Source organism: Salmo trutta, chromosome 8 (genome assembly GCF_901001165.1).
Source record: "Salmo trutta chromosome 8, fSalTru1.1, whole genome shotgun sequence".
Lineage (NCBI taxonomy): Eukaryota > Metazoa > Chordata > Actinopteri > Salmoniformes > Salmonidae > Salmo > Salmo trutta.
Window position 1 is genome coordinate 26,947,961 of NC_042964.1, and position 68,336 is coordinate 27,016,296.

The following is a 68,336-nucleotide window of genomic DNA, read 5'->3' on the forward strand; positions in this document are numbered from 1 at the left end:
CTATTTAGTTTGCACCAAATTTGACACAAACTTGCGGGAAATTTGCAGCAACAAATTCATTTTTGCAAGGGTATATTAGACTTTACTACTGTACTGTCCAAACTTGTGAAACATGTCTGGTCCGCACTCAATTTGGCCCAAACATTAGACGTCTGTGATTGGTTCAGATCCGACCAAATCAGAACCAATTATAGACGTCTATGTATGGTTCAGATTTGGTTCATGCCAGACTTTGGACGCTGCTCACTGGGAGGCTACTATTGTTTACTATCGTCTAAACACCCACTCTCTTTATATCAAAATGTAAATGTGTGATATCTCACAGAACTCACCCTAGGTTAGGGTCAATTCAATTTCAATTCAGGAACTAAATGGAAATTGAAATGGAATTGACCCTAACCCTTATCTCTCCTAAATACACTCCCTCAAGCCATACCTGTCTCCCTCTTCTGTAGCTAAGTGAGGTCCTCTGTAATTCAGTTGGTAGAGCATGGTGCTTACATTACCAAGATAGTGAGTTTGATTCCCGGGACCACCCATATGTAAAATGTATGCACGTATGACTGTAAGACACTATGGATAAAAGCATCTGCTAAATGGCATATATTATGATATTTTCCTGTCCCCTCCCCTCCATCACTTTAGGCTGTATTAGGATTTTCCTCCCCATGCCTCGTGTCTTCAGGCTGGTTGTTTTGACTCGCTCATTCTCTCTGGCACTCCTGCTCCTCTACATGTGGGTGATACACAAGTGATGAAGAGGGGTGGAAGGGATGACTTAAATCACACAATGTAAAGCATGAAGTTATATTTAAATCTACCAGATACAATAATCTACCAGACTAACACTTCAATTTTTCCCCCACACAGCCAACACAGAATTTATATCACAACGTAGCTTTAGAAGACAGATAGACACAGACTGACTGACTGACTGACTGACTGACTGACTGACTGACTGACTGACTGACTGACTGACTGGCTGACTGACTGGCTGACTGACTGACTGGCTGACTGATTGATGCATACAGATGGAGAGACATATGGACAGACGGAGATACATAATGTAAATAATGACTTCTTGATAATTTCTTATTATTCTTATTCTTGCTGTTGATGTTGCTTCAATATATCCACATCATTTTCCTCCATCATGATGCCATCTATTTTGTGAAGTGCACCAGTCCCTCCTGCAGCAAAGCACCGCCACAACATGATTCTGCCACCCCCGTGCTTCACGGTTGGGATGATATTCTTCAGGCTTGCAAGCCTCCCCCTTTTTCCTCCAAACGTAATGATGGTCATTATGGCCAAACAGTTCTATTTTTGTTTCACCAGAACGGAGGACATTTCTCCAAAAAGTACAATCTTTGTCCCCGTGTGCAGTTGCAAACCGTAGTCTGGCTTTTTTATGGCGGTTTTGGAGCAGTGGCTTCTTCCTTGCTGAGCGACCTTTCAGGTTATGTTGATATACGACTCGTTTTACTGTGGATACAGATACTTTTGTACCTGTTTCCTCCAGCATCTTCACACTGCACTTTTCGCACCAAAGTACGTTCATCTCTAGGAGACAGAATGTGTCTCCTTCCTGAGCAACATGACAGCTGCATGGTCCCATGGTGTTTATACTTGCGTACTATTGTTTGTACAGATGAACGTGGTACCTTCAGGCGTTTGGAAATTGCTCCCAAGGATGAACCAGACTTGTGGAGGTCTACACATTTTTGTCTTGGCTGATTTCTTTGGATTTTCTTGGCTGATTTCTTTGGATTTTCTCATGATGTCAAGCAAAGAGGTAGGCCTTGAAATACGTCCACAGGTACACCTCCAATTGACTCAAATTATGTCAATAAGCCTATCAGAAGATTCTAAAGCCATGACATCATTTTCTGGAATTTTCCAAGCTGTTTAAAGGCACAGTCAAATAAGTGTGTGTAAACTTCTGACCCACTGGAATTGTGATACAGTGAATTATAAGTGAAATAATCTGTAAACAATTGTTGGAAAAATTACTTGTGTCATGCATAAAGTAGATGTCCTAACCGACTTGCCAAAACTATAGTTTGTTAACATGAAATTTGTGGAGTGGTTAAAAAAAAGAGTTTTAATGACTCCAACCTAAGTGTATGTAAACTTCTGACTTCAACTGTAGGTACATACAGTACAGTCAACTCCTGATAACTGCAGATGGTTGATCGATTGCTTAATTTATTGATATTGATTGAATCTATTTAGGAAGACAGTACAACCATATCACTTGTTGTCAATCTACCAAACTTTCACCTATGATTGATTCACAGTACTTTCATTCCAAATCATCACTGACAAGCTCACTGTACATTTAACAACGCTATTTCGGTAATGTTCTTATCTAGGGTTGTTCAATGTCTGTAACTTTCCCAGGTTTTCCAGAAATCAAATATCTTCCAACCGGGATTTCTGGAAAACCTGCATTTTTGCCAACATATTCCTGTCTGTCTCCAGGCAGCCAACCTATCAGATAGACGGGGACGCTCCCCATTATGGATAAACTCACAAAAGTTAATGTAACCATGTTATTTCCATAATGTTCTAATTTCTCCCCCTTTCTCTTCCCCTCTTTTTTCTCTTTCCATCTCTCAATCCCTCCCTCTCCCCTTCCCCCTCTATCCTCTCCCTTCTCTCCTGGCAGCCAACCTACTAGGCAGACACCACCCTGGCTTCATGTCTGTGGAGCAGTGGAGGTACCTCAGAGGAGGAAGGGGAGGACCATCCTCCTCAATGAATTACCTGGAAATAAAAATAGTGAAACATTTACCCTCTACAGACTAAGCCCTGTCTAAATCAGGGGGGAGGGGGTTGTTCTACTAAGCTATATGGAATTGTTTTAAGGTCATACCAAGGAACATTTAGCTATTTGATTTTGAATTTAAGAATTTAAGAATCAGTAAAAATATTTGATGAAAAATGTAATTTGGCCTTACTGCTATTAGCCCATTCAAACGCATTGAATAACAAATTCACTACACGGAACAACAGATAGGCCCCCCCAAATAATCTGAAGGAAGTTTGTCCTGAAGTGTCTATCCTATATCTGAGAAATATAAGAAATATCAGGAAATATCTATTTATTTATATACAGTACCAGTCAAAAGTTTGGACACAGTTACTCATTGCTGGTTTTTTCTTTATTTTTACTATTTTCTACATTGTAGAATAATAGTGAAGACATCAAAACTATGAAATAACACATATGGAATCATGTAGTAACCACAAATGAGTTAAACAAATCAAAATATATGTTATATTTGACATTCAAAGTAGCCACCCTTTGCCTTGGATGACAGCTTTGCACACTCTTGGCTTTCTCTCAACCAGCTTCATGAGGTAATCAATTGGAATGCATTTCAATTAACAGGTGTGCCTTGTTAAAAGTTAATTTGTGGAATTTCTTTCCTTCTTAATGCGTTTGAGCAAATCAGTTGTGTAGGGGTGGTATACAGAATATAGCCCTATTTGTTAAATGACCAAGTCCATATTATGGCAAGAACAGCTCAAATAAGCAAAGAGAAATGACAGTCCATAATTTCTTTAAGACATGAAGGTCAGTCAATCTGGAACATTTCCATAACTTTAAAAGTGCAGTCACAAGAACCATCAAGTGCCACGATGAAACTGGCTCTCATGAGGACCACCACAGGAAAGGAAGACCCAGAGTTATCTCCGCTGCAGAGGATAAGTTCATTAGAGTTACCAGCCTCAGAAATTGCAGCCCAAATAAATGCTTCACAGAGTTCAAGTAACAGACACATCTCAACATCAACTGTTCAGAGGAGACTGTGTGAATCAGGCCTTCATGGTCGAATTGTTGTAAAGAAACCACTACTAAAGGACACCAATAAGAATCAGAGAGTTGCTTGGACCAAGAAACACGAGCAATGGACATTAGACTGATGGAAATCTGTCCTTGGTCTGATGAGTCAACATTTTTGATTTTTGGTTCCAACCGCCGTGTCTTTGTGAGATGCAGAGTAGGTGGATGGATGATTTCTGCATGTGTGGTTCCCACCGTGAAGCATGGAGGAGGAGGTGTGATGGTGTGGAGGTGCTTTGCTGGTGACACTGTCAGTAATTGATTTAGAATTCAAGGTACACTTAACCAGCATGGCTACCTCAGCATTCTGCAGCGATATGCCATCCCATCTGGTTTGCGCTTAGTGGGACTATTATTTGTTTTTCAACAGGACAATTACCCAACACACCTCCAGGCTGTGTAAGGGCTATTTGACCAAGGAGAGTGATGGAGTGCTGCATCAGATGACCTGGCCTCCATAATCACCTTTCTTCAACCCAATTGAGATGGTTTGTGATAAGTTGGACCACAGAGTGAAGGAAAAGCAGCCAACAAGTGCTCAGCATATGTGGGAACTCCTTTAAGACTGTTGGAAAAGCATTCCAGGTGAAGCTGATTGAGAGAATGCCAAGAGTGTGCAAAGTTGTCATCAAGGCAAAGGGTGGCTACTTTTAAGAATCTAAAATATTAAATATATTTTGATTTGTTTAACATTTTTTGGGGTTACTACATGATTCCATATGTGTTATTTCATTTTATTTCATATTCATATTATGTTATTATCACTATTATTCTACAATGTAGACACTAAACTTAATCTTATATCTTGTGACTACAGCAGCCTCATGATCCTCCACAAGCTGCTGCCCACTGACCTGCTCCATGTCTGGAGCTTCCTCAAGGCCTAGGGGCACTGCTGTAGGGACTTTGCCCAGGATGGACTCATCTTGGCTGCGAGCTAACTGGACCTGACTCCACTGGTTGGATCTAGGTCCTGGAACCTCCACCAAGACCCTTGGTGAAGCTGAGATATAAGGAGTAGGAAGAAGTTGCCCCTAATGGTTAAGGTTAGAATTGAGGCAGGGGTATCTTAGGGCAGTGGTGTCAAACTCATTTAGCCCCCGCTGGCCAGATTCATTCTTCACCGAGGTCCGGACGTCACATAAAAAAATATATATTTCCTCTGCATTTTATATGATACCTGACTGTCTAGCTTGACTAGTAAGCTGCTGTACAGAGTGGAGAGACTGTGTAAATGTAGGTTTGTAAACCCTGATCTAGGTGAACATTCACACCAGTGTGAGATCTATGATGTTGGGTTTTGTCCGACGGGATTAATAGACAGTAGGACTGAAACCACTGAGCTGCATCATAACTGATGGAAGGATCTTGTAATGTGAGTAAGTGAGAGATAGTGTACACATGTGTGAGGAGAGGTTCAATTACTGTGAATCAAAGCTGTAAAATTATTGTTGTTTACAATCCAATTCTCAGTAGTGATCAGATTTGTATTGGAAATGTGAAAATGTTAGATTTGGATCACTTCAAACTGCCTGTCTAAACATAGCCTTACTGTACTGTATACCTGCATTTTAAATCATGTTCTGTTTCAGCAGTTTTGCTTGTGAATTAAAATGCCTTTCTAATGACACTGGATGGAATTCTCTCTCTCCCAGTGCCTTCAGAAAGTATTCATACCCCTTTACTTTTTCCAAATGTTTTTGAGTTACAGCCTGATTTTGTATCACTGATCTACACACAATACCCCATAATGTCAAAGTGGAATTTTGTTTGTAGAAAATGTAAAACATTTATAGAAAATTAAAAGCTGAAATGTCGAGTCGATAACTATTCAACCCTTTGTTTTGGCAAGCCTAAATACGTTCAGGAGTAAACATATTTTTAACAAATTGCATAATAGTTTGCATGGACTCTATTTCGTGTTCAATAATATTTTTTTTATGTCTACCCCATCTCTGTACCCCACACATACAGATAATTGTAAGGTCCCTCAATCGAGTAGCAGTGGTGTAAGTACTTAAGTAAAAATAATTTAAAGTACCACTTAAGTCGTTTTTGGGGGTTTCTGCCAACTTCTACTTTTACTTCACTACATTCCTAAAGAAAATAATGTATTTTTGACTTATTTTACATACATTTTCTCATACACCCAAAGGTACTTGTTACATTTTGACAGGAAAATGGTCCAATTCACACACTTATCAAGAGACCATCCCTGGTCATTCCTACTGCCTCTGATCTGTGGACTCACTAAACCCAAATGCTTTGTTTGTAAATTATGTGTTGAGTGTTGGAGTGTGCCCCTGGCTATCCGTCACAGAAAAAAATTCTAAAATTGTGCCGTCTGGTTTGCTTAATATAAGGAATTTGAAATGGTTTATACTTTGATTCTTAAGTACATTTTAGCAATTCCATTTATTTTTGATACTTAAGTATATTTAAAATGAAATACTTTTAGACTTTTACTCAAGTACTTTTTACCTGGTGATTTTCACTTTTACTTGAGTCATTTTCTATTAAAGTATCTTTACTTTTACTCAAGTATGACAATTGAGTACTTTTCCCACCACTGTCGAGTAGTGAATTTCAAGTATAGATTCAACCACAAAGACCAGGGAGGTTTTTCAATGCCTCGCAAAGAAGGGCACAAATTGGTAGATGTTAAAAATTTAAAAAAGCAGACGTTGAATATCCCTTTAAGAATAGGGAAGTTATTGGTCTTTGGAAGGTGTGTCAATACACTCAGTCACTACAAAGATACAGGCGTCTTTCTTAACTCAGTTGCCAGAAAGGAAAGAAACTACTCAGAGATTTCACAATGAGGTCTATGGTGATTGTAAAACAGTTACAGAGTTTAATGGTTGTGATATGATAAAACTGAGGATGGCTCAATAACATTGTAGTTACTCCACAATACTAACCTAAATGACAGAGTGAAAAGAAAGAAGCCTGTACTGAATGAAAAATATTCCAAAACATGCATCCTGTTTGCAACAAGGCACTTACGTAATACTGCAAAAAATGTGGCAAAGAAATACACATTTTGTCCTGAATACAAAGCGTTATGTTTGGGGAAAATACAACACTACACATCACTGAATACCACTTCATATTTTCAAGCATTGCGATGGCTGCATCATGTTATGGGTATGCTTGTCATCAGTAAGGACTAGGGAGTTTTTCAGGATAAAAAGAAACAGAATACAGCTACAAGCACATGCATAATCTTAGAGGAAAACCTGGTTCAGTCTGCTTTCCAGTTTTGACTTAAATTGGCTTGAAAATCTATGGCAAGACTTGATCATTGCTGTCTAGCAATGATCAACAATCAATTTAAAAGATCTTGAAGAATTTTTCTAAGAATAATGGGCAAATATTGTACAATCCAGGTGTGCAAAGCTCTTAGAGACTTAGCCAAAAATACTCATAGCTGTAATCGCAGCCAAAAGGTACTTCTACAAAGTATTGACCCAGGGGTGTGAATACTGAGATATTTCTGTATTTCATATTCAATACATTTGCAAAAGGCTGTCACACAAAATGTGCAATAAGGGGTATGAAGAATTTGTGAAGGAACTGTAGATGTGAAAAAAAAAGAATAAAAAATACATTTCTTAAAGAGATATAACCTCATGACATGATGGAAGACAAACAGACACTGAAAGGCACAAGGAAAGGAGGAAAAAATATTTTAATCGTGTCAACACAAAAAGTATTTTTATAAAATGTTACATTTTAAAACATTGGTATTAATGCAGTAATTTGTAAACACGTAGACTTCTTTCTACACAGTAACATGATAGTTTAACCCTCACACACCCTGAATGAACAGTTAGGCCGGGATTCAGTCCAAAACTGCGTTGTAGCACGCTTAACATTTAAAGGTAATTTCCCATTGAACCAACCTCTGCAGCTTTTACCGTGAATGTGATCTCTGGGAACATTGCCTTTAAAAGGAATGAACACTGGCTATACACATCTAACAACAGACCTCATTACAAAACAACCATTGCTCACTGAAGCAAGCATAGTGAGACAAAGACAAAGGGTCCTTCCCAATGGCCCCCTATTCCCTATATAGTACAGTACTTTTGACCATAGTGCACTAAATATGGAATAGGGTGTCATTTGGGACAGAGACAGTGATACAAGGACAATGAATAGTAAGCACTGCTGTTCTAGAAAAGTTGTCACACAGATAGGAGACGAATGGTTAGGAAGTGATCGAGAGAAAAAACCTGACTGTCCCATGTTTGTAGTGTTCTCAAGCACTCACCTAGCCAAAGATTTTGATAACTAAATTCATTCCATCTGTGACCTAACTCTATAAATAAAGTATATTATTCTCATTAAATCGAATAAAGGTCAAAGACATAGACCGATGATAGTCTTCTCAACCAAGGCCGGATTCAATCCGAAACCTTGTTGCAGCGTGGTTGTCATTTAAAAGTAATTTCCATGTTGCAGCTTTTTCGTCAAGTTTTTGTCACGTGCACAAGTACAGTAATCAATATCAGTAGTACTATAAAAAAAAGTCAAGTAGAACAAAAACACACAAAAAGGTAATAAAGCTACATAGATGGTCAGTTCCAGGGTCTGTGCCAATCCCTTGAATGCGATCTCCGCAAACGTGGGGATATTCCCTTTAAAAGCTGCATTGTCTACAAGCAGGATCGGATTGAATCCCAGCCCAAGTCTCCTCAATAGAAAAGGACATTCTTGGTTTCTAGTGAAGACATGTCTCAGGTATAAAACGTTTAACGGATGCGTTGTTGTTCTTGTGCTTCTAGAAGATAGAAAGAAAAGGACGTGGTGAATGATGCTATATGTCCTACGCTGAGTAGGATTTATCAGTGTGTATGTGTGTTTTTGTCTGTGTGCCATCTGATGCACATATTGGTTTTGTGTCTGTCTTCATCATCCATATAACCCTCAGCCTTGTGTGTGTTCATATCTGTGTTCGCGTGTGTTTGCCCTCTCTGTCTTTTCATGTGTTTTCGCGTGTGTATAGACAGCACTGTGTCATCCATTACCCTGTATCACCTGTGTGTGATTAAGCTTACAGTAGTTTTGTTCTATTGTTCCTTTTGTACTACACAGTGTTTATTAGTGCGCATATGAGTATATGTGTGTTTTTGAGCATGTGCTGTGTGTGTTTGTACGTGCATGCAAATGAATGTGTGAGCGCATGCATGTATGGGTGTGTAACGGTGGCAGTACAGGGACCTCAGGTCGTACTGTGAACTTTAATGAATTTTTTTTATTTTTAAATATGCTATGCCTACGCTGCGATGTATGCCTCGAGTAATTCTGTACTGAATTTTTTTTTTCAGGCTATTCCCTTAAAACAACTACAGCCTATGCCCACGTTGTAATCAAAATTGTGATCTTAATTGGTGCATTTAAAAACTCTCATTTTGTGAGGCGCAGCCGGGAACTAGTTCTGTACAATGGCGGGTGGTGAGGTCGACAAATTCATTCGCCAATTCACCCTCTGTTATGCTTACTACAGATGAATGGACCTCCAGGTCTACAGAGCTACTTAACAGTGACAGCTCATTACATTACCTTCGGAGTGGGAGATGAGAAGTACTGTGCTACAGACATGCTCCCTTTATGAGAGTCACACAAGTGCACATCTTTTTCTCTTTGTAAGAAAAACATTATAGCATAGGCCTATACAACGTCTGAGCCATTTTTACACACACACTTCACACGCATATTGCACTTTATTTTAATGTAGTTTTCATGAGTAATCGTGTTTTCACAATCAGGAATACCAACACCTTGTATTTTCATAAATAAACAAAAAGTAACTAGAGTAGGCTAACTGTTGGCATTTAATTTTTCTGCTGTATCGTAACCGAACTGTGACCCCAAAACTGCAACACGTACCGAACCGTGGGTTTGGTGAACCATTACACCTTGTGTGTACATTTCTGTGTGTGTGTGAGCATGTGTGCATGTGTGTGTGTTCAGAGCAGCCTGCCCAGTACCACTCCCTCTCTGTGTCGTGCCTCTCCTCTGATGATTTCCAGGAAGCCTAGTTTAGTCAGGAAGTCCAGCCTCATGCGATCTGTAGGCTGCACCTCACAGAACACACCATGAGAACCTGTAACACACACACACACACACACACACACACACACACACACACACACACACACACAGAGAGAGAGAGACAAAGAGAGTGAATTAGATGATCGTTGATAGAAATATGAGAGCGAGCAGAGAAGAGAAACTGGAACACGTGTCAAACTCATTCCACGGAGGAAAAAACAAAAACCTGCATCTCAGCCATCTGTGGAATGAGTTTGACACCCCTGAACTAGAACAACCAGAAAGACAAAGGTTACCTCCCAAAATGGCACCCTATTCCCTACATAGTGCACTACTTGTAACCAGTGTGCTTACATTTGTCCTGTTTCACACGTACACATGTGTAACCTGTACAAGTGTGTGGTGTGAAATGGAAATCTGTTTTTTTGCATATCCCACTCCCCGAGACACACTCAGAGAGTGGGGTCACGGCCAGGAATCAGCCATTATTGACGCCGACCCTGGAGCAATTAGGGTTAAGTGCCTTGCTCAAGGGCAGATCGACATATTTTTCACCTAGTCGGCTCTGGGATTCAAAGTAGCAATCTTTCGGTTACTGCCCAACAGTCTAACCACTAGGCTACCTGCCGCCCTACACTCTAGGTTTTCGGTTTGTCCCCATAGGGGAACCTTTTTTGGTGCTAGGTAGAATCTTTTGAAGAGTTCTTCCTAGAACACTCTATAAACGATTCTACCAGGAACCATTTTAAAATCTTACGTTTCTTCCTAGAACCTTCTATGAAGGGTTCTACCTAGAACCCTTTATGAACTGTTCTACCAAGAACCCTATAATCTTTGAAGGGTTCCTCCTAGAACCCTCTATGAACGGTTCCACCAGCCTTAGCCTTAACTCTTTATGACAATACATTACATATATCATAAGGCCTTTCTTTGAGGGCCTAGTTATACCCTAACACCCCACATGAAAAAATACTATAGTATACTATGGTATAAATACTATAGTATTCACTGTAGTGTTTTTGATGACTATTGTAGTATTTGCTGTAGTATTTACAGTGAACTATAGTATAAATACTGTAGTAAAATAAAACTGTAGTATATACTATAGTAAGTAATGTAGTGTTTTTGCAGATTGTAGTATACTGTAGTATTTACTGAAGTGTGTTTGCGGACTGTAATATGCTGTAGTATTTACTATAGTATTTTTGATTTATTATCTTTGACATAGAAGTGAAGGCTTTCTCCTTGAGGAAACCTACTGGAGAAATACTAAAAGAGCATATTTCCATAACTTGTAGGACTGGGGACAATGCAGATAGTCCGGGTAGTTATTTGGTTTATATTTAAACGTCGTCGGGAGAGGTATTCATATGTATTCCGCCCAGAGCAGTTAGTAATCAAAATCTCTCTCTTTGAGACTTTAAGCCTTCCAAAGATCAACTTCCTATCCAATACTTCCTCTACTTCAGCAGGACCAACCTTTTCATGTACTCCGATTACTATTAGTGCATGTCTGAGGTCCACATTGTCCCATTTACTCCACTGTATTAACTTGTCCACTTCCATGTTTGGGTAGGCTTTCTCTTCTTAGATGCCTTGACTTATTTTATTTTTAGATGGGGTTTGATTGCATAAGAATCTTTAAATTCTCTCCTATAAGTCTACGGCCAGGTATTTCATTTATAAACAGTAGTTTTATATGATTACTGGACGCTCTTCTGAGTATGGTCTAGTGCTTTCCTGTAGCAATTCTATTAGATTCCAGGTATTCCCAAACTGAGGGTACGCGCAATGCCGTCGGGGGGTTTTCTTCACATTTTCAAACAGTCCATTTATATTTTCCAACGAGGCTATACATTTGGGTTCGGTCTTTTTCTTGCCCGAGTAGCCTCTCGTTTCACTGTCAAAAATAAAATGAAACCATCTAGAGTTCAGCGAAATAACAACACAATGTAAAATACAGGCAGCCTAGTCAAATAATTATCATCCAATCGCAAAAAAATTGTTAACTTTTTTAAAAATGGTTAACTTTGTTAACTTCAATGGGCGCATGATGTTCAGAAAATATTTTGCCTCCAAAACTGTCGGTGAATCAGCACAACAATTTACAAAAATACTCATCATAAATGTTGATAAAATATGAAACTGTTATTCAAAGATTTATAGATAAACATCTCATTGCAACCGCTGTGACAGATTTCAAAAAAGCCAATGAACTCATGTCATTTTCTGAGTCACCAACTTCCCGGCCTTCTTGTTCGCTCTCTGTTCACTGCAAAAGCCTGAAACAAGGTTCTAAAGACTGTTGACATCTAGTGGAAGCCTTAGGAAGTGCAAAATGAACCCTAAGTCACTGTGTGTGAGATAGGCAATGACTTGAAAAGACAAGCATCAGATTTCCCACTTCCTTGTTGGATTTTTCTCAGGTTTTTGCCTGCCATATGAGTTCTGTTATACTCACAGACATCATTCAAACAGTTTTAGAAACTTCAGAGTGTTTTCTATCCAAATCTACTAATAATATGCAAATATTTGACTCTGGGCCCGAGTATTAGGCAGTTAACTCTGGGCACGCTTTTCATCCGACGATTCAGATGCCCCCTATACCTTAACCTTTTGGGGATAGGGGGCAGTATTTACACGGCCGGATAAAAAACGTACCCGATTTAATCTGGTTACTACTCCTGCCCAGTAACTAGAATATGCATATAATTATTGGCTTTGGATAGAAAACACCCTAAAGTTTCTAAAACAGCCAGAGATTGTGTAATGGAGTCAGGTTTGTAGGCCTCCTTGCTCGCACACACTTTTTCGGTTCTGCCCACACATTTTCTATAGGATTGAGGTCAGGGCTTTGTGATGGCCTTGACTTTGTTGTCCTTAAGCCATTTTGCCACAACTTTGGAAGTATGCTTGGGGTCATTGTCCATTTGGAAGACCCATTTGCAACCAAGCTTTAACTTCCTGACTGATGTCTTGAGATGTTGCTTCAAAATATCCACATCATTTTCCTGCCTCATGATGCCATCTATTTTGTGAAGTGCACCAGTCCCTCCTGCAGCAAAGCACCCCCACAACATGATGCTGCCACCCCCATGCTTCACGGTTGGGATGGTGTTCTTCAGGCTTGCAAGCCTCCCCCTTTTTCCTCCAAACATAACGATGGTCATTATGGCCAAACAGTTCTATTTTTGTTTCATCTGACCAGAGGACATTTCTCCAAAAAGTCCTCATGTGCAGTTGCAAACCGTAGTCTGGCTTTTTTATGGCGGTTTTGGAGCAGTGGCTACTTCCTTGCTGAGCGGCCTTTCATGTTATGTCGATATAGGACTCGTTTTACTGTGGATATAGATACTTTGTACCCGTTTCCTCTAGCATCTTCCCAAGGTCCTTTGCTGTTGTTCTGTGATTGATTTGCACTTTTCGCACCAAAGTACGTTCATCTGTAGGAGACAGAACGCGTCACCTTGCTGAGAGGTATGACGGCTACATGGTCCCATGGTGTTTATACTTGCGTACTATTGTTTGTACAGATGGACGTGGTACCTTCAGGCGTTTGGAAATTGCTCCCAAGGATGAACCAGACTTGTGGAGGTCTACACATTTTTTTTTCTGAGGTCTTGGCTGATTTCTTTTGATTTTCCCATGATATCAAGCAAAGAGGCACTGAGCTGTATGTCATGTCCTGACCCTAGTAAGATGACATTTTCTATAGTAGAGTAGGGCAGGGCGTGACAGGGGGTGTTTAGGGTTGTTCTATGTTTTCCATTTCTATGTTGGGATTGTTTGGGTTGATCTCTAATTGGAGGCAGCTGATCCTCGTTGCCTCTGATTAGAGATTATATTTAAGTAGGGGTTTCTCTCTTCCTGTTTTGTGGGTTATTCATTTTGAGTAGTATGTTTTCCTCCCTGCGTCACGGTTTGTTGTTTTCGTTATTTCAAGTTTGTGTTTTGCATTACGTTTCACGGTTAAATAAATAATGTGGAACTACGAACATGCTGCGCTTTGGTCTGATCATTCAAACAGCTGTGACACTGTAATCTATGTAAACTTCTGACCCACTGTAATTGTGATCCAGTGAATTATAAGTGAAATAATCTGTCTGTAAACAATTGTTGGAAAAATGACTTGTGTCATGCACAAAGTAGATAAAATATGGTTTTGTCAAGTCAGTTAGTCAACAAGAAATTTGTGGAGTGGTTGAAAAATTTGTTTTAAAAACTTCAACCTAGGTGTATGTAAACTTCCAACTTCAATTTTTGCTTGATGAGGAATTCATTGTAGCCATGGACATTAAAACCAGATAGTTGGAAAAGATATCGGGACACCTTGCAATCATGATGCAATATGCGCCTACTCATGCAGACTGCACTTGCTTTAAAGTTACAGAGATCTAAACCAACAACTGCAGAAATGCAGGTCCTATGAGGAAACCCGATTCGTGGCCTACGTGAGCAAAACATTTAAACGTTAACCCTCGCAAGGCTGCCAACCCAGACAACATCCCTAGCCACGTCCTCAGAGCATGCGCAGACCAGCTGGCTGGTGTGTTTACGGACACATTCAATCAATCCCTATCCCAGTCTGCTGTCCCCACATGCTTCAAGATGGCCACCATTGCTCCTGTTTACAAGAAAGCTAAGGTAGCTGAACTAAATGACTATCGCCCCGTAGCACTCACTTCTGTCACCATGAAGTGCTTTGAGAGACTAGTCAAGGATCATATCACCTCCACCCTACCTGTCACCCTAAACCCACTCTAATTTGCCCACCGCACCATTAGGTCCACAGACAATGCACAATCTCATCTGGACAAGAGGAATACCTACATAAGAATGCAATTTATTGACTACAGCTCAGCATTCAACACCATAGTACCCTGCAAACTCATCATTAAGCTTGAGACCCTGGGTCTCGACCCCGCCCTGTGCAACTGGGTCCTGGACTTCCTGAAGTACCACCCCCAGGTGGTGAAGGTAGGAAACAACATCTACACTCCGCTGATCCTCAACACTGGGGCCCCACAAGGGAGCCTTCTCAGCCCCCTCCTGTACTCCATGTTCACCCACGACTGCATGGCCATGCACGTCTCCAACTCAATCATCAAGTTTGCAGACGACACAACAGTGGTAGACTTGATTACCAACAACGACGAGACAGCCTATAGGGAGGAGGTGAGGGCCCTCGGAGTGTGGTCAGGAAAATAACCTTTCACTCAATGTCAGCAAAACAAAAGAGATGATCGTGGACTTCAGGAAACAGCAAAGGGAGCACCCCCCTATCCACATCCTGTCGGGCTGTATCACCACCTGGCACGGCAACTGCAATGCCCACAACCGCAGGGCTCTTCAGAGGGTGGTGCGGTCTGCACAATGCATCTCTGGGGGCAAACTACCTGCCCTCCAGGGCACCTACAACACCCGATGTCACAGGAAGGCAACAAAAAATAATCAAGGACAATAACCACCTGAGCCACTACCTGTTCACCCCGCTTCCATCCAGAAGGCGAGGTCAGTACAGGTGCATCAAAGCTGGGACAGAGAGATTGAAAAACAGCTTCTATCTCAAGGCCATCAGATTGTTAAACAGCCACCACTAGCACAGAGAGGCGGCTGCCTACCTACAGACTTGATATCATTGGCCACTTTAATAAATGGAACACATGTCACTTTAATTATGCCACTGTAAGAATGTTTACATATCTCGCATTACTCATCTCACATGTACAGTTGAAGTCGGAAGTTTACATACACTTAGGTTGGAGTCATTAAAACTCGTTTTTCAACCACTCCACAAATTTCTTGTAAACAAACTACAGTTTTGGCAAGTCGGTTAGGACATCTACTTTGTACATGACACAAGTACCTTTTCCAACAATTGTTATCAGACAGATTATTTCACTTATAATTCACTGTATCACAATTCCAGTGGGTCAGAAGTTTACATACACTAAGTTGAGTGTGCCTTTAAAAAGCTTGAAAAATTCCAGAAAATGATGTCATTGCTTTAGAAGCTTCTGATAGGCTAAGAAGGTGTACCTGTGGATGTATTTCAAGGCCTACCTTCAAACTCAGTGCCTCTTTGTTTGACATCATGGGAAAATCAAAAGAAATCAGCCAAGACCTCAGAAAAAACAGTGTACAGGTACAAAAGTATCTATAGCCACAGTAAAACGAGTCCTATATCGACATAATAGAAAAGCCAGACTATGGTTTGCAACTGCACATTGGGATAAAGATCATACTTTTTGGAGAAATGTCTGATCTGATGAAACAAAAATATAACTGTTTGTCATAATCACCATCGTTATGTTTGGAGGGAAAAGGGGGAGGCTTGCAAGCCTGAAGAACACCAACCCAACCGTGAAGCACGTGGGTGGCAGCATCATGTTGTGGGGGTGCTTTGCTGCAGGAGGGTGCACTTCACAAAATAGATGGCATCATGAGGCAGGAAAATTATGTGGATATATTGAAGTAACATCTCAAGACATCAGTCAGGAAGTTAAAGCTTGGTCGCAAATGGGTCTTCCAAATGGACAATGACCACCAAGCATACTTCCAAAGTTGTGGCAAAATGGCTTAACCTCTACGGGCCACGGGGGCAGTATTGAGAATTTTGAAAGAAATATGTGCCCATTTTTAACTGCCTCCTACACCAACTCAGAAGCTAGGATATGCATATTATTAACACATTCGGATAGAAAACACTCTGAATTTTCTAAAACAGTTTGAATGGTGTCTGTAAGTATAACAAAACTCATATTGCAGGCAAAAACCTGTGAAAAATAGATTTAAAAAAATGAGAATTTTGTGACTGTACTATTTAGTGTCATTGTTTTAAAGATACCACAGTGAGAAAGGATTCAGTTCGCAACTCCTACTGCTTCCACTAGATGTCAACGATCTTTAGAAAGTTGTTGGAAGCATCTGTCATGAATACAGACCGAATTAGAAAGCTTACAAGTTGACACGTCATCACTTCATTTTTTGCGCCTGCGCATGAATCTGAGAAGAGTGCCTTTGTCATTATCGTTTATTCTAGACACTTGATAGGTTGTGTGAAAATATTACTGATGTTTACTGATGTTTCACGTTAAAAATGGAACAAAAGATTAGTGCTAAACAACGTTTGACATGTTTAAACAAACGTAAATAGATTATTTACTAGGTTTTCTTTAGCTTTTCGACGTGACTTTACACTGCCCACCTCATTTTGTGGGAGCCTACTGAACGCTAACTATTTGGACATAAATTATGAACTTTGTCAAAAGAAACCACATTTGTTCTGGACCTGGGATCTCTGGCAGCGCCTTCTGATGGAGATAATCAAAGGTAAGGGGATATTTAGAATGTTATTATCGATATTAGATGATGCTAATGCTAACGGTATAGCTTAGCTTAGCATATAGCTTATTGTTGTTAGCATAGTACCCAGTTTATGCAAAATGTGATTTCCCAGTAAAGTTATTTTGAGATCTGGCCATTCGGTAGCAATTACGAGATGATAATATATTATTCTTTGAATGACAATATTATAATTTACCAATGTTTTCGAATAGTAATTCCGTGATTTGTAATGCTGGATTCACTGGGTGCATTCGAGCCGAAAAAAATTCTGAATTTCACCGCGACTGTAAATGCTGTTTTTGGATATAAATATGAACTTGATGGAACTAAAAATGCATGTATTGTATAACATAATGTCCTATGAGTGTCATCTGATGCAGATTGTCAAAGGTAAGTGCATAATTCTAGCTAGTTTTCTGTCTGTTGATGCCCTTCTTTGAATTGGCTAAACATTACACGCAGCTATTGTCAATGTACTCTCCTCACATAACCTAACTTTATGCATTCTCCGTAATGCCTCTGAAAATCGGACAGCGTGGTTAGATTTAGGAGATATATCTTTCAAATGGAGGAAAATAGTTGATTATTTGATTTTTTGAAATGATTACTCTTGCAGTTTTGAATTCCCCGCCATGGTCACATGACAATGAATCCCAATACCGGGATAAGATCGGGATAAGATCCTCAACAGTCAAGGTATTTCAGACGTCCTGTCGTGTCCCGTGTATATATATATATATATTTACATATTTTTTCTTTACTTATCTTTTTACATTTTTTTTTATTCTAAATACTCAACCTCAAAGCACTCTCCTGTAACCCGCCTCATCAATTTAAAAAAAAAAGAAAGTATTATTTACCTCATCTGAATTCCACGACAGAAGCTAGCCAGAGGTTAGCCATTTTCACTGGCTAACGTTGAAGTTCAGCTAGCTACGGTTAGCTGTCCTCAGCTATCCATTAGCTCGAAAAGCTATCGCCAGTTTTTGTACAGCGCGACTCAGACCAGAGCATATCGGACCTATTCTCTCTCCTTTCCTCGATTTCTACCGCAGGCTCTGGACATTTACACCTGGATCTTGCAGCTAACTAGCTGCTACCTGAGTGACTATTGGCAACGTCGGTCACGGAATTAACACACACTATTACGGAGCTAGCTAGCTAGCCAGCTGAAGAGTTCCGTCAGCCACTCGTGGGCTATTCCTGAGCTAGCCAGCTGAAGTGTCTCCTGGGCTACAACTCACCTATCCTGACCCGTTTTACTGCCGATGCGGAGCCCCATTGGGTCTTCACGACTGGATCACCGACGTTATCTGCCCGAGGGAGTTGTCCAACTGGCCCCTCCGTCGCGACGTAACCTGATCGCCCATCTGCGGCCAGCTAATCGTTAGCTGTCTTTTCGGCTGCGATCTGAATAGGTCTGTCGGACACTTTTCTTGGGCCACTATAACTAACTATTTTGCCAACTTGGACAGGTCCCCCCTTCCACACGGAACCCCACTAACCCACAGACGGAAACGCACGAGGCGGCTAAAAACAGACCTCCCTCCCATCTTCCACCAGCTTGCTACCTATGGCCCGGCTAGCTGTCTGAATCTCACTGGACCCTCTGATCACTCGGCTAAGCATGCCTCTCCTTAATGTCAATATGCCTTGTCCATTGCTGTTCTGGTTAGTGTTTATTGGCTTATTTCACTGCAGAGCCTCTAGCCCTGCTCATTATACCTTATCCAACCTCTCAGTTCCTCCACCCACACATGCTATGACATCTTCTGGTTTCAATGATGTTTCTAGAGACAATATCTCTCTCATAATCACTAAATGCCTAGGTTTACCTCCTCTGTACTCACATCCCACCATACCTTTGTCTGTACATTATACCTTGAAGCTATTTTATCGCCCCCAGATACCTGCTCCTTTTTCTCTCTATTCTGGACGTCACAGACGACCAATTCTTATAGCTTTTAGCCGTACCCTCATACTTATTCTTCTCTGCTCCGCTGGGGATGTAGAGGTGAATCCAGGCCCTGCAGTGCCTGGCTCCACACCTACTCCCCAGGCGCTCTCTTTTGATGACTTCTGTAACCGTAATAGCCTTGGTTTCATGCATGTTAACATTAGAAGCCTCCTCCCTAAGTTTGTTTTATTCACTGCTTTAGCACACTCTGCCAACCCGGATGTCCTAGCTGTGTCTGAATCTTGGCTTAGGAAGTCCACCAAAAACTGTGAAATCTTCATCCCTAACTACAACGTTTTCAGACAAGATAGAACGACCAAAGGGGGCGGTGTTGCAATCTACTGCAGAGATAGCTTGCAGAGTTCTGTCCTGCTATCCAGGTCTGTACCCAAACAATTTGAACTTCTACTTTTAAAAATCCACCTCTCCAAAAACAAGTCTCTCACCGTTGCCGCCTGCTATAGACCCCCCTCGGCCCCTAGCTGTGCTCTGGACACCATATGTGAACTGATTGCCCCCCATCTATCTTCAGAGCTCGTGCTACTAGGTGACCTAAACTGGGACATGCTTAACACCCCAGCCATTCTACAATCCAAGCTTGATGCCCTCAATCTCACACAAATTATTAATGAACCCACCAGGTACAACCCCAAAGCCGCAAACACTGGCACCCTCATAGATATCATCCTAACCAATGTGCCCTCTAATTACACCTCTGCTGTTTTCAACCAAGATCTCAGCGATCACTGCCTCATTGCCTGCACCCGTAATGGGTCAGCGGTCAAACGACCTCCACTCATCACTGTCAAACGCTCCCTGAAACATTTCAACGAGCAAGCCTTTCTAATCGACCTGGCCCTGGTATCCTGGAAGGATATTGACCTCATCCCGTCAGTAGAGGATGCCTGGTTATTTTTTAAAAATGCCTTCCTCTCCATCTTAAATAAGCATGCCCCTTTCAAGAAATTTAGAACCAGGAACAGATATAGCCCTTGGTTCTCCCCAGACCTGACTGCCCTTAACCAACACAAAAATATCCTGTGGCGTTCTGCATTAGCATCGAACTGCCCCCGCGATATGCAACTTTTTAGGGAAGTTAGAAACCAATACACACAGGCAGTTAGAAACGCCAAGGCTAGCTTTTTCAAACAGAAATTTGCTTCGTGCAACTCCAACTCTAAAAAGTTCTGGGACATTGTAAAGTCCATGGAGAATAAGAACACCTCCTCCAACTGCCCACTGCACTGAGGATAGGAAACTCTGTCACCACCGATAAGCCCACTATAATTGAGAATTTCAATAAGCATTTTTCTACGGCTGGCCATGCTTTCCACCTAACTACCCCTACTGCATTCAACAGCACTGCACCCCCCACAGCTACTCGCCCAAGCCTCCCCCATTTCTCCTTCTCCCAAATCCATTCAGCTGATGTTCTGAAAGAGCTGCAAAATCTGGACCCCTACAAATCAGCTGGGCTTGACAATCTGGACCCTTTCTTTCTAAAATTATCTGCCGAAATTATTGCAACCCCTATTACTAGCCTGTTCAACCTCTCTTTCGTGTCGTCTGAGATTCCCATAGATTGGAAAGCAGCTGCTGTCATCCCCCTCTTCAAAGGAGGTGACACTCTTGACCCAAATTGCTACAGACCTATATCCATCCTACCCTGCCTTTCTAAGGTCTTCGAAAGCCAAGTCAACAAACAGATTACCGACTATTTTGAATCCCACCGCACCCTCTCCGCTATGCAATCTGGTTTCAGAGCTGGTCATGGGTGCACCTCAGCCACGCTCAAGGTCCTAAACGGCATCGTAACCGCCATCGATAAGAAACATTACTGTGCTGCCGTATTCATTGACCTGGCCAAAGCTTTTGACTCTGTTAATCACCACATCCTCATCGGCAGACTTAGTAGCCTTGGTTTCTCAAACGATTGCGTCGCCTGGTTCACCAACTACTTCTCTGACAGAGTTCAGTGTGTCAAATCGGAGGGCCTACTGTCTGGACCTCTGGCAGTCTCTATTGGGGTACCACAGGGTTCAATTCTTGGGCCAACTCTTTTCTCTGTATACATAAATGATGTCGCTCTTGCTGCTGGTGAATCTCTGATCCACCTCTACGCAGACGACACCATTCTGTATACTTCTGGCCCTTCTTTGGACACTGTGTTAACAACCCTCCAGACGAGTTTCAATGCCATTCAACTCTCCTTCCGTGGTCTCCAACTGCTCCTAAACACAAGTAAAACTAAATGCATGCTCTTCAACCGATCGCTGCCTGCACCTGCCCGCCCATCCAGCATAACTTCTCTGGACGGTTCTAACTTAGAATTTGTGGACAACTACAAATACCTAGGTGTCTGGTTAGACTGTAAACTCTCCTTCCAGACTCACATCAATCATCTCCAATCCAAAGTGAAATCTAGAATTGGCTTCCTATTTCGCAACAAAGCATCCTTCACTCATGCTGCCAAACATACCCTCGTAAAACTGACCATTCTACCAATCCTCGACTTCGGCGATGTCATTTACAAAATAGCCTCCAATACCCTACTCAACAAGCTGGATGCAGTCTATCACAGTGCCATCCGTTTTGTCACCAAAGCCCCACATACAACCCACCACTGCGACCTGTATGCTCTCGTTGGCTGGCCTTCACTTCATAATCGTCGCCAAACACATTGGCTCCAGGTCATCTACAAGACCCTGCTAGGTAAAGTCCCCCCTTATCTCCGCTCACTGGTCACCATAGCAGCACCCATCTGTAGCACGCGCTCCAGCAGGTATATCTCTCTGGTCACCCCTAAAGCCAACTCCTCCTTTGGTCGTCTCTCCTTCCAGTTCTCAGCTGCCAATGACTGGAACGAACTACAAAAATCTCTAAAACTGGAAACACTTATCTCCCTCACTAGCTTTAAGCACCAGCTGTCAGAGCAGCTCACAGATCTCTGCACCTGTACATAGCCCATCTTTAATTGAGCCCAAACTACTACCTTTTCCCCTACTGTATTTATTTATTTTATTTATTTTGCTCCTTTGCACCATATTATTTATATTTTAACTTTTAACTTTCTTCAAACTACAAATCTACCATTCCAGTGTTTTTCTTGCCATACTTTATTTACTTTGCCACCATGGCATTTTTTTGCCTTTACCTCCATTATCTCACATCATTTGCTCACATTGTATATAGTCTTATTTTTTTCTACTGCATCATTGATTGTATGTTGTTTTACTCCATGTGTAACTCTGTGTTTTTGTATGTTGTCGAACTGCTTTGCTTTATCTTGGCCAGGTCGCAATTGTAAATGAGAACTTGTTCTCAACTTGCCTACCTGGTTAAATAAAGGTGAAATAAATAAATAAATAAAGTATTGGAGTGGCCATCAATGGGATGGTCCTGACCTCAATCCCATAGAAAATGTGTGAGCAGAACTGAAAAAGCATGTGCGAGCAAGGAGGCCAACAAATCTGACTCCGTTACACCAGCTCTGTCAGGAGGAATGGGCCAAAATTCACCCAACTTATTGTGGGAAGCTGGTGGAAGGCTACCTGAAACGTTTGACCCAAGTTAAACAATTTAAAGGCAATGTTACCAAATACTAATTGAGTGCATGTAAACTTCTGACCCACTTGGAATGTGATGAAAGAAATAAAAGCTGAAATAAATCATTCTCTCTACTATTATTCTGACATTTCACATTCTTAAAATAAAGTGGTGATCCTAACTGACCTAAGACAGGGAATTTTTACTAGGATTAAATGTCAGAAATTGTGAAAAACTGAGTTTAAATGTATTTGGCTAAGGTGTATGTAAACTTCCGACTTCAACTGTATATACTGTATCCTTCACTATCTATTCTTTACTATTATTGCATCTTAGCCGCTATGTCACTGCTCATCCATATATTTTATACTTACATATACTTATCACATTCCTTTACTAGATTGTGTGTATTACGTTTTGTTGTGAAATTGTTAATATTACCTGTTAGATACTGCTGCACTGTCAGATCTACAAGCATAAGCATTTCGCTCCACTCTCAATAACATCTGCTAACCAGGTGTATGTGACCAATACAATTTGATTTGAAAAACATAGCAGCCAGCATTTATTTGTTTTTGAGCATCTGATGATCTACTGTTGCAGTCATGACACAAGTGGCACTTTGCTGTCAAATACTCCCAAATGTTTCTAGTATGACCAGCTGTTTTCAGCAACTAGTATTTTTTTAATTTGGCAGTCATATTGGCAGGTTTGCTAGCAACAAATTATTTAGCTAGCTTCTAGCCTAGTGTTTGATATGCAATGTGATCTCCTCATAATGAACAGTGTTGAGTGTCCTGAAGAGAAGACAAACTTTTCTAGCTATGCCAGGCAAAATCAAGCATCATCAGCTCATTGTTATGGATGTATCCAAATTAATGTCAATAGAAAACAGCTTAAACAAACTCAAATGCAACTACTTCGCTGTAATTCTGGCTGCAGAGGTGACTGTGTTAGCCGTAGCTAGTTGGCTAGCTAGGAAGCAAGGGACAAAAACGTTTCCACCGAGCATGGCAACAGAATATAGAACGAACAACTGGGTTGCGACCATAAATATCAAAAGACTGGGTCGTTTCTCTAGCAACCGAAATATGAAGTATGAATTATCTTTTAAAAATGTAAATATCAACACAAAATGTTAATTTCTACCCCTAAATGTGTGCTTTAGTATTATCTTCTTTGCCAACTGTGGTATAAGCGGGACAAACGCCTCCGTTATGCACATTACCTTGGAAAAATTTACTCCGCAAAGGGACTTGGCTCCGACCTCGTTCCGCTACGTCGTCCATTATTTCCAAAGTAATGTACAGAATGTCTGCATTTATCCCTTACATAAGTGAATTTGAACTGATGACACCTTCGAATAGGGGGACTAGATACATAAAGTGCTTTCATTTCTAAATAGTAAAACAGATTTCTATGAAAATATCCTAAAATAAAAAGGTGCTAAAATGAAACATTTGATCTCAAATCCAAAATGCTGGAGTAAAGAGCCAAATTATAAGTTTTTGCTTCACTGTCCAAATATATACGTAGGGGAGTCTATAACCAATAAATAATTTCATAAATCCTTGTAACTTTTTATACCTGGGCCTAAACCATCGAGGACAGACATTTGTCCTCAAAAGGCAATGTCTGCATGCACCACACTCCCCCACACACGTGCACACCACACAAACACACACACACACCCACCCCGTGGGCTTTCAGTGCAGTAAATAAAGCTGTCAGCAGGCAGCGGGTCACACTGACGTCCACTTACACACACCACACTCACTCAACCCATCGCCACACACACACACACACACACACACACTCACCATTGGCTTTAAGTGCAGTGAGGAGTGCGGTTAGCAGGCAGCGGGTCACACTGACGTCCACCAGGTCAGGCAAAGCGTCCAGACGGAGCTGGGAGGGAAAGTGGTAGAGAAGAGAGTCTGGGTATTCCCCTTGGTCCTCCTCTATCTGCTGCAACACCTAATACAGGACAGGAGGGGAACTGGAGTTAGATAATACATAAGAAAGAGGGATGGGGAGGGGGGTGGAGTACGGGATGGAGAGAGAGATGGGGAGAGGGATAGAGCGCGGGATGGGGAGAGAATGTGTGTGTGTGTGTTATGTTTGTGTTCTTACCTGCATGTGTGTGTTTGTTCTAACCTGTGAGTTGGCATGTCCGGTGCGAGGTGGGTATTTATCCCTCATGGCGGGCATCCAGCAGGCCTGGCAGCGCTTGGCGAAGGAACGAACATCTACGACGCCCAACACACTCCCACACACACCGAGCTCATCCTCCAGCACCATGCTGTACTCAGGACACAAAGCCAGGCAGGGCCCCAGACACCTGCAGGGACACACACACACACACACACACACACACACACACACACACACACACACAAACAAACTGTTGATTATTTGTCCTCGAGCTCGCACGCTCAGAGACACATACCCTTTTCACACTATTCTGCCGACCTGAACCATGCGTAACAAAGCCAGCTCAGTACAGCTTGGTTCGACTCATAGCATAGGAACAGACACATACACACACACCTGTCTCCAATGAGGTCAGGATGTGCTGGGCTGGAATCAGGGCTCCCCTGGGCTCTCTGTTGAAGCTGGCGCACCATACGATACAGCTCCACCTAGGGGACAGGAGGTATAATACAATAATATAACAAAAATAATCTATACACACAAAGTCACCATACAATACAGAGTCAGTCAGCTGACAGAACGACACGTGTGTGTGTGTGTGTGTGTGTGTGTGTGTGTGTGTGTGTGTGTGAAAATGTCCTCTCACCTTGTCCTTGTTGTGGTAGGGTCGTATGTTGTAGAGTCGTGAGGTGGGGAAGAGAGGAGGAGGGTGGCTGAACAGTTCACTGTTACTGCCTATAGGGAGAAGCATCTGTAGGACAGACAGAAAATGTCAAACAAGCTGGTGAAAGTAAGCAAGGCACAACACATGGAAAATAAATGTATTTTAAATGAATACATGTTCTTATACATGTGCTTACATTAAACGACATAATACACACAGACTGGACTTTTTGCAAACTGGAAACCACATATCCTAAGGCCACATTTATTGTAGCTGGGGATTTTAAGAAAGCAAATTTGAGGAAAACGTTACCGAAGTTCTATCAACACATTGACTGTAGTACTCGTGCTGCTAAAACACTTGACCACCGCTACTCCAACTTCCGGGATATCTACAAGGCCCTCCCCTGCCCTCCCTTTGGCAAATCTGATCACGACTCCATTTTGCTCCTCCCTTCCTATAGGCAGAAACTCAAACAGGAAGTACCCGTGCTAAGGACTATTCAACGCTGGTCTGACCAATCAGAATCCATGCTTCAGCAATGTTTTGATCACGCGGACTGGGATATGTTCCCGGTAGCCTCCGAGAACAACATAGACGAATACACTGATATGGTGACTGAGCTTATCAGAAAGTGTATAGGAGATGTTGTACCCACTGTGACTATTAAAACCTACCCTAACCAGAAACCGGGGATAGATGGCAGCATTTGCAAAAACTGAAAGCGCGAACCATCGCATGGCAAGGTGACTGGGAATATGGCCTAATACAAACAGTGTAGTTATTCCCTCCGTAAGGCAATCAAACAGGCAAAACGTCAGTATATAGACAAAGTGGAGTCGCAATTCAACGGCTCAGACACTAGACATATGTGGCAGTGTCTACAGACAATTACAGACTACAAAGGGAAAACCAGCCACGTCGCAGACACTGATGTCTTGCTTCCGGAGAAGCTAAACACCTTCTTCGCCCGTTTCGAGGATAATACAGTGCACCGACGCGGCCTGCTACCTAGGAATGTGGGCTCTCCTTCGCCGTGGCCGACGTGAGAAAGATATTTAAGCGTGTTAAACCCTTGCAAGGCTGCCGGCCCAGACGTATCCCTAGCCATGCCCTCAGAGCATGCGCAGACCAGCTGGCTGGAGTGTTTACGGACATATTCAATCTCTCCCTATCCCAGTCCCACATGCTTCAAGATGTCCACCATTGTTCCTGTACCCAAGAAAGCAAAGGTAACTGAACAAAGTGACTATCGCCTGCAGCACTCACTTCTGTCATCATGAAGTGCTATGAGAGACTAGTCAAGGATCATATTACCTTACCTGACACCCTAGACCCAATTTGCTCACCGCCCCAATAGATCCACAGACGATGCAATCGCCATCGCATTGCACACAGCCCTATCACATCTAGACAAGAGGAATACCTACTGTATGTAAGAATGCTGTTCATTGACTACAGCTCAGCATTCAACACCATAGTACCCTCCAAGCTCATCATTAAGCTTAAGGCCCTAGATCTGAACCCCGCCCTGTGCAACTGGGTCCTGGACTTCCTGACGGGCCACTCCCAGGTGGTGAAGGTAGGAAACAACACCTCCACTGTGCTGATCCTCAAAACTGGGGCCCCACAAGGGTGCGTTCTCAGCCCTGTCCTGTACTCCCTGTTCACCCATGACTGCGTGGCCATGCACGCCTCCAACTCAATCATCGAGTTTGCAGACGACACAACAAACGTAGTCCTGATTACCAACAATGACGAGACCTGGGAGTGTGTTGCCAGGAAAATTACCTCTCACCTAACAGCAACAAAACTAAGGAGTGAATCGTGGACTTCAGGAAACAGCAGAGGGAGCACCCTCCATCCACATCAACGGGACCACAGTGTAGAAGGTGGAAAGCTTCATGTTCCTCGGCGTACACATCACTGACAAACTGAAATGGTCCACCCACACAGACAGTGTGGTGAAGAAGGCTGTATCACAACTGGCTGTGATTGGGAGTCCCATATGGCGGCGCACAATTGGCCCAGCGTCATCCGGGTTTCGGTGTAGGCCTCATTGTAAATATGAATTTGTTCTTAACCTCTATGGGACCGGCGGGACGAATTCGTCCCACCTACGTAACAGCCAGTTGAATCCTGTGGCGCGATTTTTAAAACGTTTGAAATACTATTACTTCAATTTCTCAAACATATGACTATTTTACAGCTATTTAAAGACAAGACTCTCGTTAATCTAACCACACTGTCCGATTTCAAAAAGGCTTTACAACGAAAGCAAAACATTAGATTATGTCAGGAGAGTGCCCAGCCAGAAATAATCAGACACCCATTTTTCAAGCTAGCATATAATGTCACAAAAACCCAAACCACAGCTAAATGCAGCACTAACCTTTTATGATCTTCATCAGATGACACACCTAGGACATTATGTTATACAATACATGCATGTCTGTTCAATCAAGTTCATATTTATATCAAAAACCAGCTTTTTACATTAGCATGTGACGTTCAGAAAAAGCATACCCCCCGCAAACTTCCGGGGAATTTACTAACAATTTGCTAAATTACTCATGATAAACGTTCACAAAAAGCATAACAATTAATTTAAGAATTATAGATACATTACTCCTCTATGCACTCGATATGTCCGATTTTAAAATAGCTTTTTGGATGAAGCACATTTTGCAATATTCTAAGTACATAGCCCAGCCATCACGGGCTAGCTATTTAGACACCCGGCAAGTTTAGCCTTCACCAAAATCACATTTCCTATAAGAAAAATGGTCTTACCTTTCCTGTTCTTCGTCAGAATGCACTCCCAGGACTTCTACTTCAATAACAAAATGTAGGTTTGGTCCCAAATAATCCATCGTTATATCCAAACAGCGGTGTTTTGTTAGTGCGTTCTAGACACTATCAGAATGCTAAATCACGGTCGTGCGCATGGCGCAGAACGTGACAAAAAATTTCAAAATATTCCATTACTGTACTTCGAAGCATGTCAACCGCTGCTTAAAATCAATCTTTATGCAATTTATCTCGTAGAAAAGCGATAATATTCCGACCGGGAATCTGCAATTAGCTAAACAGCTGAAGGAAAATACTCCACGGGGTCGAATCGCGCACGCGCCTAATTCTATTGTCCTCTGATGGGACACTTGGAAAAGGGGATTCTGTGTTTCAGCCTGAGGCTGCCTCGTCATCGTTCAGGTTTTTCCCGGGTTCTGAGAGCCTATTGGAGCCCTAGGAATTGTCACGTTACAGCTAAGATCCTGACTCTTCAATAAACAGAAGCAAGAACAACAACACCTTGTCAGACAGGGTACTTCCTGCATGAAACCTTCTCAGGTTTTTGCCTGCCATAGGAGTTCTGTTATACTCACAGACACCATTCAAACAGTTTTAGAAACTTTAGGGTGTTTTCTATCCAAACCTGAACAATAATATGCATATTCTAGCTTCTGAGTTGGTGTAGGAGGCAGTTAAACATGGGCACATATTTTTTCCAAAATTCTCAATGCTGCCCCCTAGCCCGTAGAGGTTAACTGATTTGCCTACTTAAATAAAGGTTAAAAAAATATATATAAAATAAAACAGGAGGCTGAAGAATTTTGACCTAAAACCCTCAAACTTTTACAGATGCACAATTGAGAGCATCCAGTCGCGCTGTATCACCACCTGGTATGGCGAAAGCAACGCACGCAACCACAGGGCTCTCCAGAGGGTGGTGCGGTCTGCCCAACACATCACCGGGGGCAAGCTACCTGCCCTACAGCACCCGATGTCACAGGAAGGCCAAAAAGATCATCAAGGACAACAACCACCCGAGCCACTACCTGTTCACCCTGCTATCATCCAGAATGCGAGGTCAGTACAGGTGCATCAAAACTGGGACCGAGAGACTGAAAAACAGCTTCTATGTCAAGGCCATCAGACTGTTAAATAGCCATCACTAGCACATTAGAGGCTGCTGACCTATATACATAGACTTGAAATCACTGGCCACTTTAATGTTTACATATTTTGCATCAGTCATCTCATATGTATAAACTGTATCCTATTTCACTGCATCTTAGTCTATGCCGCTCTGACATTGCTCATCCAAATATTTATACATTCTTAATTCCATTCCTTTACTTTAGATTGTGTGTATTGTTAGATATTACTGCACTGTTGGAGCTAGAAACACAAGCATTTTGCTACACCCACAATAACATCTGTTAAACACGTTCATGTGACACAAGATTTGTTTGACACACACACACACACACACACACACACACACACACACACACACACACACACACACTGTCCTACCTGCAACTCTCCGGACACTCCCCCTTTGAACACCCAGGGTTCTGACTCCACCCCCAGTAACTCTGCCCCCGTGGTCGTCCCGCACCCTATCAGAGATGAGAACCCACCTGTCAATCACACAGCATTTAAGGAAGACCATGCCCAATTCCATAACGACCCAATGAGGGTTCAGGGTTGAAGGATAAGGGGTCAGAGGCAGTGGAGGGGTCAGGGGTTGAGGGATCAGGGTTGAGGGGTCACCTCTACTCACAGTGGAAGCAGTTCCTCCAGGAACCCAATGGAGAGCTGTCACTCAACACACGCCCATCTTAGACAGAAAGAGAGAGAGGGGGAGGACAGATAAAGGTGAGAGGTGGAGAGAAAGAGAGTATAGTAAATCTTACAGTGTATGCTTTATCCAAGTTGAAATGTTTTTCTGTTCTTAACCCCTCTTTCTCCCTCTCTCCCTCCCTCTACTCACCGAGCCAGCAGATGAAGGCCTTGGCCACCAGTGCAGTGTTTCTGAGGTCCCATACGTAAGGGTAAAGGTCATACAGCACGGCCTTGCTCACTCCACTCACTACACTACTGTGCAGCGCTGCAATCTCCTCACACACACCTAGGAAACCGGCCGCTCGGCCACGCCACTCCTCCACCTGCAACACACACACAGACACATGAATGCACACACACACACAAGCATGCAGACACACACACGCAGGCGCACACACTCGTGCACACATTACCTAGTACCCTTGCACATCGACTCGGCACTGGTATACCGTGTATATAGCCATGTTCTCGTTACTCATTGTATTTATTCCCAGTGTTATTATCTTTCTATTATTTTCTATTTTTCTCTCTGCATTGTTAGGAACGCCCCATCAGTTAGCATCACTGTTAGTCTACACCTGTTGTTTGTGATGCATGTGACCAATTATTTTTGATTTTTTTATCCTTTATTTAACTAGGCAAGTCAGTTAAGAAGTTAAGTTAGTTCTTATTTACAACGACGCTGGGCCAATTGTGTGCCGCCCTATGGGACTCCCAATCACGGCCAGTTGTGATACAGCCTGGATCCGAACCAGGCTGTATCTACAGCCTACAGACCGTGTCTGTAGTGACGCTTCTAGCACTGAGATGCAGTGCCTTAGACCGCTGCGCCACAAATACAAAGTTATTTTTTGACATACTGTACATACACACACAAAGTTGAGATGCCATCACAGATACAGTAAATGGGCACACACAAACACACAGACCTTTTGCGGTGGTCCCTTCTTGTCGTTAGCACTGACCAGGTGGCAGTGTTCTTTGAGCCAGGTGAGGTCCTGTAACAGTCTCTGGGCTGACGGGCCGTGCTCATGGGGAAGGTAGTGGAGACCTACCAGCAGCCGGATTTGGGACTCGCTTAAAGGAGCCTTCCCAACACACAGCACCCCCCCTGGACCCCTTGGCTGGCCTGGCCCTTGTCGGAACTGGTTGTTGTGGAGTTTCTTCTCTCTCTCCTCTCCGTCTCCTCCCTCACTCCTCCCTTCTTTCTCCCCCCTCCTCACCCCTTCCTCTCCCTCAGGGCTGGAGGGGGGAGGGCTGTCCCCCTGCGGAGGTTCTCTAGGGGGTTTGGGGCGACCTTCTCTGGTGGTGGGGTGACAGTTTTCACTCTCTAGGGTCCCCAACCTTTGACCCAATGACCTCTGGTCTGCCTGTCTGCTCTGGCGACCTGTGGAGAAGTCACACATATAGAACTAGAATTATAGAATTACAATGAGAAGTATAGAATTCGATTGAGTAGAATTAAAATGAGAATTATAGAATTAGAATGAGTAGATTGATAGAATTAGAATTGACACAGATCTGAATCCACATCAACATCAGGATGAACAATTGAGATCAAGCTTCTGTGTCTTGAGTACCTGACACACACACACACTACCTGGCTGCAGTGGTTGGCTGAGCTCTTCCATCCAGTCGTGCAGTGCAGTAGACAGCGCCATCTCTGGACAGTACTGGTACTCCTCATCTACACACACATATATGTACACACACCATGGTTAGGAACACACAAACCATGGTGAAGAATACGCACACACACAATGGTGAGAAATACACATTCACTCACACACAAAACAACAAACACTAATGGATCACTAGTCACTTTCATAATGCCACTTTAATAATGTTTACATATCTTGCATTATTCATCTCATATGTATATACTGTATTTTATACCATCTTGCCTATGCTGCTCGGTCATTGCTCATCCATATATGATGATACACACAAATCCTTTACTTAGATTTGTGTGTGTTAGGTAGTTGTTGTGGAATTGTTAGATTACTTGTTAGATATTGCTGCACTGTCGGAACTAGAATCACAAGCATTTCGCTACACTGCTAACCATTTTGATTTGATTTGATATGACACACATGGTTTGTCAAAATGTATGTGAAAAGTAGTTCAGTCAGAACTTGAGTAAAATGTATACATGATGATGACCCAGTCAGATCATGTATCACACTGGCCTGAACCCCAACATCCTATCGTAACCCTGGTGGTAGCGGTTAACCTCCATGTAACCATGGTGAAAGTGGTTACCCCTAGGGGTGTGGAGGCACTGAGTGTTCTGATTCTCAGCCCACTCACACGCTCCAGTCCTCTCTTTATCTCTCTCACACACTCCCTCTCTCTCTCCCTCCCTCAATTGTCTCTTTAACCATTCTCTTTCTCCTTTACTGTCCATCGCTCTTCCATCCTTCCTTTCTGACCTCACTCACTTCATGTCTTCTTTTCTTCACCCCTCACTTGTCTTTTTGATCTCATGCTTTTGCGCTTAATTTCTCTTTCCTCTCTTGAATGCCTCCCTCTTTCCTTCCCTCCCCCTTCTCCTTTCCCTCCCTAATCCCTCTACGATGTTGTCACTGTGGATAACGTCAGTCTAAGGGTCTACTGCTCTGACAGTGTCAGTGGACCCAGTGTGTGTGTGTGTGTGTGTTAATCTATAAACACCCTGTCGCTTACCTGTCCAAAAATATTTAGTTGACATCAACCTTCCTCCTCTCTCGCATCTATCCTTCCTCCCTCCCTCACCCACTATCCATCTCTCTCCCTCCTCTCTCTCCCCCTCCCTTCCTCCCCCCAAACCCTCTATGATGTTGTCACAGTAGTCTAAGGGTCTGCTGCTCTGATAGTGTCAGTGTACCCAGTGTGTGTGTGTGTGTGTGTGTGTGTGTGTGTGTGTGTGTGTGTGTGTGTGTGTGTGTGTGTGTGTGTGTGTGTGTGTGTGTGTGTGTCATCTGTCCAAAATGATCCTTCCTCCCTGCCTCCTCTCTCCCTCACCCACTATCATCCCTTTCCCTCCTTCCCCCTCCTCTCTTTCCTCTCCCTTCCTCCCCCATCCCTCACCCATCCTTCCTTCCTTTCTGACCTCACTCACTTCATGTCTTCTTTTCTTCACCCCTCACTTGTCTTTTTGATCTCATGCTTTTGCGCTTAATTTCTCTTTCCTCTCTTGAATGCCTCCCTCTTTCCTTCCCTCCCCCTTCTCCTTTCCCTCCCTAATCCCTCTACGATGTTGTCACTGTGGATAACGTCAGTCTAAGGGTCTACTGCTCTGACAGTGTCAGTGGACCCAGTGTGTGTGTGTGTGTGTGTTAATCTATAAACACCCTGTCGCTTACCTGTCCAAAAATATTTAGTTGACATCAACCTTCCTCCTCTCTCGCATCTATCATTCCTCCCTCCCTCACCCACTATCCATCTCTCTCCCTCCTCTCTCTCCCCCTCCCTTCCTCCCCCCAAACCCTCTATGATGTTGTCACAGTAGTCTAAGGGTCTGCTGCTCTGATAGTGTCAGTGTACCCAGTGTGTGTGTGTGTGTGTGTGTGTGTGTGTGTGTGTGTGTCATCTGTCCAAAATGATCCTTCCTCCCTGCCTCCTCTCTCCCTCACCCACTATCATCCCTTTCCCTCCTTCCCCCTCCTCTCTTTCCTCTCCCTTCCTCCCCCATCCCTCACCCACTCCCCCCCTTACCCCTTTTCTTACCCTTCTTCGTCTCCCTCCCAGTGCGGTACCAAGTCCCCAGTGTGTGCAGGGGTATGTAGTTGGCTTCGAACTCACAGTTGGGGTTAAGCAGCAAGCCCCGGAGTTTGGTGGCAAGCTGGGGGTAGCGACCCTTGAAGGGACCCAGGAAGAGACGTCTGGAATCAGAATCATTATAAGAGTCAACCTTATTCACCAAGTACATTTGCATGTACCAATAATTTCACATGGTGAAATGGTGCTGACAATATCTTACAATAAACAAAATATACAGACAAAATATAGAAGACATTATCTTCTCATCTTATTTTATCTTATCCTACCTGGAGTCGTAGTCATTTGCGTGCAGGTTGTCCCACACCAGAGGAGGGCGCTGTAGGACAGACTGTACTTCAGACAGACCCTCTACACTCAGCTCTCTAGAGATTACCTTACTACCTGGAGGGAGAGAAGCAAAATGACATTTTATATATTATAATATATATTAAATATATACAGCCAGGTCCATAATTAGTGGCACCCTTGATAAAGATTAACAAAAAAAGATGATAAAATAAATAATACAAATACTGAGCTATATTGTATGCCCACAAAAATTGGTAAACAATAAAAAGTTATATTTTTTATAAAAAAGATAGGTCAAAAGTATTGACACCCCAGTTTTCAATAACCCACCTTGCGAGGATAATGGCACTTTTTTCTAAAATGTTTTTGAGATTGGAGAACACATTGTGAGCGATCTAAGAGGTCAGACACACCGAAAAATCGCACTGCTGATAAGTACTTAGCACAGTAGGCCGTTCCTTCTCTTGCTAGAACAAAAGATGTACTGTGCTGCGTACCAACCTGGTACCGACGAACCTGTCGTTACTACTTGCAGAATCGCAATGCTCGTCAGTGGCGGATAAATTGACTTCGAGCCGATCAGAGAGCAGAAACCTCCACGTGAGAGAGCCAACAGGAGTGACAACAAAAAGTGGAAAAAGGGCACTTTTCTCAGTGTAATCCCACCCTTTTCATCAGAAGGATAGGTAGTTAATGAACTCCCCCAAAGTATAGATATACTGTAGAACAGCTAAGATAATGAAGCAGAGCCAGACAGAATACCTGCCTAGCGCAGGGATGCGAGTGCATCATTGCACCTAATTGAGTGGTTTTGCACGCCCGTGACCCATTATTTGCTCTTATGATTCAGAGGCATATGAAAACACTGAAACTGGAAATACATTTCTCTCAGTAACATATTCAAACAACGAAGAAAATCTTTCCATTTCAAGCCCAGATTGAAGTAGAATTCATTTAACTGATCAATCCATGATAAGGACATGTGCTTGAAAGAAGATCCGAGGGAATGAATTAATAAACTGAGGGAAAACATTTTTATGTTGATAGCATGGTTTTTATATTGGGGGAATACATTTTTATATTGAGAAAAAAAAGGGAACGGAAGAAAAATAACGAGGGAATGGATTAGCCTGGCCTGTTTTTTCTCACCGACGGGGCTCAGTACAATTGCTAAAACAATAAAGCTACATAATGCATATATTTTTTCTAGAGCAAGTCTTTACATCTAGCTAACCCTTGTTGGCAATCACAGAGGTCAGACGTTTTTTGTAGTTGGCCACCAGGTTTGCACACATCTCAGGAGGGATTTTGTCCCACTCCTCCTTGCAGATCTTCTCCAAGTCATTAAGGTTTCGAGGCTGACGTTTGGCAACTCGAACCTTCAGCTCCCTCCAGATTTTCTATGGGATTAAGGTCTGGAGACTGGCTAGGCCACTCCAGGACCTTAATGTGCTTCTTCTTGAAGCACTCCTTTGTTGCCTTGGCTGTGTGTTTTGGGTCATTGTCATGCTGGAATACCCATCCACGACCCATTTTCTATGCCCTGGCTGAGGGAAAGAGGTTCTCACCCAAGATTTGACGGTACATGGCCCCGTCCATCGTCCCTTTGATGCGGTGAAGTTGTCCTGTCCCCTTAGCAGAAAAACACCCCCAAAGCATAATGTTTCCACCTCCATGTTTGACGGTGGGGATGGTGTTCCTGGGGTCATAGGCAGCATTCCTCCTCCTCCAAACACGGCGAGTTGAGTTGATGCCAAAGAGCTCCATTTTGGTCTCATCTGACCACAACACTTTCACCCAGTTGTCCTCTGAATCATTCAGATGTTCATTGGCAAACTTCAGACCGGCATGTATATGTGCTTTCTTGAGCAGGGGGACCTTGCAGGCGCTGCAGGGTTTCAGTCCTTCACGGCGTAGAGTGTTACCAATTGTTTTCTTGGTGACTATGGTCCCAGCTGCCTTGAGATCATTGACAAGATCCTCCCGTATAGTTCTGGGCTGATTCCTCACCGTTCTCATGATCATTGCAACTCCACGAGGTGAGATCTTGCATGGAGCCCCAGGCCGAGGGAGATTGACAGTTCTTTTGTGTGTTTCTTCCATTTGCGAATCATCGCACCAACTGTTATCACCTTCTCACCAAGCTGCTTGGCGATGGTCTTGTAGCCCATTCCAGCCTTGTGTAGGTCTACAATCTTGTCCCTGACATCCTTGGAGAGCTCTTTGGTCTTGGCCATGGTGGAGAGTTTGGAATCTGATTGATTGATTGCTTCTGTGGACAGGTGTCTTTTCTACAGGTAACAAGCTGCAGTTAAGAGCACTCCCTTTAAGCGTGTGCTCCTAATCTCAGCTCGTTACCTGTATAAAAGACACCTGGGAGCCAGAAATCTTTCTGATTGAGAGGGGGTGAAATACTTATTTCCCTCATTAAAATGCAAATCAATTTATAACATTTTTGACATGCGTTCTTCTGGATTTTTGTTGTTGTTGTTATTCTGTCTCTCACTGTTCAAATAAACCTACCATTAAAATTATAGACTGATCATTTCTTTGTCAGTGGGCAAACGTACAAAATCAGCAGGGGATCAAATACTTTTTTCTCCTCACTGTACGCACTACCCTCTGTAGCGCCTTGAAGTCGGATGCCAAGCGGTTGCCATACCAAGCGGTGAAGCATCCAGTCAAGATGCTCTCAATTGTGCAGTTGTAGAACTTTGAGAATGAGGGCCCATGACAAATATTTTCAGCCTCCTAAGGGGGAAGAGGAATTGCCATGCCTTCTTCACAACTGCGTTGGTGTGTTTGGAACATGATAGATCCTTAGTGATGTGGACACCGAAGATCTTGAAGCTCTCGACCCGCTCAACTTCAGCTCCGCCAATGTAGATTGGGGCGTGCTCGGGCCTCCGTTACCTGTAGTCCATGATCAGCTCCTTTGTCTTGCTGACGTTGAGGGTGAGGTTGTTTTTTTGGCACCACACTGCCAGGTCTCCTCCCTATAGGCTGTCCATCGTAGTCGGTGATCAGGCAAACTTAATGATGGTGTTGGAGTCATGCTCGGCCACGCAGTCATGGGTGAACAGGAAGTACAGGAGTGGACTAAGTATCGAGGGTCAGCGTGGTAAATGTGTTGTTGCCTACCCTCACAACCTGGGGGCGTCACATCGGAAATTACAGGATCCTGTTGCAGAGGGAGGTGTTCAGTCCCATGGTCCTTAGCTTAGTGATGAGCTGGGAGGGCACTATGGTGTTGAAAGCTGAGCAGTAGTCAATGAACAGCATTCTCACATAGGTGTTCCTTTTGTCCAAGTGGGAAAGGACAGTGTGGAATGCAATAGAGATTGTGTTATCTGTGGATCTGTAGGGGCAGTATGCGAATTGGAGTGGGTCTAGAGTATCCGGGAGGATACTGTTGATGTGAGCCATGACCAGCCTTTCAAAGCCCTTCATGGCTACCGATGTGAGTACTACGGGGCGGTAATCATTAAGGCAGATTACCTTCGCTTCCTTGGGCACAGGGACTATGGTGGTCTGCTTGAAACATGTCGGTATTACAGACTCGGTCAGGAAGAGGTTGAAAATGACAGTGAAGACACTTGCCAGTTGGTCCGCGCATGCTTTGAGTACACATCTTGGTAATCCGTCTGGCCCCACGGCTTTGTGAATGTTGACCTGTTTAAAGGTCTTGCTCACATCAGCTACCGAAAGCATTATCACACAGTCGTCTAGAACAGCTGGTGCTCTCGTGCATGCTTCAGTGGTGCTTGCCTTGAAGCGAGCATAAAAGGCATTTAGCTCGTCTGGTAGCCTTGCGTCACTGGGCAGCTTGTGGCTGGGTTTTCTTTTGTTGTCCGTAATAGTTTTCAAGCCCTGCCACATCCGACGAGCGTCAGAGCCGGTGTAGTAGATTTCAATCTTAGTCCTGTATTGATGCTTTGTTTGTTTGATGGTTCGTCTGAGGGCATAGCAAGATTTCTTATAAGCGTCTGGATTAGTGTCCTGCTCCTTGAAAGAGTAATCCATGGCTTCTGGTTGGGATATGTACGTACGGTCACTGCGGGGATGATGATGTCAATGCACTTAATGATGAAGCCGGTGACTGAGGTGGTATACTCCTCAATGTCATTGGATGAATCCTGGAACATATGCCAGTCTGTGCTAGCAAAACAGTCCTGTAGCGTAGCATCCGCGTCATCTGACCACTTCCGTATTGAGCGAGTCACTGGTACTTCCTGCTTTAGTTTTTGCTTGTAAGCAGGAATCAGGAGGATAGCATTATGGTCAGATTTGCCATGGAGGGCAGGGGAGAGCTTTGTATGCATCTCTGTGTGAGGAGTAAGGTCGTCTAGAGTTTGTTTTTCTCCTCTGGTTGCACATGTGACATGCTGGTAGAAATGAGGTAAAACGGATTTAAGTTTGCCTACATTAAAGTCCCCGGCCACTAGGAGTAACGCTTCTGGATGAGTATTTTCTTGTTTGCTTGTGGCCTTATAGAGTTGGTTGAGTTTAGTCTTAGATCCAGTATCGGTTTGTGGTGGTAAATAGATGGCTACAAATAATATAGATGACTCGGACTCATGGACTCGTTAAAGGAAAAAGCTTCTTCCAGTTTGAGGTGAGTAGTCGCTGTTCTGATGTCCAGAAGTTATTTTCGGTCATAAGAGACGGTAGCAGCAACATGATGTACAAAATAAGTTAAAAACAACGCAAAAAAAATAAAAAAAATAGCACAGTTGGTTAGGAGCATGTAAAACATCATCCATCCTCTCCGGCGCGATTTTGCTGCTAGCTTACAGCTGAAGCCATCATCAATTCACTACCCTGGGCTACAATTCACTACCCAGTAATGACGTCATTCCTCGTTAAAGAGACAGCGCACACTTTTATAAAATAAGCTACTTCTATGCAGCCAAAACAAGCTCAATAACTCAATGCATGCACACACTCGTGTGCAGTCATGTGAATAGGCTGAGGCTACATCTTGATTTACCCACTTTATCAATAGAGATTTATCATTACATTTTAGTCATATAGCAAACACTTATCTAGAGCGACTGCCAGTTAGTGCATTCATCTGAAGACAGCTAGGTGAGACAACCACCTACCACAGTCATAGTAAGTAAATTGTTCCTCAATAAGGTAGCTATCAGCAAAGTCAGAGCTAGCAAGAAGGAAAAGATTCAAGTGCGAGTGTTAGTTCACGAAAGGCTTTTATTTAAAAAAAATCATAAATGATTACCATTATGTTGTTATATAGTTAGATTGGTAAAAATAAAAGTCTGATTGTATAATTGATTCATTAATGCATACATGGCTGATGTAAAAAATGTCAAATGTAATGATAATGAACACATTAGCTGCCCAACAATTGAACAGAGCCATAGCTGAGTTTCTGTTTGGATCAAGTGCCATTCTGTGACATTGGTTAATGTGTCTTCTTGCAGTGGTACCGTTTTGGTATCATTTTGGTATTGAGTATCGTTATGGTAACGAGAATCACGATACTAATCCTGGTATTGGTATCCAAGTCTAAATTCTGGTATCGTGACAAGACTACATCTAAGTACCTCTCGGCATTCAGTATCCTTGGTGTGTCTGATCCTTTAGATCATTCCTCCATAAAGATTATTTCCTGCCCACGACTGGAGTTTGCTAAATGGCATTGGCACATGGATTTTAACCGGTGCTATGGTCAGATTACATGAATATAGAGCTCTTTGGCCACGCACACCAGAGGTGGGTTTAGTGTTGAAATAAGGATGCATAAGAAGAGACGAAGCCCATTTTTACTGTAAAATATGGTGGAGGATCTTTTATGTTATGCGGCCTTTTTGCTTCCACTGATCCTGTGGCTTTTTGTAAAATGTGTAGAGCACGTTGTGAGGGATCTTAGACTATTCCTCCATACAGATAATTTCCAGATCCTCGATATCCTTTGTCTGCTCTTATGCAATTCAAAACACAGGTTTTCAATGGGGTTCATGTCTGGAGACAGTGGTCAATAAACAATTTATTGGCGGATTTTGGCTTTATTGTCTTGCTGGAAGATCCAACTGCAGCCAAGTGCCAGCCACATTGCAGAGGAAACCAGGTTTTCTGGCTAAAATGTCCTGCTACTTGGTAAAGTTAATGACACCGTTGACCTTAACAAGCGCCCCAGGACCAGTGGAAGCAAAATAGCCCTATAACATCAATGATCCACCATCATATTTTACCATAGGTATGAGGTACTTTTCTGCATATGCTTCTGTTTTTCAAAGCCAAACCCACCACTGGTGTGCATGGCCAAAGCCCTATTTTCATGTCATCTGACCATAGAGGGAGGGAGAGCGAGAGAGGGAAGGTAGTGGGAGAGAGAAAAAGGGAGATTGAGATTGGGAATTATCATGCCATATCATTGTAATTTACAGAATATTAAAAAAAATTAAATCTAAAGAATAGAAAGCCTGTCTGTGTCTCACCGGTCCATATGATAGAGATGTTAGGCAGCAGGTCCTCTCCAACAGTCATCAAATATGGAGACTTAGATACACTGGGAGAACATAGAGATCCACAGTACTCTAGAGAGAGGAGTGGAGAGAGAAAGGGAGGAGGGAGGGTGAGCGAAGGAGAGATGGAAAGAGGAGAGTAACATAATATCAGTATGCAATTACTTAATTAGAAGAGAAGCAGTGGAGACTCAGAGGAGGACCATCCTCCTCATTGATTTTCCGAATGTTTTAAATTGTAAAACATCCTTTTTAGATAAAACTATACTTAATATATTCACGTCAGCAAATAATTGATTAAAACACTATGTTTTGCAATGAAGGTCTACAGTAGCCTCGACAGCACTCTGTAGGGAAGCACCATGGTGTATCCTCCTCTGGGTACATTGACTTCAATACAAAATCGAGGAGGCTCATGATTCTCATAGACTTACATAGTAATTATGATAACTTCCAGAGGACGTCCTCCAACCTATCAGAGCTCTTGCAGCATGAACTGACATGTTGTCCATCCAATCAAAGGTTCAGAGAATGAATCTAGTATTGAAAGAATAATTTCTTTCAAAATGAAGGAAAAGCAAGAGAGTCATTTTCTTTTCTCTTTCAGTTTCACTTACTTAGCTAGCAAATGCAGCAAGCTAGTTTAGCCTACTCAAACACCCTGATCAAACAGAGGCATGCTATATTAGCTAGCTGGCTATGACTATCCAACACATCACTGGAACTCTTCCAAGTCAAGGTAACCTTTTGGTTTTACTAACTTATTGCCACGGGGCCCACCGGTGTAAGTGCTAAACTGCTTACTGACTGTACACTAACGTTACTGCATGATTATAGCGGGTTTACTAACGTGTTAGTTCTATTAGCTATGTTGACTATGATGTTACTTCAGCTAATGTGGTGACAATGATGTAGGCTGTGTGTAGCGGTTATGATATGGTTTGGCTTGGAAAGGTTTTTTCGTCTGGTCACATACAGCTAATGAGTTGTGCATTGAAGTCTAAAAGTGAAGGGAAAAGGTGAGAGGAGAAAAGCCCATAGATGCGAGAAGGAATACAAAGAGATTTGGAGTTAGATAAACTTGGATTTTTAGGCAGGAACATATGCAGGATCCTACCCTCCACAGCATGGCCTTTGCTCCAGATCAAAACCCCAAACCTACAACCTAATTTTTGCCAAAATTACCCAGAGGGATTACTGCTCCAAGGTTTCCTTTTTCCAAGCTATACGGAGGGTGTTCTAGCAAACAAACAGCAGAGACCTGAGGACACCATCCAACCTGGAACTGAGTGAGTAATGTTTGGTCTGATGCTATTTTGAAAGCCAAGAAGAAAAATACAATTTAAATAAAAGTACATTACAATTATATATTTTACTTTGTGGGGACTGAATGCTGAGTTAAGGCTGCCAGGCTTGCTAGGACAGACCAGATATAACTTCAATTAGCACTGAGGTTTGAAGTGGGAGGTGTTGAGGGCTTTGGGCCCAACAAGTGGCAGGAGTCTTTGAAGCCCCCTCCTGCAGTTCAAAGACCACCCACTGGCATTTTCTATAAGAAATCTGCCTCCAGAAATGCCTCATGACTCCTGCATGCTTTGTTGACAACAAACTTTCTTTACCCAACCGTGGGACAGACTTTGTTTGTTCCCAAAATTGCGACTCTCTATTGGTGACACTGACTTTCGGCCTCCCATACAATTCTATCCACCTCTCGCTGGCTTTGTATTCATATTACCTGATGAAATTGCTGTACAATATGATCTTGTTGCCATCTAATGCACATTCAGATGCCATAAATCAGCACTGCAGAGCCCTCCCTGTCCTATGCTATGCCTTGATTGTATTACTGTTGATAATATCTGGAAATGTGCATGCACATCTACTGTTGCTAGTCCCAATTCTGACTTGTGCTCTGATATCTGCTTCACTGATTTCTTCTCTCGTAAAAGACTGGGCTTTCTGCACGTTAACACTAGAAGCTTATTACCTAAAATTGATCAATTGAAAGTGTGGGTTCACAGCTCCAATCCAGATGTGTTGGTCATTACTGAGACGTGGTTAAGAAAGAGTGTTTGGAATACTGATGCTAACCTTTCTGGTGAAAATATTTCTTTTCAGCACGACAGATCTTCCAAGGATCACCTTCAGTGCTCAGTTGTCTCCACCAAGTCTGTCCCAAACAATTTGATTTGCTGGTTTTAAGCATTAAACTTTCAAATAGATCTTTGTTGACTGTTGCTGGGTGCTATCATCCTCCATCAGCACCGGCCTGCCCTAAGCTCTCTCCTGGCCCCTTACACTAAATCTGAATTTGTCCTGCTAGGTGACCTAATCTGGGACATGCTTAAACCACCTGACCAAGTCCTAAAGCAATGGGACTCCCTAAATCTTTCTCAGATTATTACCAATCCCACAAGGTATGACTCCAAACTCCCAGAAAAGGCTACTCTCCTCGATGTTATCCTCAAAAATAATCCTGATAGGTATCAGTCTGGTGTTTTCTGTAATGACCTTAGTGATCACTGTTTTACAGCCTGTGTTCGTAATGGCTGCTCAGTGAAACGCCCAGTCCTGATTTGTCATAGACGCTTGCTAAAAAACTATGCCTTCCTTCATGAACTGGCCTCTGTAAAATGGTAGCGAATCAGCTTGATTCCTAGCCTCAGTGCTCTGTCGTAGACGCTTGGACCTTCTTTTTTGATATTTTCCGTGGTATTGTTAACAAACACGCCCCCATAAAGAAAATGAGAATTAAAAACAGGTTCAGCCCCTGGTTCGACTGTGATCTGGCAGAGTTACTCCACCTCAAGAATTGCATTTGGCGAAAGGCTCGGCACTCAGGCTGACTGGCTCTCATTCAGGCAAATGAGAAATAAGTGCAAAAGTTAGTTACTTTAAGGAGCAGTTCTCTCTCTGTGGGTCTAATCCCAAGAAGTTCTGGAAAACGGTTAAAGACCTGGAAAATAAATCCTCCTCCTCACAGCTGCCCATGTCCCTTAAAGTTGATGATGTGGTTGTTACTGACAAGAAGCACATGGCTGAGCTTTTTAAATCCCCACTTCATTAAGTCAGGATTCCTATTTGACTCAGCAATGCCTCCTTGCCCGTCCAACATTTCCTCATCTCCCACCCCTTCTAATGCAACTATCCCTGATGCGTCTCCCTCTTTTTCCCCTGCCCCGCTACAAAGTTTCTCCCTGCAGGCAGTCACTGAGTCTGAGGTGCTAAAGGAGCTCCTGAAAATTGACCCAAAAAAACCCATCTGGGTCAGTTGGCTTAGACCCTTTCTTCTTTAAGGTTGCTGCCCCTATCATCGCCAAAGCCTATCTCCGACCTTTTTAACCTGTCTCTCCTTTCTGGGGAGGTTCCCATTGCTTGGAAGGCAGCCACGGTTTGTATTTTATTTAAAAGGGGGAGGACAAGCTGATCCTAACTGTTATAGGCCTATTTCTATTTTGCCCTGTTCATCAAATGTGTTGAAAAAAAACTTGTCAATAATCAACTGACTGGCTTTCTTGATGTCTATAGTATTCTCTCTGATATGCAATCTGGTTTTCGTTCAGGTTATGTTGTGTCACTGCAACCTTAAAAGGTCCTCAATGATGTCACCATTGCCCTTGATTCTAAGCAATGTTGTGCTGCTATTTTTATTGACTTGGCCAAAGCTTTTGATACGGTAGACCATTCCATTCTTGTGGGCCCGGCTACGTAGTATTGGTGTCTCTGAGGGGTCTTTGGCATGGTTTGCTAACAACCTCTCTCAAAGGGTGCAGTGTATAAAGTCAGAAACTCTGCTGTCTCAGCCACTGCCTGTCACCAAGGGAGAACCTGAAGGCTCGATCTTAGGCCCACTCGCTTCTCAATTTACATCAACAACATAGCTCTGGCAGTAGGAAGCCCTCTCATCCATTTATATGCAGATGATACAGTCTTATACTCAGCTGGCCCCTCCCCGGATTTTGTGTGAAATGCTCTACAACAAAGCTTTCTTAGTGTCCAACAAGCTTTCTCTACTCTTAACCTTGTTCTGAACACCTCCAAAACAAAGGTCACGTGGTTTGGTAGAAGAATGCCCCTCTCCCCACCTCATACAAGTACTTGGGAGTATGTCTAGACGGTACACTGTCCTTCTCTCAGCACATATCAAAGCTGCAGGCTAAAGTTAAATCTAGACTTGGTTTCCTCTATCGCCTTCTAGGCAGAGTTGCAAAGAAAAAGCCATATCTCGGACTGGCCAATAAAAATAAAAGATTAAGATGGGCAAAAGAACACAGACACTGGACAGAGGAACTCTGTCTAGAAGGCCAGCATCCCGGAGTCGCCTCTTCACTGTTGACGTTGAGACTGGTGTTTTGCGGGTCAGTTGTGCACCGGGGCCTCCCACTCCTCTTTCTATTCTGGTTAGAGCCAGTTTGCGCTATTCTGTGAAGGGAGTAGTACACTGCGTTGTACCAGATCTTCAGTTTCTTGGCAATTTCTCGCATGGAATAGCCTTCATTTCTCAGAACAAGAATAGACTGATGAGTTTCAGAAGAAAGTTCTTTGTTTCTGCCCATTTTGAGCCTAAAATCGAACCTACAAATGCTGATGCTCCAGATACTCAACTAGTCTAAAGGCCAGTTCTATTGCTTCTTTAAATCAGGACAACAGTTTTCAGCTGTGCTAACATAATTGCAAAAGGGTTTTCTAATGATCAATTAGCCTTTTAAAATTATAAACTTGGATACGCTACCGTCCCACAAGAAGTTTTTAACTGTGTTTACATGTTATCAGGGGTGTACTTTTTGCACATCATTACAACACTGTATATGGCCATAATATGACATTTGCAATGTCTCTATTCCTTTGGAACTTTTTTGTTGTGTGTGTGTGTGTGTGTGTGTGTGTGTGTGTGTGTGTGTGTGTGTGTGTGTGTGACAGAGAGAGGATACTACACACATCTCAACTACTCACCTGTTGGACAGAACAGGAAGACGGGCGGCTCTCCCAGGAATCGGTAGATCTCATTGGCAACTGAAACCTGGGCGTGAGCGAATGAGGAGAAGGCTTGACTGTCAGCCTGACACAGGGAGTGGTCTATGTCATCAAAAAGGATCGCAAATGCCTGGCAACCCAACTTTGACACCTACAGAGAGGAGAGATAGTAAGGCAGGGGTGTAGGTATGCGTGCGCATGCCTGTGTGCGCATGCAAGTATGTGTAGGTGCGTATATGTACCTGTCGTAGCTTGCGTTTAAGCAGGGAGAGGTCGCAGGAAGAAGAGAAGACAATGTCTTGACCAGGAGAGAGAGAGTACACAAACCTCAGACCTCTCTTCTCTGACTCTACTATCAAAGTACGCAACTGACCTGCAAGAGAGGAGCGAGGAGGAGTGGAGAGAACCAGGACAGCACCAGGAGAGATACATTTAGTTTAAAGCAAAAGTGAGAGATGGAGGGAAAAGTATAGAGTGAGGAGAGAAGGTGAGATGAGGGTATGGGGAGATGGAGGGGTGGGAAGATAGACTAAAAAAGAGATGTAAACAAATAAATGAAGGGATGAAGAGATGGATGAGTGAGGGATGGGGAGATCCCTTACCCTCCTCTTCAGGGGAATAGACCTCTCTCCAGAGTAGTCTGTGTTTCAGATCATCTTTAGGACCGTACAGATAGGTGTTCAACTCCCACCTCTGCATCCTAACAGAGAGAAAGGGAGAGAGTTATTCATCCAGTGTCAGTTTCTGGAAATCATTTTGATATCATGGACGGTCAAGTCCTTGCACCAATAGCTCGGTCTATACATTTGAGAGTTGATACATTTCTCCAGGCCCATCCCTCAGCTTTTTACCAAAACAAAGTCAACCACCGCTTTGTTTTTGTTTCAACTGCGGATCATACTCACTCCCTCCTTATCCCTCTCCATGTCTTCCTATGTCAACCATACAGATTTAGGATCTTACTTTGAGCCAGTTTGCTACAGAAGGAAAATAATCCTGCAGCAACCGGAAATGTTAATTATGTGGATAAAATTTAAATTGACATTTTTGTATAGGTTGATAAAAGACATTACAATCTTCAGAAGCCTTTTTAAACCTCTAATACACAGCACGTTTAAAATGTCATGCATTGCAGGAAAGTTCTCCTGCAACAGGGTGATCAAATTAAGATCCTACATCTGTATGTTACCTTTCTGTTTGTCACCAAGTACTCACCACTGGAAAAGGACCTTCCTCTGCTCCATAGACCAGGGCCTCCCATAGAACCCTGAGACACAGACAAGCACACGAAAGAGAGAGAAATTAATGCTAGTGTACAATTAAGCAGTGCTGCCATTCAGACCTATATTCATATTAGTACTTGCACAGTATTTGTTCACGGACACGCATTGGTGAAGTGGCCATATAGATTCTTACCCTGGTGGAACCAGCCTGATCGCTGCATTCACCATTCTATTTCACTTGACGTATCAGTCTGGCCTTTCTCCAATAGATGGGCGTTTGGAATAAGTTAGAAAATGACCAGTCCAATCAGCATCCTCAGAAACAATGGGCTTAGGACAAAATCCCACATGGCCAATCACTGTGCTTTGAATTAGGTTGTTTATCCTGTGATTGGTTAAAGGTGATCCGATCGCAGATAAGTTAGTTTTGAATAGTGTCCCTCATTACAGACCATTTCAATGAGGAGGAATGCCAGACTGGTGAAGTGAAATGGTGAACACAGCGTTCAAGCCAGTTCCACCACAATAACAAATTCCTGCCTATGAGGCAACCCCTCATCTGCAAATACAGCACAGAGCATGCCATACAATTCTTCATATAGAAATGGGAGCATCTCCATTGTCCAAAGCCAGCTAGCACACAACATTCTGAGAATCTTCGGTGTCAACTAATACAGTTGCTTTTTCTGGCAAGTGGGAGTAACTTATCGTCGTCACATAAACCACCAAAGGCACACCCATTTCTGTTTCAAAATTGAGAAAGAGGTGGAGTTTGACAGTTTTTCATGCCTAAAGTTGCCCTTTAACAAATAACTTTATTTTCTTGGTATCTCATTACTTTAACAGAGCGTTTCCTAAAAGTTCAAACATGGTTACATTTAATTTCTATTTTGGTAATGTTCTAAGAACGTTCTCCAACTAGTTTGACATTGGGAATGTTCTCAAATTGTTCAGAGAACATTAAGAAACAACATTCTTCTGTGGGAATTTCAGTACTTCCACAAGTTCCCTTGTGGTTCTTATTTAATGTCACATTTTTATTACATTCTGGGAACGTTCTAAAAAAAATGTGTGACTTGATCGATGTATGGTTCTCTTTAATATTCTGTGAATAAAAAAAAAACGAATTGAACACATTACATCAATAAGCTCTAAATTACATTCTAATAACATGAAGAAAACTTTCCATGAACGTTCTAAGACTGTGATTTGACAACGTATACATTCCGTTCTCAGCGTCAAGAAAACTCTGTCTATCCTCTGTCTTGTTAAAATGAAAAACTCACAAGAAGCGGGCAGGCGGAGCAAGCAGAGCGAGGCAGGTGGAAAGGACCAGCCAGGCGGTCCTTTCCACCTGCCTCACTTTGCTTGCTCCGCCCGCCCACTTCTTGTGAGTTTTTCATTTTCAGTAACTTTTTGCTAGCAGGATAGTGCATATCTCCAATCATTTTTGCTGATAGAGATGTTGTGTTTCCATAAGTGGATGAATTAGTTCAATTTAGCATGTATGTAAAACCTCAACCCTTAGCTACCTCTTCCAATTCAGATGAGCTAGAAATAAAAAAATTATGGCAACATTTAGATTATTTTGTGTGACTACAGCGCCAGCAATAAAATGCAAAAATAGAGACATGTTCTAATTGAACGATAGGTCAAAGCGGACAACCCGCCGCCCAGCTTCGGTTGGGTCATCATAATTCAAAACAATGTATTCTAAAATAAAATCACTTGCATGCTCGCCTATGGTGAGTTTAGGCCATACGTGTGTTCATGTGTGATTGCCACGCCCACTAATTAGCCATACCTGATCTTAATGAGTGCTTGTTTCTTTGAAATGGGGTCTGTGAATAGACAAAAATGAACAGCTTTGTATGCATGAAAACCTGGTGGCGCAGTGGACTAATTCCATGGATAGTGAACAGAAGATCAGGGGCTCGAATCTCACTGATGCCGTGTCAAAATAAAAAAGATGTGTTCGAATGAATGTTTCCCATCTGTGCTTGGAGTTTAAAAAAGTTCGTAACATGCTAAAAGTCTTACTGAAACATTCAGTTAAAGTTAAGAAAGTTATTAAAAATAACCTAGAATTTCCGTTCTCAGAGCGCTAATAAAACCTCCCAGGAAAACTTAAGGAACCGGAGTAAAACGATCCCAGAACCTCCCTGCAACCTAAAAATAAAAATTTCCAGAACAGACAAAATGTTCACTTCTGTTCTCGTAACGTTTAAAAAAAGTTACGTTTTACCGGTCAGGAAACGTATGACTTCGTTCTCACAACCAATGTGAAACCAAAAACATACCTTTCCATAACTTCAAAAGAACCAAATGTGCTATCTGGGTAGTGTGATTATAAAAGCCAATTTATGCTTGATCCAAAATTGTGGTCGGAGGCGACATATGGATGGTGTGACGCAATTGCGGAGCCTCCGGAGGCATCCAGTGGCCAAATTGAGCTCAGTAACGCATTGCTGTGCGCCTCTCAAATATTGTAACAATGCTGAGGGCGCCGTATAGCTCAGCATTAACATGATTGGTTGATGGTAGGTGAGGGCGGAAAGTCCTGTATAAACACAAACTCACTTTCTTGACAAGTTTCTTCACAACAGCTATGCGCTGCTCTACGAAGCGCAAGAAGTAGGAATGCCCTGACTTCTGCAGAGGCCATATCACAGTAAATGCTGCAAGGACAATGCAGACGGCAGATTGACAATGCAGCACCTTTAAGACTGAGTGCATGCTTGTGTGTAAGAAGGTAAGTGGGTCAGTAGCAGTGGCGTGCATGCATGGATGCCAAGGGAAGCCAGGCTTCCCCCAAAAAATCACCAAGAAGATTTTTTAAAAACGTATCTTTCGTCTCTTTGTTTCAGAATTTTCATTAAATTCGCAAAAGGCTGAATGTATCTCACAGGAGAAAGCATCCAAGCGAGCGAAACAGAGCCCCTCTGTCTCTCTACGTGTAGGCCATCTATCTGAAGCTGTCTGGTCCCTTACGAGTTTGTTACCGCCCATTGTATTGAAGGGAAGCTAGCGAGCATCTGGCCTCCCTTGACAATTTAATATAATTTTTTTGCCAACTGTGAATGGTCCTGGTGCACCACAAAATAGTGTCAAGGGAAGCCAGCTTGGATTTGGCGTCACTCCTATCAAATCCCATTGAGCGCATACGTCAATGACAGAAAAACTTGAATTGTTGCATCTCATTGTGTTGTTGTCTTCCGGTGGCTAGCTAGCCAGCTAGCCAAAATTAGCCCTTTCCTAAATTAGCCATGGACGGATATAGGGATTTGGACTTGGACTTATCCGTACTGGCCAATGGTTATAATGGCTATTGTCATCCAACCATTAAATTCATACATTGTTGTGCTGCTGGCCTGAGAGGATGGACGTTCAATATGTAGCTATATGTAGAAGGCCAATGGTAACTAGCTAATGTTGCCCATGAATGGAAGTTAGCTTAGCAAGCATTTTAGCCAACAAAATGTAAGCTTGTACTGTAAAACAGAGTGATAGACCGTTTCGTCAAAATGAAAGAGCGGAGGATGGCATTGGTGTTTCCCTACAAGTAGGGTGAGTCAACATCTTTTTCTACTTGCACGCACACAGAAATCAGAACCATGGACAGCCACATCATATTTAGCTTACATTGACTAAATTGTTTTTGGTATATTTTAGTTATCACTGTATTAGACTAAGCAAAATCCAAGATGGCATAGCAGTCAGGCGTCTTTGTCTTGTCCCGTGTATATATATTTTTTCTTCGCATATATTTATTTTTCTTAAGCTCAACTTCAACATACTCTCCTGCAACCCGCCTCACCCAATGTGATATGGATCTGCTATTTTCTTTAGTTTAGAACCGGAACCCCCAAAAGAAGCTAGCCAGCTAACTAGCTACTAGCTAGTAGTCAGCTAGCCACTGCTAGCGGTCATCAGCTAACCTTTAGCCCGAACAACTCCTGCCAGTCTGCACAGTGCGATTCAACCCATCGGACTTCTTCTCCATATCTCCGGATTCCTACCACAAGCTCTGAACCTTTCCACCTCGATCATCGCAGCTAGCTAGCTGCTATCCGAGTGGCTACTCCTGGCTAACGTCTCTCTTCCGAAGCAAGCACCAATTAGCCTGGAGCTAGCCTATGCTAGGCCCATCTCCCGGCTAACTGAAGAGGTCCATCAGCCACTCCTTGGGTCACAATACCTATTTTGACAATTAGCCTGGACCCCTTTTACTGCCGAAATGGATCCCCGCCGATTCATCACGACTGGACTACCGACGTAATCCGCCCGAGGTTTTTTTTTTCAATAGGCTCCTCCCTCGCGATGTCCCCTGAATGCCTATCTGCTAGCCGCGGCCCACTAGCTGTCTAGAGCATATCGAAATGTTAGCTGAAGAGGTCCATCAGCCAATTTCTTGGGCTACTATACCTATTTTGCCAATTGGCCTGGACCCTTTTACTACACGGAGCCCTGCTGATCCATCACAACTGGTCTGCCGACGTAACCCCACAAGGGGGCTACAACAGACTTCTTCCGTCGCAACGTCCCTCTAAGGCCCTTCTGCTAGCCCCGGCACGCTAGCTGTCCGAATCGCCGTGCCTCCAGCTCGCCTAGCTACTCACTGGACCCTACGATCACTTGGCTACGCATGCCTCTCCCTAATGTCAATATGCCTTGTACATTGCTGTTTTGGTTAGTGATTATTGTCTTATTTCACTGTAGAGCCTCCAGCCCTGCTCAATATGCCTTAGCTAACCCTTTTGTTCCACCTCCCACACATGCGGTGAACTCAACTGGTTTAAATGGTGTCTCTAGAGACAATACCTCTCTCATCGTCACTCAATGCCTAGGTTTACCTCCGCTGTATTCATGCATGTTAACATTAGAAGCCTCCTCCCTAAGTTTGTTTTATTCACTGCTTTAGCACACTCTGCCAACCCGGATGTCCTAGCCGTGTCTGAATCCTGGCTTAGGAAGGCCACCAAAACCCCTGAAATTTCCATCGTTAACTATAACATTTTCCGACAAGATAGAACTGCCAAAGGGGGCGGAGTTGCAATCTTCCGCAGAGATAGCCTGCAGAGTTCTGTCTTACTATCCAGGTCTGTGCCCAAACAATTTGAGCTTCTACTTTTAAAAATCCACCTTTCCAGAAACAAGTCTCTCACCGTTGCCACTTGCTATAGACCACCTTCTGCCCCCAGCTGTGCCCTCCCTGTACACCATATGTGCATTGATTGCCCACCATCTATCTTCAGAGCTCGTGCTGTTAGGTGACCTAAACTGGGACATGCTTAACACCCCAGCCATCCTACAATCTAAGCTTGATGCCCTCAATCTCACACAAATTATCAATGAACCTACCAGGTACAACCCAAATGCCGTAAACACGGGCACCCTCATAGATACCAACCTGCCCTCCAAATACACCTCTGCTGTCTTCAACCAGGATCTCAGCGATCACTGCCTCATTGCCTGCGTCCGTAATAGGTCTGCGGTCAAACGACCATCCCTCATCACTGTCAAACGCTCCCTAAAACCCTTCAGCGAGCAGGCCTTTCTAATCGACCTGGCCCGGGTATCCTGGAAGGATATTGACCTCATTCTGTCAGTTGAGGATGCCTGATTGTTCTTTAAAAGTGCTTTCCTCATCATCTTAAATACGCTTGCCCCATTCAAAAAATGTAGAACCAGCAACAGATATTGCCCTTGGTTCACTCCAGACCTGACTGCCCTTGACCAGCACAAAAACGTCCTGTGGCATACTGCATTAGCATCGAATAGCCCCCGCGATATGCAACTTTTCAGGGAAGTTAGGAACCAATATACACAGGCAGTTAGGAAAGCTAAGGCTAGCTTTTTCAAACAGAAATGTGCATCCTGTAGCACAAACTCCAAAAAGTTCTGGGACATTGTAAAGTCCATGGAGAATAAGAGCACCTCCTCCCAGCTGCCCACTGCACTGAGGCTAGGAAACACTGTCACAACAGATAAATCCACGATAATTGAGAATTTCAATAAGCATTTTTCTACTGCTGGCTATGCTTTCCACCTGGCTACCCCTACCACAGTCAACAGCCCTGTACCCCCCACAGCAAGTTGCCCAAGCCTCCCCCATTTCTCCTTCACCAAAATCCAGATAGCTGATGTTCTGAAAGAGCTGCAAAATCTGGACCCCTACAAATCAGCCGGGCTAGACAATCTGGACCCTCTCTTACTAAAATTATCCGCCCAAATTGTTGCAACCCCTATTACTAGCCTGTTCAACCTCACTTTCGTATCGTCTGAGATCCCAAAAGATTGGAAATCTGCCGCGGTCATCCCCCTCTTCAAAAGGGTGAGACACTCTAGACTAGAGGTCGGCTGATTATGATTTTTCAATTATATGGAGGACCAAAAAAAAGACGCTACCGATTAATCGGCCGATTTTAAAAAAAAAAGTGTGATATTGACAATTACAACAATACTGAATAAACACTTATTTTAACTTAATGTAATACATCAATAAAATCTATTTAGCCTCAAATAAATAATGAAACATTTGGTGTTTCTCCAAGTGTTGGAGAAGAAAGTAAAAGTGCAATATGTGCCATGTAAGAAAGCTAACGTTTAAGTGCCTTGCTCAGAACATGAGAACATATGAAAGCTGGTGGTTCCTCTTAAAATGAGTCTTCAATATTCCCAGGTAAGAAGTTTTAGGTTGTAGTTATTATAGGAATTATAGGACTATTTCTCTACACGATTTGTATTTCATATACCTTTGACTATTGGATGTTCTTATAGGCACTTTAGTATTGCCAGTGTAACAGTATAGCTTCCGTCCCTCTCCTCGCTCCTACCTGGGCTCGAACCAGGAACACATCGACAACAGCCACCCTCGAAGCAGCGTTACCCATGCAGAGCAAGGGGAACAACTACTTCAAGTCTCAGAGCAAGTGACGTTTGAAACGCTATTAGCGCGCACCCCGCTAACTAGCTATTTCACATCGGTTACACCAGCCTAATCTTGGGAGTTGATAGGCTTGAAGTCATAAACAGTGCAATACTTGAAGCATTGCAAAGAGCTGCTGGCAAAACGCATGAAAGTGCTGTTTGAATGAATGCTTACGAGCCTGCTGGTGCCTACCACCGCTCAGTCAGACTGCTCTATCAAATCATACACTTAATTATAATGAACACACAAATACGAGCCATTAATATGGTTGAATCCGGAAACTATCATCTCGAAAACAAAAGTTTTTTCTTTCAGTGAAATACGGAACGGTTCCGTAAAAAGTCTAAATATTCCTGTTACATTGCACAACCTTCAATGTTATGTCATAATTACATAGAACTCTGGCAAATTAGTTCGCAACGAGCCAGGCGGCCCAAACTGTTGCATATACCCTGACTCTGCGTGCAATGAACGCAAGAGAAGTGACACAATTTCACCTGGTTAATATTGCCTGCTAACCTGGATTTCTTTTTGCTAAATATGCAGGTTTAAAAATATATACATGTGTATTGATTTTAAGAAAGACATTGATGTTTATGGTTAGGTACACGTTGGAGCAATGACAGTCCTTTTTCGCGAATGCGCACCGCATATATACAACGCAGGACAGGCTAGATAAACTAGTAATATCATCAACCATGTGTAGTTAACTAGTGATTATGATTGATTGATTGATTGATTGTTTTTTATAAGATGCGGTTAATGCTAGCTAGCAACTTACCTCTTACTGCATTCGCGTAACAGGCAGGCTCCTCGTGGAGTGCAATGTAAAGCAGGTGGTTAGAGCGTTGGACTAGTTAACCGTAAGATTGCAAGATTGAATCCCCGAGCTGACAAGGTAAAAATCGGTCATTCTGCCCCTGAACAAGGCAGTTAACCCACCATTCCTAGGCCGTCATTGAAAATAAGAATGTGTTCTTAACGGACTTGCCTAGTTAAATAAAGGTGAAATAAAACAAATAAAAAAGCAGAGGTTATATTAATGATGTTGAAATTGAAATGGTGCTGGAATAGTGGAAGCAGCTCTTGTTTTTCTTTGCGACTTGCAGTAACTCTCTGTGGTTCTAAATCTGTGGTTCTACAGTGATTTTACCCACACACCACTACTGGTCTGTAGTGAGGAGGGGGTATTCTGGATCCAGCTGTGTGTGCAGTCACATCATTATCTTTTCTATCAATGTTTTTCTCCATGCTCCTTTCAGATTGTCTCGTTATCTCTCGCCTTAGAACCAAAGAGAGAGACTGACTGACAACTCAGTGGTTCCCAACACCAGTCCTCAAGTACCCCCAACAGTACACCTTTTAACCCCGGACAAGCACACCCGATTCAACTTGTCAAATAATCATTAGGCCCACAATGAATTGAATCAGGGCTGCGTTCAGTACATTTTTAGGTTATGGAACATTCAATTGAATGGAAAAGGTGCTGTACTGAAAGATCAACTGAAAATTGGGATGGGTTGGTTTGTGGGTTGAGGTAGGCGGTCAGCATGGCCACTGCCCTTTAAATACGTCACTCATTGCTTTAAGACACACCCACCAAACGTACCTCAAAGTCTGTTCAAGAACGTTTTGGATAAACGTGTCTGTCAGTACAAACCGTTCTGCAAGGTAGCAAACGTTCAAGCGAACTGAACGCACCTCAGGTGGTTTTTTTTGTCAGAGGCTACAACAAAAATGTGTGCTTTTGGTGATACTCGAGGACTGGAGTTGTAAACCACTGGACTAGCTAGCAGGCTGGCTGGCAGGCAGGCTTGATAGATGGCAAACTAACTGAGACACCAATGATGAGAAAATGAAGATGATGAGAATAAAGATGAATGTGAGGTTATGCCTGATTGATCATAGGGCTACAATAGCTACCACGTCTCAAAGATTTACAAACACTGAAAAGTGTTTTTTATGCATGGTATTTCATTTGAACTTCTCCGTGAAAATTACAAGATCAGATAACCAGACGAACGTTGTCCTTACCTTCCACAACCCCGCAAAGAAACTCGCTTCTCCCGTCCATCTTCTCTGTCTGTGTCGCCCCTGCTTTCACCGTGCGCCTCGCCTCTCTCCAGCAATCCAACCGACCGGAGCAGTAGCCTAACCTACCGAACGTTTCCTAGTACCGTCTCAGGTCAGACGCCGGAGTGGTTCTCCATTTCCATCCTTTCCATCGGTGCCACCACGGTTAGCTCTCCCTGCTCAACTAGCTCAACCCCCGCACAGGCGCACTCACCTCCTGCATGCAAATGCAAGGTGTGAGGAATGGAGGATACTATTTCCTCATATGTGTCGATATGAAACTTGTAATCTTCAAAATGCCGCGCTATTTGTTATTTATAGGAGATATGTTTAATATATACAAACGAGCTGTATGTAATACAAATTGCGACGTTTATTGCCTAAGTAAACCGCTGGAGACTTGATAGTAGGGCGATTGTCTGTCCGTTGCCCTTTTGAGCGGATCTTTACGGTAATGCAATGTGAAATCAGATCACCGAACGGTGGTAATGATGGGTCAAGTTCGGCAGCAGGGCAAATGCGGTCAGTGGACATTTGTAACTCCAGGCTCGGACTGATCCGTGTTTTTATATTGTATAATGCGGTCTTTACGATCTTGATTATTTTCATTTTTAGGGAACGTGACTTTCCTGTAGAAATGTGTTGTCTATGTAGTTGTCTTGGCAACAAGGGAGCGTTTTAAACAAACGTGAAGGTGAGACATAACTAGATGTTTTCTACTTTTGTAGCTATCAAATTACACTTTATAACTAGATGTATTCAAAGCTATATTTACACCCAATGGAAAGTTGATAGAGAGCTGAGCCAACAAATGCGAACAGCACAGCCAGCGTTGAGTGTAGACTGATCAGTGTTCATTACTGATGCGGTTAGCTAGCTAACTAACATGCAGCGCTTTCTGTGCCCCAGTGCTCTCTGGTAACGGGTGTGTTAACGGGCGTAGGCGGCGGTATGGTGGGCTCATGGTTGGCTAACGTTACATAGGCTACTGGTGAGATGTGGTGGGCGGTAAAGCAGCGATATGGAACATGATGATGCCATTCAATCAAATGTCACTGTTTCTGCAAATAATGGTCCCTATAGATGGCGTGTGTGTGTGTAGGCTACTAGAATGCCCCCTAAGAAGAAAGGAGAGTCTGCCCTTAAGCAGGATACAGCTGGACAAGGAGTAGAGGACTCAGAACACCCCGGGTCTGACAGAGAGGCTCTGCTACAGAGAGAGTGAGACATGTCTATCTGCCTGTCTTTGTCGCTCTCTATACCTACCTGTCTGTCTGCTTGCCTGTCATCATGTGACTGTACTTCACTTCCTGTAACCTACAGGTACGACAAGCTAACCGACACCTTGAACAACCTCAAGAGGAAAGTGGAAAAGTTGTATCCTTTAAATCCCAGACTTCACTACAGTGACAGAGTGGAACCAGAAATTGGCCCAGGCATTTCTAACACATCTGCCAATTAAATTTTGACTGGGCAAATGATAACCAGAACATGTGGCATTTGCCTTTATGGCCAGTCTGTTTCTGCCTCACTAGAGAAGGCACTAATAAAGCTACATAATGAACACTATTCCTGGAAGTTGTCCGCACAAGACCACCTGTTTAGAAAGTCTGGCAGATGGCGTCTTAGTCCAGGACGATTCCCAAAGCTTTCACTTTGCACACTGCAGGTAGACAGCCAGGATTTAGTTGTCACAGTCACACACAAGACCGCTAAATTGTAAACTGTTGTGGATTAATCTGCATCCATTTTTGTTTAAGTGAAGGGCCCTTTAAAATAGTTACCCTCCGTTCCAGGATTTGGGTCAATTCGAATTGAAAGCATTTAAATCAGGAAGTTGTTTGAATTAAAATCTTGAAATAAATAGCTTTTACATTTCAGTTATCATTGAAAATAATTATAAAAATGCCCTTCTTTAATAATTGAATTGGAATTTCATTTTACTTCCTGAATGAACTGCCTTCAATTAGAATTGACCCACCCCTGTTCATGTGATAGCGATAGCTTCTCAAGAATACTTTCCTCACTTCCCTTAACTGCGGCTGCTGTGCCAGACGGCGTGAGAATGAGTTCCTACAGAATGAGGCCAACCAGACTCGCATGGAGAGCGTGAGTGACAGTAAAGGCTGACACTCTCTTTCTCCCCATCTCTCTCTTTCCCATCTCCCTCCCTATAAAATCTAATCAACTTTTATTTGTCACATGTGCCGAATACCACAGGTGTATACCTTACTGTGAAATTCTTACTTACAAGCCCTTAACCAACAATGCAGTTCAAGAAATAGAGTTAAGAAAATATTTATTAAATAAACGAAACTAAAAAGTAACACAATAAAATGACAATAACGAGGCTATATACATGGGGTACCGGCACCGAGTCAATGTGCAGGGGTACAGGTTAGTTGAGGTAATTTGTACATGTTGGTAGCGGTAAAGTGACTATGCAAATAATTCCTTATCCCTCTCCTCCTGACCCCATCTCTCGCCTTCTCAGCAAGAGTACATGTCGTACATGTCCAAGCGGACCCAGAAGCGTCAGAGTGCCATCGTCACCCTTAGCGATCAAAACCACCAGGGGCTGGAGGCCCTGAAGAGGCAGAGGGAGGAGACTCTGGACAAATACCAGGAACAGGCCAATGGTGAGTCAGCAGGAAGTGCCAGGGGCCAATGGGGAGAGAGCAGGAAGCTAACTCTAATCTAACCTATCCTAACAGAGCTAAAGAAGGAGATTCTGGAGAAGGAGAATGAACTGGCGCTGTTAAATATTGAGATTGCTGAGCTCCGAGAATTTAAAGTATGACACTTCCTCACCCTTTCCTCCCACCCCCCTCCCCTCTTCTCATTCTCTCCTCTGCCTTCTTATCTCCTCTTCCTTCTCATTTCCTCTCCTCACACACCACCACTTTGTGTACAGAATATATGATCTACTAATATTACACATTTTATTATAATCTTATTTTAGATTAGTGGTACCTTTGCATGGCTGTATGCATATGTGAGTGTGTGTGTATACTGTATTGACATGGCTGTTCATGTGTGTGCTTTAATATTGTGTGTGTGTAACAGAGCCTGCAGCAGCAGCAGCTGGGGCGTATAGCGGAGCTAGAGAGGGAGGTGACCAGTATGCACTGTCGTCACTCTGAATCCCTGCAGGCCCTGAAGGCTGGCTTCCTCAGTGAGAAGGAGAGGTAAATGGGAAAAGTGTGTGTGCATGACTGAAAATTCCTTTGTTTAAATGTATTATTATTATCATAGGTACGAAGCACAGGCCAAACAAAAAATACAGGCCCTGGCCCTCGCCGCTAATAGGGTGAGTAACACACACATGCATAGACATGCACGCATGCGTACGTACGTCCACAAGAACACATGTACACACACACCTCCATACCCACCTCTACCCACCCCCTCTCTTCTCCTCCCCCTAGGAGGCATCTCGCTGCCTACTGTCCCACACTAGAGCTGTGTCCCTGGAAAACCAGCATCTGAGGGAAGAGCTGCAGCAGCTGATCCAGGTATAGCCAAAAGATGGATGGATGCATTGATGGATTGATTGATTCATTTGATTCATTGGCTGGTTGATTGATTGATCCAGAGAGCCCGCTCCCTGAGGGGCCTCCAGGACCAGCTCCAGGCCCAGAGGCAGCAGCTCCTACTGGAGAGGGAGTACGTCAGGGAGCTGAGGCGCCTCCGAGCCACCCCGGGGCCGACCCCACCAAGGTCCCACACTCGGCCACTGGGGGTGGACAGAGGGAGAGAAGACACAAGACACCACCGCACAGCAGATACCTGAGAGATAATACATATGGAATCATGTAGTAACCAAAAAAGTGTTAAATCAAAATATATTTGAGATTCTTCAAAGTAGCCACCCTTTGCCTTGATGACAGCTTTGCACACTCTTGGCATTCTCTCAACCAGCATCATGTGGTAGTCACCTGGAATGCATTTCAATTAACAGGTGTGCCTTGTTAAGTTAATTTGTGGAATTTATTTCCTTATTGCTTTTGAAGGCACACCTGTTAATTGAAATGCATTCCAGGTGACTACCTCATGATGCTGGTTGAGAGAATGCCAAGAGTGCAAAGCTGTCATCAAGGCAAGATGTGGCTTCTTTTAATATATTTTTATTTGTTTAACACATTTTTGGTTACAACATGATTCCACATGTGTTATTTCATAGTTTTGATGTCTTCACTATTATTCTACTATGTAGAAAATAGTAAAAAATTAAGAAAAACCCTTGAATGAGTAGGTGTGTCCAAACTTTTGACTGGTACTGTATATAGATAGATAGATAGATCTGTGTGGATGTATGAAGGCGACATGTAAATTGTTGGTTCCATGTTTCATGAGCTGCAATTAAAGATCCCAGAAATGTTCCATAAGCACAAAAAGCTTATTTCTCTCAAATGTTGTGCACAAATTTGTTTACATCCCCGTTAGTAAATATTTCTCCTTTGCCAAGAAAATGCATCCACATGACAGGAGTGGCATATCAACCGGCCTCACAACCGCAGGTGACTTACATGTATGGTGTTGTGTGGGTGAGCGGTTTGCTGATGTCAACGTTGTGAACAAAGTGCACCATGGTGGCGGTGTGGTTAAGGTATGGGCAGGCATAAGCTACGGACAACGAACATAATTGCATTTTATCAATGGCAATTTGAATGTACAGAGATACCTTGACAAGATCCCCCATTGTCGTGCCATTCATCCGCCGCCATCACCTCATGTTTCAGCATGATAATACATGATGATAATATCCAGCAACTTCGAACATCTATTAAAGAGGATGGGACAACGTTCCACAGCCCACAATCAACAGCCTGATCAACTCTATGCGAAGGAGATGTGTCGTGCTGCATGAGGCAAATTGTGGTCACACCAGATACTGACTGGTTTTCTGATCCACGCTCCTACAGTAGAATTGTCAGTAGAATGGCCTTACTGAAGACATTCAGTGACTATAAACGTGGCACCGTCAAAGGATGCCACCTTTCCAACAAGTCAGTTCGTCAAGTTTCTGTCCTGTTAGAGCTGCCCCGTTCAACTGTAAGTGTTGTTAATGTGAAGTGGAAATGTCTAGGAGCAACAACGGCTCAGCCACGAAGTGGTAAGCCACACAAGCTCACAGAATGGGACCACAGTGCTGAAGCGCATAGCGTGAAAAAAATCGCCTGTCCTCAGTTGCAACACTCACTACCGAGTTCCAATCTGCCTCTGGAAGCAACGTCAGCACAATAACTTCGTCTGGAGCTTCATGAAATGGGTTTCCATGGCCAAGCAGCCGCACCCAAGCCTAAGATCAACATGCGCAATGCTAAGCGTCGACTGGAGTGCTGTAAAGCTCACCGCCATTGGACTCTGGAGCAGTGGAAACGCATTCTCTGGAGTGATGAATCATGCTTCACCATCTGGTAGTCCGACGAACATATCTGGGTTTGGCAGATGCCAGGAGAACGCTACCTGCCCGAATGCATAGTGCCAACTGTAAAGTTTGGTGGAGGAATAGTGGTCTGGGTCTGCTTTTCATGGTTTGGGCTAGGCCCCTTAGTTCCAGTGAAGGGAAATCTTTACGCTACAGCCTACAATGACACTCTACATGATTCTGTGATCCTAACTTTGTGGCAACAGTTTGGGGAAGGCCATTTCCTGTTTCAGCATGACAATGCTCCCGTGCACATAGCGAGGTCCATACAGAAATGATTTGTCGAGATCGGTGTGGAAGAACTTGACTGGCCTGCACAGAGCCCTGACCTCAACACCATCAAACACCTTTGGGATGAATTGGAATGCCGACAGCGAGCCAGGCCTAATCGTCCAACATCAATACCCGACCTCACTAACGCTTTGGTGGCTGAATGGAAGCAAGTCCCCTCAGCAATGTTCCAGCATCTTGTGGAAAGCCTTCCCAGAAGAGTGAAGGCTGTTATAGCAGCAAAGGGGGGGACCAACTCCATATTAATGCCCATAATTTTGGAATGAGATGTTCAACGAGCAGGTGTCCACATACTTCCGGCCATGTAGTGTATAAACATTTAATTTGGAAAGTATTCAGACCCATTCACTTTTTACACATTTTGTTACGTTACAGCCTTATTATAAAATGTATTAAATTGTTGTTTTTCCTCATTAATCTACAAACAATACCCCATAATGACCAACAGGTTTTTGTAAAATGTAGCAAATTAATTAAATATAAAAACGGAAATATCAAATTTACATAAGTATTCAGATCCTTTACTCAGTACTTTGTTGAAGCAACTTTGACAGCGATTACAGCCTCGATTATTTAAAATAATCCATCTTCATTGCGGATCTGTTTGCACAGTTTGCACAATCGGATGAAAATTTGTATTAATTGGTATAATCACCCCTTTTGAGTTTCTTTGCCCATGACAAAAATATTTCTCCCTCCCAGTCCTTTTTACACCCAACCTCATCTATATTTGTAGAATGAGTTTCCTGTAAACAATATATATTATATGCTTTCTCTTTTTGCCATGTAAACATTTCCTCTTTTTTATGATCTGCTAAGCCATTACAATTATAACTTGCTATACTTATTTCCCCACTTACCATGATGGTACCTACGTTTCAGTTATACCTACCACAACCAATGTTTGTAAACTTACCATTAAAAAGCACCGTGATGATTAAGTGTCCATATAGCTTTACCATAATAATTTGCACTGTTTAGCACACTGTAGCTGCAACTTTGTAAACCTCCAAATGTCCTAATATTCCACCCACTAAAACCTCCGCCCATATCTAGGTCTGTTGTCACTAAGACCATCAGATCATCTCCCTGACTCATGACGCACCTTTGCGTCCTAAGGCAAACCCTTGGCCGCAAATTGCCGTTGGCCAGAGGGAAATATATGATAAGGTAAATTCACAAGGGACGCACTATATAACAGCTTTTAAGTCATAATATACCCGACCTCTACAATTAGGTCATATCATATTAAAACATCTTCAGGATCTGCCCCTTTTTTTCAATTTTTGCCTTAAATGACATACCCAAATCTAACTGCCTGTAGCTCAGGACCTGAAGCAAGAATATGCATATTATTGATACCATTTGAAAGGAAACACTTTGAAGTTAGTGTAAATGTTAAATTAATGTTGGAGAATATAACACATTAAATCTGTTAAAAGATAAAACAAATAAAAAAGCATGTTTTTTGTATTTATTTTGTACCATCATCTTTGAAATGCAAGAGAAAGGCCATAATGTATTATTCCAGCCCAGGCGCAATTTAGATTTTGGCCACTACATGGCAGCCGTGTATGTCAAACGTTTTAGACTGAGCCAATGAACCATTGCATTTCAGTTCAAAATCCTGTATCAAGACTGCGCAAATGTGCCTAATTGGTTTATTAATACATTGTCAAGTTCATAACTGTGCAATCTCCTCAAACAATAGCATGGTATTATTTTACTGTAATAGCTACTGTAAATAGGACAGTGCAGTTATATTAACAAGAATTTAAGCTTTCTGCCAATATCAGATATGTCTATGTCCTGGGAAATGTTCTTAACCTCATACTAATTACATTCGCCCAAGTTAGCTCTAACCGTCCCGCGGGGGACCCACCAATCCTGTAACTAAAACAATTACCTTGGTATTTCTGATGTACAAACTTAAAATACAAAATCATAAAGAAAAAAGTTAGCCTTACCCATCTTCGACCTAAAAAATGTTTTGTAAAAAACGAATTAATCCATATTTGTACTGTGTAATGCGATGCAAATATGTATCGGGGAATACTTCAACAGGAGGTAGCTATCACTCATAGCCACATTGTAATCTTCGAGTCCTTGAACATTTGGTTGTTTACACATAATTTATTGACCACAAGATGAACATTCTGCTTCTCTGCTCAGAGCCTTTTAAAAGTGGGGTACAGGGCACCGCATATCTCCACTATTTCATGAGGAAATTGTTCATTAATAGAGAATTGTTCTTATATTCTATACCCTGATTTAACAAGCCAATTTTCATTTTGTAGTGGGTTAGCATAGCTACGATCGAACTGGGCCTTCCCTCTGAACTGACACCGAAACAGTGAGCTCTTTGAAAATCAATGTTTCCACCTGTTCATACGACATCTTGAGATTACGTTTTGTGAACAACTTGACTTTTTCCTCCGTTAACTGATAGTTTTCATTTTCATCCTCCTTTATTCCCATTATAACAATATTATTTTTCATACTTCTGCGCTTTAGATCAAGTAATTAGACTTTCATTGTTTTATTATCATACCGTAGCCTCTCTATAGTGTCTTTTAGGGAGTCCACCATAGTTTTCAATATCTTATTTTCCGCTCGTATTTCTTCCATCATTTTATTACTGTAATCTATTCCTGTTTTCAAGGCCTCAACCTCCCCCAGTAGCCCAGGCTATAGATCCAGTTTTTTTTAACTGCTCGCTCATGCTTGTAAGTCATGCTCTATCTTCTGGAGACATAGTTATAAAAACGTCCCCCTTCAATGTTAAATTTGGAATTTTAGTCTGCGGCTTCCCTCCCGTTTCGCTTGCAGAACTCGAGGAAAAGTCTTCACTTGTTCACTTCGATGTATCCGTTTCTTTTTCGAGCATATCAAAATGCTGATCAATAAATAGTTCCTGATTCTCTATATTATCCAGAATGTTTGTTTCGTAGTTATCAGCTAATCTTGAATTTTTGTGATTAATTCATGGGACAAGCTGTGCCTACCTCTCAGGTGTTTGTGTGAGTGTGTGTTTATTCTGTACAAGCTTCCTTCTTTTCACTCTGTCAATTAGGTTAGTATTGTGGATTACAATGTTGTTGTTGATCCATCCTCAGTTTTCTCCAATCACAGCCATTAAACTCTGTAGCTGTTTAAAGTCACGATTGGCCTCATGGTGAAATCCCTGAGCGGTTTCCTTTCTCTCCAGCAACTGAGTTAGGAAGGACACACTGATACACCATCCAAAGTGTAACTAATAACTTCACCATGCTCAAAGGGATATTCAATGTCTGCTTTCTTTTATTTTTCCCCATCTACCAATAGGTGCCCTTCTTTGCGAGGCATTGGAAAACCTTCCTGGTCTGTGGTTGAATCTGTGTTTGAAATTCATTGCTCGACTGAGGGGCCTTACAGATAATTGTATATATGGGGTACAGAGATGAGGTAGTCATTCAAAAATTATATTAAACACTATTATTGCACACAGAGTCCATGGAACTTATGTGACCTGTTTAGCACATTTTTACTCCTGAACTTATTTAGGCTTGCCATAACAAAAGGGTTGAATATGTACTGACTCCAGCCATTTAAGCTTTTCATTTTTTATTAATGAACTTTGAAGTTATGGGGTATTTTGTGTAGGATTGTGTGTAGGCCAGTGACAAAAAAAACTACATTTAATCCATTTTAAATTTGGCTGTAACAAAACAAAATATGGAAAAAGTCCAGGGATGTGAATACTTTCTGAAGGCATAGGCATTCCTTTTGTCCAGGTGGGTGAGGACAGTGTGGAGTGCAATAGAGTTTGGGTGATCTGTGGATCTGTTGGGTCGGTATGCAAATTAAGTGGGTCTAGGGTGTTTGGGATAATGGTGTTGATATGAGCCATGACTAGCCTTTCAAAGCATTTCATGGCTGTGATGTGAGTGCTATGAGGAAATAGTAATTTAGGCTTGTTACCTTGGCATTATTGGGCACGGGGACTATGAAACAAGTTGGTATTACAGACAGGTTGAAAATGTCAGCGAAGACATTTGTAGATTTTGATTCTGATAAAGCCTCATACTGACCCCTGGTGGTAAAAATGAAGAATTTACATTATCTTATACTCCTTTTTTCTAGTTTATATTTTATTTTATGCACTTTTAGATTATTTTCGTATGACAAGTGCTAGTACTACTACTACTTTCTGCTTCCGGACGGCAAGCGGTACTGAGGCATCAAGTTTGACACCAACAGAATCCTGAACAGCTTCTATCCCCATGGCATAAGACTGCTAAATAGCTAACTAAATAGCTAACAAAATGGCTACATGGACTATCTGAGTTGACCTTCATATTTTATTCTTAATTTTGCACTGGCTTTATGCACACTCACAGAGCCCTACACACTACACACACTGATGCTCTAACACACATATTAACACTCACTCCATAATTTGCTCACACACACACGTAATATGCACATACATTTATACTGACTCCATATCTACCTCTATCGATCCAGTATCCCTGCACATTGTATGGTACTGGAACTGACCCTGTATATAGTATCCTTACTTACTTTATTGTGGTGTTCTTGTTTTTATATATTGTGTGTTTTTGTTCTACCTTGTTATTTTAGTATTACATTGTTATTGATTACTGCATTGTTGGGTTAGAGCTTGCAAGAAAGGCATTTATTTCACTGTACTTGTGCATGTGACATTAAAACTTGAAACTTGAGTAGTATCTATTTATTACCAAGAGAAGAACAAAAACAAAGGATGAAAATGAAAAGCTATTTGTTGTCTATGATTTGATCGAACATGGCGTCAATCAGTAACAAATATTTTTTTATTTTATTACTGCATGCTCTGTTTTAGTGCACACACACCACAGTCCAGAGATCAAACAATCCCATAATTACTACATAAGTAAAAATACAGAGAACATTTATGACGATTCTTCTGTACATTGACTTAGGTTGGGTAAGTACATCACTGAAGTAAAAGTTAAGTGGAGAAAACATCCTTCAGTTTGTTGAACCTGCTCCTCGATCCACACCATTCCACTGACTCTCCTATTCTTGTGAGCCGGATTAATTCTAAAAACAACCAGAAAGAGCGCGCGCACACACACACACACACACACACACACACATTTTGCCATTGGAAATGTTATTTTTAAAGAAAATGTTCCTGACGTTCGCTGAGATCACATTCGTGGTATTTAATGCCAGCTCAAACTTAAATTACCTTTGAAAGTCAAGTGCAGTGCACTTTTCAACGATGCACCTTTGATTGAATACCAGCCTAGGGATCCTTTGAAATCTAGGGGTGGATTGCAGACATCACAACAACAATACATTTTGTCTTTGTTCCCAGATATGGCTGCCTCCAGAAGCCTCCTGTCTGAAGATTAGTTTCAGTGCTCCATCTGTCTGGATGTGTTCACTGAGCCAGTCACCATTCCATGTGGACACACCTTTCGCAAGAACTGTATCAGTGAAAACTGGGACAGCAGTGACCAGTACAAATGTTCACTGTGTCAGGACTCAAATTGCATGTCAACATAGCATTCAGAGATGTTGTTGATCAATTGAAAGCAAGACACATTGCTCAATACCCAGACTGATGACGTGGACTTAGTCTGTTTTAATGTATCAGAGTCCTCTGATGAACAAAACACTGTGTCATGACTTTTGTTTATTACATCTAACTTTTCTGAAGACAACCGAAAAAGCATGCCTACCTCTCACAGTGCATCAAAATGATTTGAGCATGAGCACGCAGGGTAAAAACATAAGTACGCGCTCCCCTATTGGGGCTGCATACTATCAAATCAACATGCTATATGAATATATGAACCTGGTGAAATTCAAAGTATTTTAACAACTGTTACATTCACCGCTCTTGAATTTCACCAACCTTCTAAACCAAAACATAAAGAGTCTACCAGGCTGAAGTGTCACGTCCTGACCCTTGTAAGAGGTCATTTTCCATAGTAGAGTGGTCAGGGCGTGACAAGGGGGTGTTTTGGGTGTGTCTTTGGGTTTCTGTTTCATTGTGGGGTTTCTAGATTTCTATTTCTATGTTTTCCTTTTCTATGCGTTGGCCAGGTATGGTTTCCAATCAGAGGCAGCTGTCTATCGTTGTCTCTGATTGGAAGCCATACTTAGGTAGCCTGTTTTCCATGTGTGGGTTGTTAATTTTTGAGTAGTGTTTGTTGCCTGCTCTGCATTACGGTTGTTGTTTTGTTATTTCTAGTGTTTAGTGTATAGCATTCAGTTTCACGGTAAATAAAGATGTGGAACTACGAACACGCTGCGTTTTGGTCCGATCCTTCAGACAGCCGTGACATGAAGGCATAATTCGAGTTCAGCTCAAAGCTACCCATAGGGTTCAGGGCAAGTGAAGGATGGTCCTCAATTGCCCCTATATGCATTCTGCATCTTACACTATATCTACATGTAAAAAAAAGAAGGTATTTCTGTACTATGTTAAACTTGCACCTTCTGTGGGGATAAACTCAATTAGTCTTTTGACTGGTTTAACTACCTCCCCACCCTTGTGTGATCCCCTGCCACTGGACTGCTTTATCAGGTGCATTACAGTGGACTGGACTAGGAGCCATGGTGACTAATGGTGGTGCTGGGCATAGATCAGTACTCAAGAGAGGGTT

The 68,336-nt window shown here is 42.6% G+C and overlaps 2 protein-coding genes, 1 long non-coding RNA gene and 1 other non-coding gene across 6 annotated transcripts; 1 reads left to right on the plus strand and 3 right to left on the minus strand.

Moving 5' to 3' along the window:
- Window positions 1-7,525: 7,525 nt before the first annotated feature.
- Window positions 7,526-56,369, minus strand: si:dkey-183c6.8 (protein O-GlcNAcase). Of its 2 annotated transcripts, none has more exons than XM_029760684.1 (18): window positions 55,914-56,369; window positions 46,941-46,992; window positions 46,328-46,425; window positions 45,968-46,023; window positions 45,705-45,876; window positions 40,725-40,823; window positions 34,242-34,356; window positions 33,922-34,076; window positions 31,814-31,900; window positions 31,143-31,600; window positions 30,362-30,536; window positions 30,152-30,208; window positions 29,902-29,987; window positions 25,564-25,668; window positions 25,314-25,405; window positions 24,921-25,104; window positions 24,584-24,740; window positions 7,526-9,965 (listed from the first exon to the last, which is right to left on the minus strand). In XM_029760684.1, exons 1-18 carry the CDS (start codon window positions 55,951-55,953, stop codon window positions 9,829-9,831), a joined length of 2,325 nt encoding a protein of 774 aa, XP_029616544.1. In that variant the 5' UTR covers window positions 55,954-56,369; the 3' UTR covers window positions 7,526-9,828. The 2 variants fall into 2 exon arrangements, with proteins under 2 accessions (XP_029616544.1, XP_029616543.1); XM_029760683.1 differs by having other exon boundaries at window positions 45,968-46,098.
- LOC115199266 (U7 small nuclear RNA) lies at window positions 11,146-11,198 on the minus strand. The gene has a single exon (XR_003879360.1). It is a non-coding gene; the product is annotated as a U7 small nuclear RNA (small nuclear RNA).
- Window positions 32,572-33,389, minus strand: LOC115198614 (uncharacterized). Its single transcript, XR_003879263.1, has 2 exons — window positions 33,305-33,389; window positions 32,572-32,645 (listed from the first exon to the last, which is right to left on the minus strand). It is a non-coding gene; the product is annotated as an uncharacterized LOC115198614 (long non-coding RNA).
- Window positions 56,370-56,396: 27 nt separating the features above from the next.
- On the plus strand, window positions 56,397-59,782 carry ccdc166 (coiled-coil domain containing 166). Of its 2 annotated transcripts, none has more exons than XM_029760685.1 (10): window positions 56,397-56,646; window positions 57,036-57,173; window positions 57,276-57,329; window positions 58,007-58,061; window positions 58,447-58,591; window positions 58,667-58,746; window positions 59,019-59,140; window positions 59,208-59,262; window positions 59,381-59,467; window positions 59,548-59,782. In XM_029760685.1, the coding sequence occupies exons 2-10, from the start codon at window positions 57,064-57,066 to the stop codon at window positions 59,743-59,745; spliced, it is 906 nt and encodes a 301-aa protein (XP_029616545.1). In that variant the 5' UTR covers window positions 56,397-56,646; window positions 57,036-57,063; the 3' UTR covers window positions 59,746-59,782. The 2 variants fall into 2 exon arrangements, with proteins under 2 accessions (XP_029616545.1, XP_029616546.1); XM_029760686.1 differs by having other exon boundaries at window positions 57,055-57,173.
- Window positions 59,783-68,336: the final 8,554 nt, after the last annotated feature.

Excerpts from the sequence above, each read along its gene's own strand:
- ccdc166 (XM_029760685.1), top strand. The coding sequence starts at position 57,064 with ATGCCCCCTAAGAAGAAAGGAGAGTCTGCCCTTAAGCAGGATACAGCT. Across the intron at positions 58,747-59,018 it reads CTGAGCTCCGAGAATTTAAA|AGCCTGCAGCAGCAGCAGCT; the intron begins GTATGACACTTC and ends TGTGTGTAACAG. Across the intron at positions 59,141-59,207 it reads TTCCTCAGTGAGAAGGAGAG|GTACGAAGCACAGGCCAAAC; the intron begins GTAAATGGGAAA and ends TTATTATCATAG.
- si:dkey-183c6.8 (XM_029760683.1), bottom strand. The coding sequence starts at position 55,953 with ATGGACGGGAGAAGCGAGTTTCTTTGCGGGGTTGTGGAAG. Across the intron at positions 46,993-55,913 it reads TCTTTGCGGGGTTGTGGAAG|GGTTCTATGGGAGGCCCTGG; the intron begins GTAAGGACAACG and ends TCTGTGTCTCAG. Across the intron at positions 30,537-31,142 it reads AGAAGGGACCACCGCAAAAG|GTGGAGGAGTGGCGTGGCCG; the intron begins GTCTGTGTGTTT and ends TGTGTGTTGCAG.